We start from the raw sequence: 72,089 nt of genomic DNA, 5'->3' as shown, positions 1-72,089 counted from the left end.
CGTAGGGAGAGATGAATAGGGGAAGCACAGAGGATTTTAGGGTAGTGAAAACCCTCTGAATGATGCTGATAACATAATGATGGGTACATGTCATTATGCATTTGCCAGAATTCGTCAGATGTACAACACAAGGATTAAACCATAATGAAAACTATGGACTTTTGGTGATTATGATGTGCCAGTATAGGTTGGTTAGTTATAACAAATGTACACTTCTGGTGGGAGATGTTGATAACAGGAAAGGCTATGAATGTGTGGGATTCTGGAAGTATATGGGCAATTTCCGTACCTTTCCTAAAATTCTGCTGTGAACCTGAAACTGATCTAAAAAAATAAAGTCTTAATAATTTATTTTAAAGATAACAGAGATCAGTAACTGTTTTAAATGGATAATGTTAACATTTGAAGAAGAGACACAAATGTAAGAAAAACAGTACTCATTACAACTTCAGGGCCTTCCTAGGTGACAGTGGTGGTAAAAAACCTGTCTGCCTACAGGAGACAGAAGAGACTCAGGTTCAAACCCTGGGTCAGGAAGATCCCCTGGAGGAAGAAATGGCAACCCTCTCCAGTATTCTTACCTGGAGAGGAGCCTGGTGGGCTACAGTCCATAGGGTCACAAAGAGTTGGACACAACTGAAGCGACTTAGCATAAACATGAACAAGACTTTAGAAATTACGGTAATTCCAAGAGTCCTTATAATAATTTCATCCCCAAAATGATGTCCCCTAGTGCTCACAGGTGTGCAAATGCCCAGAGCAAAGACATCTGGCCTGAACTACTTGCTATGTAGCCCTGAGCAACCAGCAGGCCATTTGGGCCCACGTTATTGGTCTAAGCATCATCTCATCTCTGAGCTGTCTTCAGGGTCTGATGTAAAATGATTGCGCTCCCCACCCCACCCCCGCCCACACAATGATGGTTAGATGGCATCACCGATTTGACGGACATGAGTTTGAGCAAGCTCTGGGAGTTGGTAATGGACAGGGAAGCCTAGCACGCTGCAGTCTATGCGGTCGCAAAGAGTCGGACACGACTGAGTGACCCAACTGAACTGAACTAAACATTGGGCCCAGAGACTTCTGACTTCTCTCTTTTTCATTCCAGCTGCTCCATAATCCAACTCAGGTTTCCTCTCTTCCAGGAAGTAGAAAAGAATCAACATTTCTTGGCTACCTAACTCACCTGGTATTTTCCATGTATTATTTCTATAAGTAGGATCTCATAGTCAAAAGATACTCCCTCTCTCAAGAAGCCATTTGTAGACTAGTGTTTGCATGGAACCTGGAATATCTTCTGGGAACAAATCTTGACATGCTGTTGATGCCTGTGACTTGGACACGCCTAATAGACTTGAGGACTATGGGTGGGGAAGCCCTTACAGAAGTCAGAAGGGAAATTGACTCTAATAACCCAGACTGGGCAACAGGCCCTCAGGGCTGCTGGGGAAAACTAGACTGGGTTAACAGATAATCTCTGCTCAGCCCTGACATTCTAGGAATATCTCACATTTGAAAGAGCTGTCTCACCAAATTCTGACTCTCTGGGGCCCTAGCAGGCTGTGGAGTTCACTAATGGAGTGTAAGTGAGGGAGAGAGTGTTTTTGATCCTCATTCTCCCTATCAGAGCCATGACCCTAAGTCATGCATCCAGCTTAAAGTGCTGCTGATACACATCACTCTGTACTCTATAGCTGTTTGTTAAGTAAACGAACCAAGCCATCCTGCATCATGAAGCTCAGATCCTCTGCTGTTTTTTGATGAGTCTCCATGACAGTTTCACCAAATGACCAGTCTGAGCGAGTAAATAATGAGGAACGTGAGTTTTAAGTGGTACCCTTGTACAATTGTGGGGGTCAGAGGCTGTTGAGTGAAGGGTCACACCCCAATACTAAGGAACACCAGGACTACTTACAGACCTGTTTTCAGGAAGTAAATGTCCTCATGAGCGGGTCAGATATCAAAATTAACATGACCTCAGTTGTATCCTCAGGATGAGACCTTAAGTTCATATTTCACTTAATTCTCATGATACCACTGCAATTGGAGGAGGGCATGGCAACCTACTCCAGTATTCCTGCCTGGAGAATCCCATTGACAGAGGAACCTGGTGGGATATCGTACACAGGGTCACATAGAGTTGGACACAGCTAAAGCAACTTAGCACACACCACTGCAAATAACATACACATTTCCCCCATTTCACTGATTAATAAACTATTACAATCATATCGAGATTATAATATGATTGTATTACATATCTCATCTATCCATTAGATTTTCTCAGTGGCACATGGCCATAAGCATTTATTTCTCACTCAGGCACCTGTGGGTTGGCTGTAGTTCAGCTCATCTAGGCTGGGCTTCATTCCAGACTGTAGGGGATCAAAGCATGCCTTGTGTATCTTTTTGTCTTCTGGGGTCAGCAGGCAGCTGGGGCATGTTGAATGGGATTAGAATATGCAACCCCAAAATATGCTGCTTTGACATAAGGGTTATTGAGAATCTGCAGATGTAGGAAAAGTCCCCTGCCCTTCTGTTTTCTGCCAAAAGCAGGCCACAAATTTCCCTTTGTAGTGATGTCCCCTCCTCTCCCATACCAGGAAGAAGAGAGCAACTCTTATCACTAGAGATGGAGAGTCAGCACTGAGATGCTGCTGCTGCTGCTGCTGCTAAGTCACTTCAGTCGTGTCTGACTCTGTGCGACCCCATAGACGGCAGCCCACCAGGCTCCCCCGTCCCTGGGATTCTCCAGGCAAGAACACTGGAGTGGGTTGCCATTTCCTTCTCCAATGCATGAAAGTGAAAAGTGAAAGTGAAGTCTCTCAGTTGTGTCTGACTCTTAGCGACCCCATGGACTGTAGCCCACCAGGCTCCTCCATCCATGGGATTTTCCAGGCAAGAATACTAGAGTGGGGTGCCATTGCCTTCTCCGCAGCGCTGAGATGAGTCTGCATTAAAGAATCTTTCTAAAATAACCCTTGTGTTCCTTTAGTTTCCCTATATATTTCCTAGTTATTTCCCACAATATATCATCCCTCAAATCCCAAACCCCCTTTCCTTTGTTAAAATGGTATATAAACTCCTGGGTCTAGCCATTTCTTTGTGTTTCTCTTTTTCTGTAAATTCTCACGTGCATAAAATATTAATTTAATAAGTTGTCATTTATTGTTTTAATCTGCAGGTCCCCATTGAAAGAACTGAAGAGGGTATATGTGAAGTTTATCTTCACCAAAAATTTCATAACAAAAAGTTCAAAACCCAATCAGGCAACCATCTTAATGCCTTCATTCATATCAGCTCCACTAAGGTCCTGTTGGCTAAAGCAAGTCATATGGGTAACCACGTGGATCAGAAGAGTGTGCCTCCTGTAGACGTGGGAGGGGGCTTGCTTTCAAGTTTCATTTGTCTGATACAAAACTGGAGCTTCTTTTTTGCAGCCTTCATTGACTGCTCCCTTCTATAGGTTCCCCCAGGCTTGTTGTCTTTACCACTCAATGAAGCTTGTTTTTACCACTCAATGAAGCTTGTTTTTACCGCTCAATTACACACTTTTGTCACATTGCTCAGGCCTTTGTTCTTTGGTATTTGCTCTGTTTCCCCTGTGGGATCATTTAGTTATTAAAGCAGGGGCTTCAGGGTCACGCTAGGCACCTGTACAATGATGGTATAGAGAAGGAGAATGGTAAAGAATTGTTGAAGGACAAGTTGGGTTTGTTTTTCCTATTTTCCTACCAAGAAGCCTGAAATAAGTGCCACTGTGGGTATCCTGCCAGATTACATGAGAACAAGCCCTGAACTGAACATATAAACTACGGCTGCACAGTGCTGAAAGAATTCGACAGCTCTTCATTATTTCGGAGGATCTTCCACGGCAAGTACAGCTGATTTAATCAGCACCGTGTCCTCCTTGCAGACTTAATTAGCAGCTCTTGTCAAAACTTAGCTTCCTCTTAAAAACAGACTTAAAAGAACTATTCCAAGCTTATCTCCTTATTTTCAGTTACATTTCATCCAGACGAGACACCAAAATCTCACTTTCTTTTTTAAAGTTGAGCTATAATGGACATATAACATTGTGAAGTCTAAGGTGTGCAATATGTTGATTTGATACAATTATGTATTGCTATATTATTACTAGCAGAGCGTTAGCTAACACTTCCATCACACCATGTAATTTTTATCTCCTTTTTTCTGGTGAAAACATTGAAGCTCTACTTTCTTACTAACTTTCACATACAATATTGTTAAAAATTAAAAATAGAACTACCACGTGATCCAGAAATCCCACTTCTGCTTATACAGCAAAAGGAAATGAAAATAGGGGCTTGAAAAGATGTCTGCAACTCCTATGTTTATTGTTGCATTATTCACAATAGCCAAGGTATGGAAATAACCCGTGTCCATTGATGGATGAATAAAGAAGACATAGCATAAATATATAATGGAATATTATTCAGCCATGAGAAAGAAGGAAATCTGTCCATGCCAATTTGGATGGAACTTGAGGACATTATGCTAAACAAGTCAGAGAGACAGAAACCAATACTGTATGATCTCACTTCTATGTGGAATCTGAAAGAACCAAACAAATAGAAAGAAGAGTGGTGGTTACCCAGGATGCAGGTGGGGGAACTGGGAGATATGGGTCAAAGAATGCAAACTGGCAGTTAGAAGAGGAATAAGTTCTGGAGATACAGTGCGCAAAATCTCACTTTCTAGAGTTAAGAAATGAAGATTCAGAGTGATTCAAGAGTGCCCTTCCCCCAGTCAATCAGAGATGATGATAATACTGGTTAACATTTACTAAGCAGGATTACGTACCAGGATTATGCATTCATAACCTTATTCAATCTTTATCTTACCCCATCTTATAACTGTTAAAATTATTCCCATTTTGCAGCTGGGGAAAATGAGAGTTAAAGAGATTATGAGACTTTCCTGGGGTCATCGTGTTTAGGAATGATTGAGATGGGATATCAACCCTAACCAAAGAAAAATCTGTGCTCTTTAGTGCTCTAAATCTCTACTGTGTTCTTTTTTATATTTTATTTTAATGAACTATTTCAAACATTATAGAAAATAATGGTCAGGTACTCACCAACCAGTTTTATAAAATGCTTGGTGAAGACTCTGTACTCCTACTGCAGAGGGCCCAGTTTCCATCCCTGGCTAGGGAGCTAAGGCCCAACCGAAGATGCTGCATGCAGGGATAAAAAGTTTTTGAATAAATAAAACAATATGCAGATGCAGAAACTTTCCCACAGATATCCCTCCTTCCACCTGTGCCCTCCCTGTATGCCTAGTATTAAATTGCTTCAGTCATGTCTGACTCTTTGCTACCCCATAGACTGTAGCCCGCCAGGCTCCTCTGTCCATGGGATTCTCCAGGCAAAAATACTGGAGTGGGTTGTCATGCCCTCCTCCAGGGGATCTTCCTGACCCAGGGATGGAATCTGCATCTTCTGTATTGGCAGGCGGATTCTTGACCACTAGTGCCTCCTGGGAAGCCCTCTATGCCCAGTGAATTCTAAATTCACTATTTGAATTTAGAATTTCTAATTTCAGTGTACTTTTAAGACTTCTGCTGTGTACGTAAATAAGGACAAACATTATATAGAATCATTTTGAATGTTTTAAAATTGTATTTGAATAGTATCCTTCCAAAATTTGCTTTTCATTCCACCCTGTGTGTTTGATATATATGTTGATATATACAGGAACATTAAAACAGGACTACTGGTATGTAATATTTCATTTTGCAACTATACTATTAGTTAGTTGCAAAACCATTTTCCTGTTTTTTGTTTTTTTTTTAGTACTAACAATATGTCAATGGCTGTTTTCTGAACATATTTCTTCATGCTCATGTGCTAGAAGTTTTTGATAATACATAACAAAAAGTTCAATTACTATGTCAAAAGATATGCATATTTTCTACTTTATAGCTATGTAGCTGGCTAATGTGTTAATACCCATTTACACTTCCCACCAGCAGACCTGAGAGTTCTGCATATCTTGTATCCTTACCAACATTTGGAATGGTCAAAATTTTTAATATTTTCCAATCACATGATAGTCAATGGTAGTTTATTTTAGATACTCTGAAACCTCTAAGAAAGGCCAGGAGGGAAGGAGCCATCTACAGAACACATGCTTTGTGACACAGATTGCGTCACATGTTTTCGATCTTACTCAGGGCTCACAGCAATCCTGCACAGCGGGAATTATTATTTTTGTTTTCAAAATGCAGAATCCGAGACTCAGATAGATGAGTAGTTTGCCCACGATGACCTTGCAGGCTGGATGCGGCCTGTGATGTCAGTGTGCGCCTGCCCACCTCTAGACCCCGTGTTGCGTGGTTGCTGTGCTCTCGTATTCCAGAGCCAGTAGAGTCACTCTCTTGCATGACTTTTCAGGAGTGCCAGGCTTAGTAACCCCCTATCAACACCAGTCCTATACTGCCAAGTATGAGTACTAATAGCATAAATGAGAAAATGTCTCATCTTTATTTTTTATTGCTGTTGTACTTGTCTTCCAATTTTTTTTCATGATTTGGTATTAGTGTGTATGGCAAAACGATCACCATAATGAGTATAATTAACAATCATCTCCATACATAATTACAAAAATGTTTTTCCTTGTGACAAGGACTTTTAAGATTTACTCAGCAGTTTTCAAAAATACAATACGATATTACTGTCGTCACCGCTACAGTATATTCCTTTAACTTATTTATCACTGTAATTTTGTACCTTTCAACCTCCTTAATGCATTTCACGGTACTCCCATTTCCTGATTCTGAAACCGTCAGTCTGTTCTCTTTATCTATGAACTTGGTTTTTGTTTGTTTCTGAAGTTCCACAGATTAAGTGAGATCACATGGTATTTTGTCTTTCTCTGTCTGGCTAATTTCACTTATTTCAGCATAGTGCCCTCAAGGTCAATCCATGTTGTTATAAATGACCAGATTTCAGTCTTTTTTCTGGGTGAATAACATTCCATATATATACCACAATTTCTTCTCTTCATCCATTAAAATCAAGGTTTGTGGTGTCTCCAGCTTTGTTCTTTATTCTCAAGATGGCTTTGACTATTCAGGGTCTATTATAGTTCTGTACACATTTTAGGACTATTTGCTCTAGCCCTGTGAAAAATGCCACGGGAATCTTGATAGTAATTGCATCGACTCTGCAGATTGCTTTGAATAGTATGGACATTTTAACAGTATTAATTCTTCCAATTGCAGAGCATGGAATATCTTTCCATTTACTTGTGTCTTCTTCAATTTCTTTCATCAATGAGTTATAGTTTTCACGAGAAGAAACATTTGCCTGAGGAGACAGATCCAACAAACATTGCTAACACTAATGTCAAAGATCTCACTGCTTGTGTTTCCTACTGCCGCTAAGTCGCTTCAGTCGTGTCCAACTCTGTGCGACCCCATAGACGGCAGCCCACCAGGCTCCCCCGTCCCTGGGATTCTCCAGGCAAGAACACTGGAGTGGGTTGCCATTTCCTTCTCCAATGCATGAAAGTGAAAAGTGAAAGTGAAGTCGCTCAGTCGTGTCGGACTCCCAGCGACCCCATGGACTTCACAACCTACCAGGCTCCTCTGTCTGTGGGATTCTCCAGGCAAGAGTACTGGAGTGGGGTGCCATTGCCTTGTTTCCTACTAAGCGTTTTATGGTTTCAGGCCTTAATTTAAGTCTTTAGTCCATTTTAAGCTTGTTTTTGTATTATAGATAGTATAAGAAATTGGTCTAGTTTCATTCTTTTACATATGGTTGTCTAGTTTTCATAGTACCATTTATTGAAGAGACTGTTTATTTCTGTGTAAATGTCCTAGATATTTTGATAGGGATTATACTCAATCTGTAGATTGCTTTGGGTAATATAAACATTTTAATATCAGTGTGGAATATCTTTCCATTTATTTGGGCTGTCTTCAATTCCTTTCACCGACGTCTTATAGTTTTTGAGGAGTACAGATCTTTCACCTCCTTGGATAAATGTATTCTTTGGTATTTTATTCTTTTTGAAACAACTGTAAAACATATTTCCTTAATTTTTCTTTCTAATTATTAGTGTATAGAAACAAAATGGATTTTTTTCTACAATGTTATTGAACATTTGCTAGTTCTAAGTGTTTTTTGATGAAGTTATTAGAGTTTTCTATATGTAATACCATGCCACCTGCAAATAGTGACAGTTTTACATCTTCCTTTCCAATGTGCACGCTTTCCCCACCCCCACTTATTCTTGTCTGACTGTTGTGGCTATGTCTTTCAACACTATGTTGAATAAAATTGGTGACAGTGGGCATCCTTGTCTTGTTTCTGACCTTAGAGGAAAAGGTTTCAGCTTTTCACCATTCGGTATGAATGCTAGCTCTGGGCTTGTCATATATCACCTTTATTACATTGAGCTATATTCCCACTATACCAACTTTGTCAATTTTTTTTTCATAAATAGATGTTGAATTTTGTCAAACGCTTATCCTGCATCTATTACAATGCATTGTTTGAATAAATGAATGAGAAGTGGGGAGGTTATAGTTAGACCTCCCTCCTGACTCTTGGGAAGATCTCTGAAGGAGTCAAGAAGCTTTGTCAATTAACTAACAAACATGTAATGAATTGGAATTGTGTGCAAGGCAGTAAGTCCTTCCCACCCTTCTTAGGCTAGTCAGTACCTGCTCTGTAGCTCCTCAGGGATCTGCCAATCACAGGGGCCTGCCTGATCACAGAGGAGCCAGGGGTCCGAGATAAAGAGGAAAGAGAATCCCCAAAAGATCACAACCATGACACATTCTGCTCTCAACTACTCAGGTTGGTCAGTGAGAGGGACTAAATATATGTTTAAAATTGCAAATCTCATTTTCTGGAAAGCAAATTCTATTGAAGCACTCAAATTTTATGTTCTTCTCCAAACACAGCTGAGATTCTGGTGCTATTTTAATTTTTGTCTAAATAATATTTTTTACCAATTACAAAAGTTACAAGTAAATTATAGAAAAATCTGGAGAATATGGAAAAGCCCCCATATCTTCACAATTCCTACAGCAAGGTCTCCTGTTGCTAGTAGGGTTTACATTTTCAGGTTTTGGACCTAGATATAATAGATTGACAGTACTGCTTTGTAATCTTTTTGACTTATAGCTTGTAATCTTGTAATCTTTTAGCTCTTGTTTTCACTTAACAACTTTCTATGTCAAAAAATTAGTTGGCCTCTGGGGGTGAAAGTATATTTGAGGGCTCAGCTGCTGGCTTGCCCAGCTGGCCTGCCGCTCTGCAACCCTTGCACACTCCTGCACATGTTGCTCTTGCCCTGTAAATTCTAGAGATTCAGAACCTAGAACTAGCTAGAATCTAGAACCTGGCTAACCTTCAGGAGGAACTGATAGGTTCAGGATAGCACCAGCTCTGAAGATCTCTTGGGGACCTCTGTGAGGGAAAAAGGAAGATGAAACTGTCTCTTGAAGTTGTCAACTTTAGATAAAGGAATCAAATGATTCTCATACAGATGCTTTGTTTGATCAGCTTTATTGTGCTCAGTCATGTCCAACTCTTTCTGATTCCATGGACCGTAGCCCACCAGGCACTTCTGTCCATAGAATTTTCCAAGTGAGAATACTGGCGGCTTCCTTGGTGGCTCAGATGGTAAAGATTCTGCCTGCAACGCAGGACACTCAGGATCAGTCCCTGTGTCAGGAAGACCCTGTGGAGAAGGAAATGGCTAACCACTCCAGTATTCTCACCTGGAGAATCCCACGGACAGAGGAGCCTGGCAGGCTACAGTCTTAAGGGTCACAAAGAGTTGGACACCAGACCACCTGACCTGCCTCCTGAGAAATTTGTATGCAGGTCAAGAAGCAACAGTTAGAACTGGACATGGAACAACAGACTGGTTCCAAATAGGAAAAGGAGTACGTCAAGGCTGTATATTGTCACCCTGCTTATTTAACTTATATGCAGAGTACATCATGAGAAACGCTGGACTGGAAGAAGCACAAGCTGGAATCAAGATCGCCAGGAGAAATATCAACAACCTCAGATATGCAGATGACACCACCCTTATGGCAGAAAGTGAAGAGGAACTAAAGAGCCTCTTGATGAAAGTGAAAGTGGAGAGTGAAAAAGTTGGCTTAAAGCTCAACATTCAGAAAACTAAGCTCATGGCATCCGGTCCCATCACTTCATGGGAAATAGATGGGGAAACAGTGGAAACAGTGTCAGACTTTATTTTTCTGGGCTCCAAAATCACTGCAGATGGTTATTGCAGCCATGAAATTAAAAGATACTTACTCCTTGGAAAGAAAGTTATGACCAACCTAGATAGCATATTGAAAAGCAGAGACATTAGTTTGCCAACAAAGGTCCATCTAGTCAAGGCTATGGTTTTTCCAGTGGTCATGTATGGATGTGAGAGTTGGACTGTGAAGGAGGCTGAGCGCCGAAGAATTGATGCTTTTGAACTGTGGTGTTGGAGAAGACTCCTGAGAATCCCTTGGACTGCAAGGAGATCCAACCAGTCCATTCTGAAGGAGATCAGCCCTGGGATTTCTTTGGAAGGAATGATGCTAAAGCTGAAACTCCAGTACTTTGGCCACCTCATGGGAAGAGTTGACTCATTGAAAAAGACTCTGATGCTGGGAGGGATTAGGGGCAGGAGGAGAAGGGGAGGACAGAGGATGAGATGGCTGGATGGCATCACTGACTCGATGGACGTGAGTCTGAGTGAACTCCAGGAGTTGGTGATGGACAGGGAAGCCTGGTGTGCTGCGATTCATGGGGTCGCAAAAAGTCAGACACAACTGAGTGACTGAACTGAACTGAACTGAACTGAGTGACTAACACACACAATTCTGGAGTGGGTTGCCAGTATTGACTGGCAAGGCGGATTCTTTACCACTGCACCACCAGAGAAACCCTTGAGCAGTTCAAATGTACATAGATAAGAGAAGCTAGATTAGATTAGATTAATTGGGTTTGGTTTTTTTGGGGGGGGCTTTTTATTTTTTCACTCTTTAAAATTACAATTGACCTTTGTTTTCAATATTTCAGTCTTTAAAAGAGAGTGTGTGGACTTTGAGATCATGTGATCTGAGCTAAAATCCTGGCTTTAACACTTCTTAGAGATCTGCCTGGGTCAAGAGACTTAACTTCTTTGTGCCTCAGTTTTCACATCTGTAAAATGAGACTCAGAATATCTGCTTCTCAGGCTATGTCAAGCATTAAATGAGAAAATAAAGGTTGTACATTTGTCTGTGTGTCTAGTGTGTGGTAAATACTTAGAAAACAGTAATCCTCTTTTCCTGTTCTCTTAGTTCAAAGCAAGTCCATTGTAGTTTCTATACTATAAATGTGGAGTCCTTCCTAAGTGTTTTATTTACAATTTCAAGCTCACTGACTCTCTCAGATTAGCATGAGATCTTATTTCAGTTAATAATTTGCTGCAATAGAATGTGAATACTTCTTGAAAACTGTAAAATACTGTATTATAATTACCAGTTTGAATAATGTTGGGAATATTAGAGAAACAAGTAGGGGAAATAAATGACTCAAGGGATGGAAATCACGTAGCCTCCCTTGTACAAAGGTGAGCCTGGCCTGTTGGTATGTCAGTTGCACTGATTTCTAAATTGGGGATCTAGATATAACCATTTGGATGGTTTGCATCATTCATTCTTTCCATTGCATTGGAGAAATCAAATCAGTTTGGAAAGATAACTCAACTCATACTTGATGAATTCATAAATGTCGAGCAGCCCCTTACTGACACGCAGGGCTGCGGCTCTAGAAATGTCTTTCCCAGTCCTATTTTGACATGTTAAGCAACCTGTCCCGATAGCTCCTCTGGTCTCATTCCCCCACCAGGGCTTGAGATCCTGCTCTTCTTAACTGTCTTCATGCCTGTTCCACAGAGATTCAAATCACAAGGGGAAAAAAATAATTCAATGGGGGAAAGAAACATCTCTTCAACAATTGGTACTGGGACAACTGAATTTCCACATGCAAAAGAATTAATTTCAACACCTACCTCACATTATATGGACAAACTAACTCAAAATGGATAATGATCAAAATGTAACAGCTAAAACTGTAAAACTCTGAGTAGAGATCTGGAGTAAATTTTCATAAATATAAATTTGGCAATTGATTTTTAGATGTGATGACAAGCCAAGAACAACAACAACGAAAGTAGATAAATTGGACTTCATCAAAATTAAAAACTTTTGTGTGTCTAACATCATCAGTGTTAAGTGATGTGTGAAAAGACATCTTATGAATGGGAGAAAGTATTTGCAACTCATACATCTAATAAGGGTTTGGTATTCATTTTATATAAATAATATCTCAATAAAAAGACAAACAACTCAATTTAAAAGATGTGCAAAGTACTTGAACAGACTTTCTTTTTCCCAAAGAAGATATACAAAGAGCCTACAAAGCACATGAAAAGGCATCAACATCCTTCTTCATAAGGGAAATGCAAGTCAAAGCCACAATGAGTTACCACTTTACTTACACTCACTGGAAGTATTTTTAAAAATGGAAAGTAGCAAAAAGAGACAGCAAGTATGTGGAAGAATTGGAACCCTCATACACTGTTTATGGGAATGTAAGATAGCATAGTGCTGTAGATAACAGTTTGATAGTTCCTCCAAATTTAAATGTGGAATCACCACATGATCCCACAATTCCACTCCTTAGCATATAACTAAAAAATTAAAAGCAGGGATTCAAATGAATAAATGTACAAGCATGTTCATAGCAACAGGACTTACAATAACCAAGAGGTGGAACCAGTCCAAATGTCCATCAAGGATTGAATGAATAAGCAAATCATGGTACCCAAAATGAAGAATTGTTAAGCCATAAAAAGTCACTGATCCATGCTACGATGTCCATGAACCTTGAAAACATGATGCTTTATGAAAAAAGCCAGAAACAACAAAGTCTCATATTATAGGATCTATTTATATAAATATTCAGAATAGATAAGTCCATAGAGAGAGAACACAGCTAGGCAGTAGCCAGGGTCTACGGGAGAATGAAAATATTTCAGAATGTACTAAATGCAACTGAATTGTTCATTTTAAAATGCTTAATTTTGTGTTATAGGAATTTGTCCTCAACAAATTATTATTTTAAATCGTGAGAGGTCCAAAGCCATTCTTTAACAAACAATTCAGCAGGAGTAGATAGGGGAGCCTGCTCTCTAGGGGATGACAGTATTTCTCTTCATTTGTAAAATAAGGATGACAGTAGTTCCTGCTTCACAGATCTGATGGGGGAATAAATGAGCTAGTCCTTGTAAAGTACAGAGAACAGAGCTGGGCTCATGGAAAATACCCCATACATTTTTTTTATCACTATTATTAGTAATTCTTGCTCAAGGGACCCACTAGAAAGTTTCCTCGAAAGTCTTAACTCAACCACTCCTTCCTTCATTTATGTTAAAGTTGTAAAAAAATCAACCGTTCTGCATTTGAAAAAAAGGTGGGACAGAACTAACCTGAGTAACCTGGGTAACTAGCATCAGTGGAAACTCTGGGCAGGTGCTCGGCAAACACTACATTTGTTCTTCCACCTTCTGGGCAGATACACAGTTTCCATCCTGCAGCAGGGGAAAGTGGGACTCAAAGAGATTGGGAAACTTGGCCAATACCTCAGCGATGGTCAGTTGGAGATGCAGAGTTCAAAGCCACCTGGCACTGACCTAAATATACAGTCTTCTGGATCAAGCCCACTGGAGGGGACCAGGATGAGAGGTGAAGGAAGAGATGAGAGGAAGAATGAACCTTGGGGCAAAGGGAAAGCCTTCCTGGGGTCGGGGGTGCACACCCTGCCGACTGGTATTCCCAACACCATTGACTTTCTAATTGGCCTCAGCAACATCATCAGTTTCTTTCATGATACATTAATCACAAGCTCCAGACTGGAACCAGCCTGATGTGGTCTCACCTCGCTACATTAACTTGCTGATTTGAAAGGAGTTCTAAAATATTGGGCAGGACAGATGCACAGAATATTTGAGACCTCTCCCCATCCTCTGCTTCCACTTCACCCCTGCCCTATGCCCATCACTTCACCCAGGGTGTGAGGGGTCAAGACTGACATGTCTGCCCGGGTCACCTCTTCATAGGATGATACCTGATCCCTGACCTCAGCCACCCTCCAAAACCCCAATGGATCCAGAGTTGCCCAATCAATCAGCAATATAAAGCTGGTCAGGGCATGGAAGAATGACCTCAGCTAATCAGCACACACTTTAGTTGCTTGGGACCAGTGTCAACCAAAAGGGAGGCAGGGGCATTGCTCCCTTGATGGAAGACTGAGCTGGGGGTGGGAGAAACTACAGATCCACATTTTGATATTGAAACATACTAGGCAGCCTGTGATGACTCAGGGTTGGTGGCGGCAGACCCCTACCATGGGCGGTCTGGATGCCTGGGACACCGACACTCATCTCATCCTTGGCAGTCCCCTCCCCTGGGTCACGGTAACCCTAGACCTCCCCTGGGCTCCCCCTCTTCCTTTTACTCCCTTCCGTTGCAGGGTACCTGAAAGGCTGCACTGGAGCTTGCTTGCATTTTACCCATGGCTGGAGAGTTTGGTCCTCTGCATAGAGGATCACTCAACTAGAGGAAAACACGGTAGGGTGTAAACCCACATTTGGAACTAGGGCACAGGACTTGAGGGAGCACTTGCATGACACTGAGAGGCAGCGCCTTCTTCAATTTTGTGCCCCTGGTGCCTCTCTCACCACATCCCAGCCTCGTCCCGGTTGACTCCTCATCCCAGAGATTGAACCCAGGTCTCCCACGTTGCAGGCAAATACTTTACCATCTGAGGTATTCCTTGGTAGCTCAGTTGGTAAAAAATTTGCCTACAGTGCAAGAGACCTGTTTTCAATTCCTGGGTTGGGAAGATCCCCTGGAGAAGGGAATGGCAAGCCACTCCAGTATTCTTGCCTGGAGAATTCCACAGACAGAAGAGCTTGGTGGGCTACAGTCCATGGGGTCGCAAAGAGTGAGACATGACTGAGCGACTAACACGTTCATGTTTCACTTTACCATCTGAACCACCAAGGAAACCCTACAGAATGGAAGGGGGATATAACACTAATGCCAAATCCTCACTGAACTTCTACTTTGTACCAAGCAATATAGGAAATGCTTAATACTCAGTAGCTCGCATAATCCCCAAAGCAATCCTATGAGACAGAGAAATATATAAACACATCATCCCCATTTGATAGATGAAGAAACTGGGACCCTGAAGATGAAGGGATTTGCTTAGGATCTTACAACCAGGATTGAGATGGTTTGGAGACCATGACAAAGCACAGAAGTGAGAGATGAAGAGGGTATAAACTGCAGGGACAGTGGGAGGCAGACAGGGCACAGGATTTGATCAGTTATCAGAAAGTGGAAATTGACAAGCTGCTCAGCCTGATTGTGGCGGGCGAAGCAGAGGAAGGAAACAAAGATAGCTCTGACAATTCCAACAGTCATGGCTTTTTGGGACAGTAGAAGCTGACATCACAAAAAAGGCTCATTTCTGCTGAAATAAATAGTTCTATGTGATTTATGTGGAAGCCCCAGTTAGTGAACGAAGGGGTGAGAACCGGGAAGTATAGGAGCTGCTTTTACAGATGTGTCAGGCAGCCTTGTGCACCTCCCATCTTGAACTACTCTAAATAATTCTGACATCTTCTTAGGCTGTAAATGGAAACATATGACTCCTCAGGGCTTCATTCGGACTGCCAGGATCAAGTCCAAATTCCTCAAAGAGCATGCACTCCCTTCTTTATCTGTATCTGAGTTGGCTTATCCACCCTTTCAAGCTCATCTCTCACAAGCTTCCATTTACAGCCCAACCTGCCTACCCTGTAGGCAATTCCTCGAAAATGTTCGAATGTCCCATTCTACTCCTAGCCTTTGTCCCCCTTTTCTTGGAAAGTGCCTCCCTTAGCCAGCACCCCCCCCAAGTTTTTTCACACCTGTCTGATGACCCACCATAGGTCAAGCTTCAGTGTTGGGTTCATATGCCCCCCACCCCAGCCCTAAGGCATCAGGTCCTCGTACTTACTCTGTGCTTATTTCTCAGAATCAACAAAATTGTGTGTATTTAAGTCTCATCTGAAACAATATAATTAAGAATATTAAAAAAAATCCGTATTTCCCTGCTTAAGTATGGTATTTATGTCCTGGGCAGGGGGGGTACATGAAGTGTTTCTAGGGGAACTTGAATGTTTACAGCTATGCATTTGTTTTAATGTTCATTAGAAGAAAAGATAGGATTCATGCATCAAAACCAGGATTTCACGAATATTGCTGCTTAGGAAGGAAAGACCCCTGGGGAGACTCCCTGGAGAAGTAAATGGCAACCCACTCCAGTTTTCTTGCCTGGAGAATTCTATAGACAGAGAAGCCTGGCAGGCTACAGATCATGGGGTTGCAAACTGAAGCAGCTTAGCTTTCTTACTCAAGAAGCAAAAGTGGGGGATGGTATTAATGAAATAATTGTAGAGGTTACAGGGAGGTGGAGAAAACATTTTAAAGGAGAGATGATAATAATTCCTGAGGTTTGGGGCAATCTCTTTTCAGTCCTTACAACCACCTGTGAAATAGCTATCTTCACATTTCTGAGATAACAGCCCCCAAAGGTAACTTGCCTCAGGTCACCGAAGGACTAGAATTTGCTCCAGATTGGCTTGATTCCTCCTGCCCTAGCAAAACTCAACACTGGCTTTGTCTAAGTGTCAGTTTCTTTCTCTGGACGACTGAAGTGCCTTGAAAGCAGGAAAGTGCCTTCACTTAGGGTATAGCCCATGGTAGCCTACTGCACCCTGAAGCACAGTAGAACTTCCTAAGGTTTTGTGGAAAGCACTGAAGGCTGCAGGAGTGACTGCTGGGCTCAGTTTGCAAAGCACTTTCACAAGCATCTGCACTTGATTCTCCCAAGCCTCTTGTGGTGTGAGGCAGAGGAGAGGATGGGGTGGGGAGAGGAGAGGCACCCTGCAGGAGCGCAGCAGGCCCAGGCCAAAGGAACTTCCTGCTGGGAAGCCCACATTTGCAGTCACAGGAACAACCCCCTGGTTCCCTCAGTTCAGTTCAGTTCAGCTCAGCTCAGTTGCTCAGTCATGTCTGACTCTTTGTGACCCCATGGACGGCAGCATGCCAGGCTTTTTTGTCTATTACCAACTCCCGGAGTTTACTCAAACTCATGTCCATCAAGTCAGTGATGCCATTCAACTATCTCATCCTGTCATCCCTGTCTCCTCCCACCTTCAATCTTTCCCAGCATCAGGGTCTTTTTCAGTGAGTCAGTTCTTCACATCAGATATTGGAGTTTCAGCTTCAGCATCAGTCCTTCCAATGAATATTCAGGACTGATTTCCTTTAGGATGGACTGGTTGGATCTCCTTGCAGTCCAAGGGACTCACTCTCAAGAGTCTTCTCCAACACCACAGTTCAAAAGCATCAATTCTTTAGTGCTCAGCTTTCTTTATAGTCCAACTCTCACATCCATACATGACTACTGGAAAACCATAGTTTTGACTAGACAGACCTTTGTTGGCAAAGTAATGTCTCTGCTTTTTAATATGCTGTCTAGGTTGGTCATAGCTTTTCTTTCAAGGAGCAAGCATCTTTTAATTTTATGGCTGGAGTCATCATCTGCAGTGATTTTGGAGTCCAAAAAAATAGTCTCTCACTGATATTAGGAGACGAAGACTTGTTCTGGAGCAAGGAGACATTCCGGTCAAATCTAGTTTCCCAGTTGACATACTTGCTAAAAGTTGTTCAAGTTTTTATTTTCTTTATTTTATTTCTTTTCCTAGTGACAAAATAAATTCAAAAAATTGGAAAGAGGGCCAAAAGACATAAATACAAGCATTTCTATCTTTTTATATATCCATATATAATGGATATATTGTTGCTGTTGTTTAGTCACTAAGTTGTGTCTGACTGTTTTGCGACTCTAGAGACTGTAGCCCATCAGACTCCTCTGTTCGTGGGATTCTCCAGGTAAGAATACTGGAGTGGGTTGCCATTTCCTTCTCCAGGGGATCTTCCTAACCCAGGGATTGAACCTGAGTCTCCTGCATTGACAGGTGGATTCTTCATCACTGAACCACCAGAGAAGTCCAATGGATATGGAGATACATATATATATATATATACATCTCCATTCCACCCAGGAATAACTGTGAACATTTTTGCAAGTATAGGAGAAATGGAGGAGGAAGAAGGAAGGAAGAATGGAGAGACAGAGGGAGAAAAGGAGAGAAAAAGAAAAGGCTTTGGCAAACTATATGAAAAAGCATTATCATTTTTGCCCTTTGCTGAGGACAGAGTCTCGCCAGGTATGATTTGAAGATTAGCAGCATCAGGATTACTTGAGAAATGAACATTCCTGGCCCTCCACCTACTGAGTCTGAGATGGGGCTTGGGGTTCTGCATTTTAACAGGTTCTGTGAAGTTGCAACACTCCAGTAACAAGGGACCCGCAGAAGTCATCCTGGAGACAGGTGATGGAGGAACTGCTTTAGGTGGAGGAAAACCACTCCAGTGGCTCATCCCAGGGCCTAACCAGGACACTTGCGGTTTAGAAGGAAGAGCCCCACCATTCCACAGAGCCCAGGATCAGGGTGCCTGCCTCGCTTACCAGAATGCTCACTGACTTGGGGATTCCTCTGTGGACACCTGGGATACAGGGAGGGAGTTTGGAAGACCCTGGGCGTGGGCCAAGGAAAAATTGAAAGGCGGCTGTGATTTGAGAGGAAGGAGCTTGCGGAGCACAGGGAGCTAGGCCAGGGAACAGACCGGCCAGGTGAGCACAGGAAGCTGACAGATGGAGTTGAGATGGAAACTTTGCTTCTTGCCTTGTCTGCCCCATGACATTTTCAAGGTTTTAGGAAAGCCTGTGACTTTAACACAGTTTTGGTGCTTTGGGAGTGGAGTGGAAAGGGTGAAGAAACACCAAGTGAGTAAGTAGCAACCAATGAGTCCAGCTAGGAGCAGGAGATACAGTGCAGCTTGGAACCAAAGGTGACAGTCAAAACCAAAGGTGTGAGCACTCCTCACAAGCCTCAGAAGCTACCAGCAATGAACCAGAATTCCTGTTATCCTAGACTGAGGGTGATTTTTAAAGGAAATGTCGAGAATATAGTGGCTAGACTGAGGGTGACATCCACACGCACATCCCTTACTTCTGCCTCTCTCCAGGTGGGCCCTTGGAGCCTGGAAGTGAAAAATAAAGTTGGCTTCCAAAGACTCAATCCTGCCCCAGGCTGGGGCCTTTCACTCATTTGGGAAGAGGTGGGCCCTCAGGAGGCCAACTGCCCCAGGGGCCCAGTCTGCACACTATCTGGGATTAGAGGACTTTAGCCAGATGGAAAAATTTTATCACATGGCCTGCTTGCCCTCTTGTGACTTTTACAGCCATCTAATTATTGGCAAGTTTCAGCTTTGACTCACTGAGGAATTTGAACCCCAGTGGTTCATCCCTGAATGTCACACTCAGCTTTGGAAGAACAGAGACATATTCCAGGAAGTGGTATCTCCTAAGGTGTCCTGGGGAAAGGAGGGCAAGCACCTGGCTTCCCAGGTGATCCTTTCCCACCTTCCCTCTCCTGATGCTTCAAACTCATCACTTTGTCAACTCCAACTCTCTTTCTCTGGATTTTTTTATTTTGTTGTTGCTGTTTATCTTTTAATGACATACAATTTATGCTTATGTTAATGGAAAGTTTAGGAAGGTATAATAAAAAATTGCCTATTAATTATGCACTTTTTTCTTTAATAAATATTACATTGCATATGTAATTTTGATTCCTCCTTTTTCCACATTTCTTTCTAGCCTTATTTCTGGGTAGCTAATGGCATTATTACTATTGTGAGTGATATTTCTTTGTACTTTATTTTAGAAATGGTAAGACTTTTGGAATCATAGTATTTAGTTGTGATGGTAATATGAATCTTTGTATTGTTCCTAATTTTAATGAGAATCCTTTTGGTGTTTACCTTTTAAGCGTGATGCTATTTTATTTTTTGGCTATGGTGGGTCTGTACTGCACGAGGGCTTTCTCTAGTTGTGGCAAGTAGGGGCTACTCTCTATTGTAGTGCTCAGGCTTCTCACTGCAGTAGCTTCTCTTGTTGCAGAGCATGGGGTCTAGGTGCCCCAGCTTCAGTAGTGGTGGTGCCTGGGCTTAGTTGCTCCATGGCATGAAGGATCTTCCCAGGCTAGGGATCGAATGGTGTCTCTTGCATTGCAAGGCACATTCTTAACCATTGGACCACTAGGGAAGCCCTGATATTAATTCTTATTTATACATGTTAGAGATTGGATGTTGAGATGGATGTTCTATATCATGAAGAGAAAGCATTTTTTTTTAATCAAAGTTTACTTTTTAGATAAATTGGAAGTGGATATTGGAGTTTATTAATTTTTTCAAACTTTTTGGCAGAGAATTGATGTGATTTTTATGAGTAGAAGTTTTATAATAAACCTTCTTTAAATTTCTGCCATAACACAATTTGTTATTTTATGTGCTGTTTGACTTATTTACTGGAGTTTTGTTTAAAATTCTGTCTCTGTATAAGTAAACAACATGTACATCATTTATCTTTTTTTTTAAACTTTGTGTCTGCATTAGCTTTAAAACTGAGTTGTGACACAAACCATAGTTTCTTCTATCCCTTGTCCTGCAACAATTTCTTTATTATGGGAATTATTTATTCCTCAAAGTTCTTTCATAAATCCCAAGATGTGTTTTACCTTTACAGTGTATCTCAATTCAGATGCTAAATTGTCATCAATTATTGCTCAATATTTAGATTCCATAAAATTTACAGTTTCAAAAGTAGATTCACATATCCAAATTGTTCTAAACATTCTTTAAAAATCAATACTGAATCAAGTATTATTTTTAAAATTATATTAAAATTAATTAAAATAAAAATTTAATTTCCCAGTTACAGTAAGCACAAGTACTCAACACTTGTGACTACAACATATTGTCTTGGACAGTGAAGAACTATATCCTTTATTTCACTTATTTTTTATTGCAAGATCCACTAAATAGATGTATATTAAAATGTCCAACTACTTTAAAGAAATTATTGTTAATTTTGAAGATATGCTAATGGTATTGTATTTTTTAAGATTTTTATTGAGCTATAATTGACAAATAACATTCTATTAGTTTCAGGTACACAACACAATGATTCATTGTATTTATATATTATAAAACAATCACCACAATGTCTAGTTAACATCCATCATTGTGTGACAATTTTGTTTAAAGCATTCTTATCTTTTAGAAATGCATGTTGAAATGTTTATGAATGAAATTATATGATCTTTGAGCTTGGTTCTGAAACAACGTGGGAAGGGAGAAAATGGGTTGGGGTATAGGTCGCAAAGAATCAGACACAACTGAGCGACTGAACTAAACTGAACTGATAGGTTTAAAAGTACTGGCTCTGAGTTGATAATTACTGAAGCTTAGTGAAAGGCGTGTAGGAAATCATTATACATTTCTGTTTAGTTTTTTATGTGACTGAAAAAAGAAAGCGTTAAAAAAGCATTTTGGAGTAAACCAAACATTTTTCCTTTATGAATCATTTTCTATTAAATGTTCCCTGCATTTTATGTATTTCAGTGCTGTATTTTTGATCTTTAAAAGTTGTTTAATAGAAAGTTCTTTCTTTGCTTCCTCATAAATTACTACAATTTTTCTAGTCCTTGTTAGGTTAAGAGAAAGTCTTAACTTGGAAACAACCTGATGTTCATCGATGGATGAATGGATAAAGAAGACATAATATATATATATATATATACACACATACACACACAATGAACATTAGCCATAAAAAAGGATGAAACAATGCCATTTGCAGCAACATGGATGGATCTAGAGATTATCATACTAAGTGAAGTAAGTCAGAAAGAAAAGACAAAAGCTGTATGATTCCACTTAGTTTGGAATCTAAAATATAACACAAACGAAGGACTTCCCAGGCTGAGACTCTGCACTTCCAGTGCAGGGGGCACGAGTTCAATCCCTGGTTGGGGAACCAAGATCCCACATGCCATGGGGCGTGACCAAAAAGTAATAAAATTAAATATGACACAAACGAACTTATCTATGAAACAGAAACAGACTCACAGATAAAGAAAGCAGACTTATGGTTGTCAAGGAGGGAGGGCTCTGGGGCAGGGATAGATTGAAGATCTGGGACCAGGAGATGCAAACTATTACATATAGAGTGAATAAACAGCAAGGTCCTACTGTATAGCACAGAGAGCTATATTCAACATTCTGTGATATAAATGATAACAGAAAATAATATGAAAAAGGACACATATAACTGAATTGCTTTGCTGTACACCAGAAACTAACACAGAATTATAAATCAACAATACTTCAATTTTTAAAAAAAATCTTAGCTTTGAAAATTAACTTATGGTTATCAGGAGGGACAAGTGAGAGGGAGGGATAGATTGGGAATTTGGGATTGACATGTACACACTGCTGTATTTAAAATAGATAAACAGCAAGGACCTCGTGTAAAAGAAAAAATTAATTAAAAACAGAAGAAGTTTAAATTAGTCACTAAATGTTAAAAGAAAACAAAGCAGAAAGCAAAACTATATGTGAATAAACATGTTTTTGACAGGTTTGAGCATCAGAAAAGAAAAAAAACTGAAAGAATACTTCAAAATATTGGTAGCAGTTATCTTGGAGTGGGCAAGCATGAGTTCTTGTCTTCAGTTTCTCCTTTAATGTCTCTATGTTATTTGCTTGGGAGTACTGACTCTATGCTGTTTTTGTAGATAAATAGAAAATTCAGTAAGATATTTATCAAAAGCATGCAAAAGAGGAAGATTTCAAAGTGTTCCAAAAATTTTTGTAAGAAAAAACTCCTGATTTTTTCCTCCCTATTAAGTGAGCTGTGTGGACTTGTCAACCGTGAAACAAAGGAGAACTCGGGGCATCCTTGAGCAAACTTCATTGTTCTCAGGTACTGAACGTTCTCCCCTGCGATACTGTTGAAATGATTAACCTGCATTTGGAAGGAGGGACTTTCTAACAAAGGTGAACTTCACTGCTGCCTAAATTATATCCAAAAAATTGCTTGCAGTGTTTGAATATTGAGATTAGAAAAATCAGGGACTTCCCTAATGGCTCAATGGTTAAGACTCTACACTTCCAAGAGGGCAGAGGGCATGGGTTTGATTCCTGGTCAGGAAATTCAGATTCTATATGTCACACAGTGCAGGAAAACAGAAAAACTCCAAACAAAAGATTCCCTTCAGAGCAATTTCAATATGTAACTGATTTACCAATGAGCATTTCTATGAGTCCCAGAAGGTCTCTAGATGTTTATCATGAAGATGAAAAGTCTAAATACACATAAAAATTAGAGAATGTAGTGGGACAAAAAGTAAAAGTGGGCACTCTCTACGCAGTGTCCACTTTTAGTGCTGTAGTTATTCAAAGAGTGAAGAAATGAATAAAGGCTTCCAGATTTGATAAATGATACAGTGAAGATATCTGCATAACTAGAAATAAAATACTAAGTAAATAGCCTTAGGATCACTTAACTCACAGATCTAATGGGGGTGGGTTAAAAATGGCTGCAAATTCTTTGCCATTCTTCCTATGGAATGGTGGAGTCTCTTCCCCTTTATCTGAGACTGTCATTGCTTTGAACAATAAAATGTGGTAAGAGTGATGCTATATAACTTCTGAGGAAAGTCCATATGTAAGAGGTCCAGAGCTGCTTCTTCCCCAGTCTTGGTCCAATTGCCAGTCACCACACTTTGTGAAGCCCAAGCCACAAAGAGAGATCACATGAAAGAGACCCATGCACTCTGGTTGACAGCCTCAGTTGGGCTCCCAGCCAGCTTGAATTTGTGACTTAAGTGATCCTAAGACTGTTTATTTATTATATATTTTATTTCTAGTTATGTTGCTGCTGCTGCTAAGTCACTTCAGTCGTGTCCGACTCTGTGTGACCCCATAGATGGCAGCCCACCAGGCTCCCCCGTCCCTGGGATTCTCCAGGCAAGAACAGTGGAGTGGGTTGCCATTTCCTTCTCCAATGCATGAGAGTGAAAAGTGAAAGTGAAGTTGCTCCATCATGTCTGACTCTTAGCGACCCCATGGATTGCAGCTCACCAGGCTCCTCCATCCATGGGATTTTCCAGGCAAGAGTACTGGAGTGGGGTGCCATTGCCTTCTCTGATTTCCATTGTAGTGTTTATCCAAATGTGGCAGCCTTTATTCATTTCTTCATTCCTTGAATATCCACAGCCCTAAAAGTAGGCACTGTGTAGAGAGATTATTTTTTGTCTCATTACATTCTCTAACTTTTATGTGTATTGGTGTGAGTGAGCCACACTGGACATCATTCAACTGTCTGTCAGATAGGACTGCAGCTATTTCTCAGACACAGCCCTTTTTTCTGACATAAGATGGGTCCCCAGTTGTGGGACACTCCTACCTCACTCTCTGAGGGTTCTGCTGAAGTCATCTCACCAGATCTGAGTGCAAGGCAGCATGCCTGTCTGGACTGGCATTCATACAGAAACATGTGAGGGAGTCGGGAGCAAGAGTTAATGATCACAGCTACCAACTACCAGACCTGTTTCTACCCTAACTTCTTGCTCTATCTAAAATAAGTCTCCTTATTTAAAATGTCTCCTTATTATTATATAATATCTTTTCACTACCACACTTAAATTCTTAATGCCTTCCTTCCTTGAGGAAGTTTTCTTGAGGAGCAGAAATGACTGTTAAGAGGAACAAAGAAGGAATATGACTCCTTGATTATTTTCAGAAAGAATGAGGAGAGCTAGGAGCAGGATAAGGTCAAGGGATATTCACTTCCCTGAGCAAAGTTTGCCTGTTGTCTTACTTGGGACTAAAACTCCAGGGGGAAGAAAAACTCCCCCTTTCTCACCTCAACCGTGGGTGTTTGGGAAGTGACTTGCCTTGAGTCAAGACATGCCCAACACGTACTTCACTCGAGGACCAGGGCGCTTGTGAGGGCAAGGGAGCTGGCCTTGGGGGGTTGATAATGCCCCATGGGGGACGCCTGTGGCATTCACATCTGCCTGTAGCTGGGTTAGTAAGCTGGTTTCATTCCAAGGTGGAATGTTAGCAAGCGTTTCCCCTCTCTGCAGAGCTAAAAGAAAGCCATGTCTTATCAGCTTCCTTTGTAATACAATGGATATTTTCATCTCCATAAGTCTATATTCTGCTTATTTTTCACTTGATTCCAAATCCTATAAGGCAAAAAAGTGACATTATTTTTGGACTTCTAAGATTCCAGTGGAAAATGTAAATACTCAGCACTAACAGGCAGACCCTAGAACCCCTCTGCAGCCTTTGTAATGAACTTGGGCCAAGTGAGGAAGCACTGTTCTATTCTATTTATGTTTTTGTCAAAATAGTGGGATCTTAGTTTCTCCACCAGGGATTGAACCTGGGTCCAACCTGGGTCCAACTTGGGCCCTGGCAGTGGGAGCACCAGGTCCTTAACACTGGATGAGGCAAATGATGATGCTGACAGTTGCAAACTCTCTCCAACTATTGGATTTTTAACCTTGACACAAATAATGTAAAAATCCTGTAAAACAATGCCACATCTTAGACTGGGGCTAGAAAGTAAGTCACTTGTTAGAGGACAACGCCAGTCTGTTTCCTCGTGATTCTTTGCATGCTGTTCCCCACTTGCTCCTCACCCTGTCCCTCAGCTGACTCCAGATCCACTTGGAGCTGTACCACGTGACACTAGACCAGCTCATCCTAATAACTAGTCCAAGGCTAGTTCTGACCTCTGTGCTTGAGTTTTGATAGTAGCTTTCTTGACTTGGTATTTCACTTTAGAAATACTCAAGGAAACAAAAATGCAAAGAAGTGTGGTATTTGAGGCATAACTGTACACCAAGCACTTGGAGTAAACCAGTTCTGGGGCTAAATGCTTACATACATTGTTGTTGTTTAGTCGCTAAGTCGTGTTGGACTCTGTGACCCAATAGACTGTAGCCTGCCAGGCTCCTCTGTCCATGGTTTTTTTCAGGCAAGAATACTGGAGTAAGTAGCCATTTCCTTCTCCAGGCGATCTTCCTGACCCAGGGATCAAACCTGCATCTCTTATGTCTCCTGTTTCTCAGGCAGATTCTTTCCCAGGTTTTCCCAAACCTGGGAAACTTACATACATTACTTAGTTTTAATAACCATAGGAAGCCAAGTGTTTCTGTCTCATATTTCAGATGAGAAAATTGACACTGAGAAAGTTACTAGGCTTGTTAGTAAATGACAGAGTCAGGGATGGAACCCAACTCTTCAAATGATCCCAACCCCCATTCTTGGGCCTCATTCTTTAGCTGAAATGCTCTGTTTTCAGGGTCCTGAAATTCTTAACAGTTTTTTATTTTAACTTAGCTTTGTAAGTGCAATGGTACAATGTAGCAGGAGTAGATGCGAAGTGTGCATGTGTGCTGTTCTCTGCCACCCCGATTCACACAGAGCATGTGCAATGCCCTGGTGGGCCAGATAGTAAAGAATCCACCTGCAATGCAATGGAGAATCCCACGGACAGAGAAGCCTGGTGGCCTCAGTCCATAGGGTCCCACAAAGAATCGGTCAGGACTAAATCAACTTAGCACACACACACGACTACAAAACTCCAGCAGATCACACACAAGTGGGAGTACAGCAAGACTCAAAGTATAGGTGTGCTACATCTATAACTGATCAAGCAAGGGCCAAGAGGCCATGCTTCCCATTCAGACCAGAGCTTTGTCCAAATACAACACAAGAAATAACTAAGAAGCCATATCATCTCTTTCCTCATCACTGTTACTTTCCTGTGTTAGCAATCCACTCAAGGCTGAAAATGCTGACACAGAAGGAAAGGGTAGCCTCGAGTTCTCCCTTTCATTGCCTCCTTACTCATCAGTAAGGTAGGGAACGTCAGCAGAATGTGCACAAACAAGAAGAGAAATTAAAACAGTTGAGTGAATTCTGTGTGGTGTCCCTGCTGTTCTGGTGGACACAAAATACGTGCCCAAGCTAACAGACATGAATTGTGTACTTCTAGGAATACTGCATTTGAGTTAAAAAGTTCTTGCTTGTATTTGAAGTGAAGTGAAGTGAAAGTCGCTCAGCCATGTCCGACTCTTTGGTCTGTGCATGGAATTTTCCAGGCAAGAATCCTGGAGTGGGTTGCCATTCCCTTCTCCAGGGGATGTTCTCAACCCAAGAATCGAACCTGGGTCTCCTGCACTGCAGATGGATTCTTTACCCTCTGAGCCACCAAGGAAGCCCTGCTTGCATTTAAAGCTGGCATCACAATATAAAGAGGAACCATAAAATTCACACTAATAATTTTAAAATTTCAACTTAGCATTAAATAGTAATTTTTAAAAAGTCAAAAAGAGGGACCATGGTCGAGAGGAAAACTTGATATTTTTAGTACCTCTTATGGCATTTTTCCCTGCATTTCAAATGAAGGACTCCACAAATTACATAGCTGGTGCTGTTGGTGAATAGTGACATTAAATGAGGGAACGACCTCAAATTTTTAGGAAATAGATCTAGGAGGTCCTTATTTCCCTATGATTGAAAACAACTCACTCCTTTGGGGTTTTGATTATTTTTTATTTCTCTCACTTCCCACAACCAGTAAAAAAAAAAAAAAAGATACCATCAACGCAGGTACAAGGATCCAATTTTTAAAAATCAGAGTACAAAGAGGACCATGGCCCTGCCCAGGTTTAACGTACATATTTACATATTTGGAGAGGTGTGTGGTGTGGGTGTGGCTGTGGAAGCACGTTTAAAAGGCAGTATTACAAAATATACAAAGGTGGTCTTTCTTAGTAGAACCTGGCCTGGTTTCCAAACGAGAACGCTACGTAACACAAATCACAGTACTACTTACTATATAACTTACAAAAAATGCTGTACAGTTGCAGGAGTATAAATATAGAGTATAAATGGCTCTGTTTGGGAATCTGTATCTACACAGGGAAGGTCAGGGGAAGGCTCAGTTTGGTATCCCAACCTGCTAAAGTGATTGAGAAGCTAGAATGGGGAAGGACGGTCTGGGAGCACGGCCGCATAGACCCCCTTTCCCAGGCTTAGTTGAAGCTCACTTACTCTCCAGGGAGAACTAGGTTTGTTGAGGGTAAGAAGCAAGGGCAAGAAGAGGTGTAAATAATAATACAACGGGGGCTCTCAAAGGCACAGAGAAGGCATCTGGGCCAAGAAGGAGCACACTTCTTGGATCCACAGACATGCACGCACTCCACTGCCACTTGATGATCATGCTTCTGTGGGCAGTCCAGCCATGCCCTGGTTTCTACCCTCTGAAAAGTTTGAAGCTTTGCAGACGTGGAGAGAGGGCAGATGAACCAAAGTTCATTTATGATGGGGCTATGGGACAATGTCTGGGGACAATGTCTGGAAAGAGGTTCTGGCTTTGAGGGACGGACAGGTGGGTGCAAGTATGGGCGGAAGCTGACCACTGAAACTGACCCTTATAGTCATTTTGTACAAGGAGCCAAGGGGCAGAGAGAGGTGTAGAGCTGTCCTGCGCTCAGGTGCTTTATGATTCAGGGGGCAGAGTGGAGGGGACTCAGAACCGGCGTATCTTACTTCAGAAGACTCAGCAGGGGTGATTTTTATCAGCACTAGGCTTTAGCCAGAACATATGCCGATTTGGTTTTTAAATTAGCTGGGTTAAGAAGCACCCAAGGCTCTTGTGGCAGAGATGAACCATCTCCCTCAAATGTTCCCCAATTCCCACACTCATCCTCCACCTGCCAGCTCAAGGACAGGACTGCTCTCTTACGAAAACCCTGCCAGGGGATATGAGGAGCACCGAGAAGGGAAAAAGGCCACACCAAATCTTCTCCAAATCCCAGACAATTACACCATTTCCCCTGAATTGGGCTGCCGTTGGACTGTATGGGAGCAGCTGCTCTTGGTTGAAGCAGGTCTTTTGTAAAAAAGAGAAGCCTGAGCTGGATCATAATAAAGAAAAGTGTACGTGAATATGCACCTCTGAGAACCTTCCTTAAATTCCTCCCTTGGGGCTTTTCCTTTGGAAGAGGATGGTGGGGGCGAGGGGGCGGGGTGGGGGCGAGGGGGCGGGTGGGGGGGAGGGGAAAGGGTAGTCCTATTGACCAACCCAGCTGTGTGCTGGGGCAATTGTGATCATCTCTCTGGCCAGGTTTCACTAATTCTCTTTCAGTGTTGTTTTGTGCCTTCCCAAGCCTCGAAGGCCCAGGGAGCGTGGGGCTGAGATAGAATTACTGTGTGGGCTTGATACACTGGGCCAAGGGAATGAGAGCTGGGATGGATGTCATTTCTCAGTGGGGAAGGAATTCCCCTGAAATGCAGGAAGAACCAGGAGGGAGCAAGAGCGCGTGGACTATAGGGCCCTCCTCCCCGCTCCGGGCAGCCCCTACCTACAAGGCTGTGACGCTGGAAACGATTTTGGTGCCTGAGGCATCCACTTCAGACTTAGTGACCCCATCCTGGGCCTCTTTGTCCATGGCCAAGTTATTGAATGCCTCAGGGGACTTGACCGGCTCGTCCTTCCCCTCCTCCAGGTCTTCGCAGCACTTGCTGCAACGGCAGCACTTGGAGCAGCCACACAGCCCACAGCAGAGGCGGCAGCAGACCCGGCAGCAGCAGCAGCAGCGCATCTGGAAGCAGCTGGTGAGGGAGGTGATGAGCTTGTCCCAGGGCTCCAGGGAGCGCATCCAAAAGGGCAGGAAGTCCCAGCTTCGGAGCTTCTGCGGCAAGGAGCCCGGGCAGAAGGACTGCAGGATCTTGAGGACCACCACCAGTAAGATCACAAGGACGATGGGCGACGCCACGCCCACCAGCACTGGCCAGCCAATCAGGGAGAGGCCAAACACCGCCAGAGGGATCAGGAAGAAGAAGATGATCAAGTAGACGATGGCGAACCAGCGGTACTTAGATGAGATGTTGCCCAGCCCTTTGGCCAGGCGGATGGGCAGGCGAGTGAACGGGATTGGGTACCACAGGATGATGCCTGAGATGTTGAAGAAAAAGTGGCACAAGGCAATCTGAAAAGCAAGGGGTTGGAGAGGTGAACGGGTCTGCCGCACGGCGGGGTCGGAGAGAAGAGGGCGTCATCTAGAAGTGGAGTCATGGGTCTTCCTCACCTTCGTAGCTCAGCCCAGAGTGGGAGGGACTACATTAGCTGAGGGCCTAATACATTTGTGTGTCGGGGGTGGGGGTGGGGGCGCGGTGCGGGGGCGGGGGGGGGGGGAGGGGGGAAGGCAAGGGAAGTGACCACCTGAATCACAGTTTAGTTTTCAGGGCCTGAAGTTTCCATTAGGCAAAATCTAACAATGAACTTCGAGAAATTGAGGCACTATGAGGTTAAGCTATTATCCTCAAGTCACACAGATGGGAGATGGGATTCAAACCCAGATAGCCTGGCCCCAGAGGCCACACACTTTGTACTTTCCTGTTGGACTCTGATGCTGGGAGGGATTGGGGGCAGGAGGAGAAGGGGACAACCGAAGACGAGATGGCTGGGTGGCATCACTGACTCGATGGACGTGAGTCTGAGTGAACTCCGGGAGCTGGTGATGGACAGGGAGGCCTGGCCTGCTGCGATTCATGGGGTCGCAAAGAGTCAGACATGACTGAGCGACTGAACTGAACTGAACTGATATGTTCCCACCAGGCACGGAGCATGATGTTAGGGGCTTTGGACCAGCCCTACCCGATGCATTAGTCACTATCCACTGAGATGTGGCATAAGTGTAAAATTCCTGCTGGATTTCCAAGACTTAGCCCAAAACAATTGTAAATGACTTTGCTGGTAGTCCAGTGGTTAAGAGTCCACCGGCCAATGCAGGGGACACGGTTTCGATCCCTGGTCCAGGAAGATTCCACATGCTATGGAGTGACTAAGCAAGCCTGTGCACAACAATTCCTGAGGCTGCGCTCCACAACAAGGGAAGCTACGACAATGAGAAGCCCACTCAAGGCAACAACGATAGTTCCCACTCACTGCAACGAGGTAAAGCCCATGTGCAGTAACAAGACCCAGTGCAGCCAAAAGCAAATTAATAAATGGGTTAATAAATTAATTTTTTATAAAGAAATATAAAATCTCATCACTTTAAATATCAATTACACATTGAAATGATAATGGTTCAATCAAACACATTATTAAAATTAATCTCCCTGTTCCTTTTTGACTTTTAAAACTGCAGTACTAAAAGTTTCAGATTTCATGAGTGATTCACATATTCTATACTCATTCTATACTTCTATCGACAGCATGGCTTTAGACAGAGCCTCATCAGATCTTTAAAATAATCCCACTGAGCTAGAGATTATGGTTCCTGTTCTTCAGATGAGGGAATTGATGCTCAAAGGTTAGGTCACCTGTCCAAGGGCACTGGGTGTGTAAATGGGGGACAGTGATTCAGACATCAAAGGTCATCTTGCCCAAGGTCACCTAGCTGATCCAGGCAAGGCAGATACCCCTGATTCTTCTCAATGCCAGGCTTAGGACACAAGTGACCTCCCATTGTCCAAGACGAGGGCAAGGAGACAGAAAGTGGTATCTATGTTTCTGGAATACCCTTTCCTCCTCCAGCAAAACAGCCACCTCACCTTTGTTTAAACAACCTCTGGTGATGGGAGTCTGACTACCACTCTAGGGAGTGGTTGTTCCACCACTCTAGGGAGTGGCCTTTGGTTGTTCTCAAATCTGTCTCCCTGAGGCATCTCCACATCACGGTTTTGGACATAACAGAGAAAAGCTTAACTTGGCTTCTTGTTTAGAAACCATGTGCTTACAAGACCATGGGTAGGTTTGGATCCCTCCCAGAGCCCCTGTCCCATGAAGCATTTCCTTACCTGGAGTGAGCTTTTCAAAGTACTGCCTGGGCTGGCTAAGGCGGCCAAGATGGCGGTGGTGGTGGTGCCAATGTTGGCACCTAGCGTTAGTGGATATGCTCTTTGAATGGATATCACACCGATACCTGGGGGGATGAAAATACAAAGCCCGTGGCATCAGCCCCAGGGCATGGCAGGAGATGGTAACAGAAGACAGAGGGAGACCCAGGCTAGAAACTCACCGATCAGTGGGGTCATAGCAGACGTGAACACAGAGCTGCTCTGAACGATGAAGGTCATGCCTGCCCCCACAAGGATGGCCAGGTAGCCAGTCACCCAGCTAAAGGGGTAAGGGAAATCTGGAAGACAGAGGATAAGAGATGCATCACAATCCTTCTGGAAGAGGCATGGATTGAGAGGCCCAGCTGGCATCTCCTTAGGATCCAGGCAGCACAACTGGGCCAGAGGTTTGGGTTGTGTAAACTCCTCTGCACACCCACACAGAAGTCTGAAGCTGCAAATTGGATTTTTTAGCATTCTTTCACCTTGCATATTCAAACGGTGGAAGCAAGGATGTGTTGCCAAGACAAAAACACATATTCACTGGAGTTCTGAATGCTGAACCCATCTGTTATGCATGGAATGTTTGTGTCATTTCCCCCACCCCAAATCCAAGTGTTGAAACCCTAACCCCTAATGTAATTGTATTAGGAGGTGAGGCCTTTGAGAGATGACTAGGTCATGAGGTTGGAGTCCTCAAGAGTGGATTAGTGCCCTTATAGAAGGGAGAGCTTGTCCACGTGAGGTTTTGGTGAAAAGGCAGCCATCTATAAACCAGGAAGTGGGTCCTCACCAGAACCCAACTGTGCTGGCGCCCTGACCTTGGACCTCCCAGTCTCCAAGACAGTGTGAAATAAATTGCTGTTGTTTAAACCATCCAGTCTATGAGAATTTGTTACAGTGGTTGGACTAAGTGAAGTTGCTCAGTTGTGTCCGACTCTTTGTGACCCCATGGACTTTAGCCTACCAGGCTCCTCTGTCCGTGTGATTCTCCAGGCAAGAGTACTGGAGTGGGTTGCCATTTCCTTCTCCAGGGGATCTTCCCAACCCAGGGATCAAACCCAGGTCTCCGCATTGCAGGCGGACACTTTACCCTCTGAGCCACACTAAGATGCCACCCAAATACCAACAAAGCACTCTGAGCATTCAGGCTCTAGCTTTCCTCCTGTCTTGGTCTCCCAGTGCTTCATACCCTCCACTTTTGTTTCCACTTAAAAGAGCACTGAGTATGTGAAGCAGCTTGGAAGCCCCAGAGACCCTGTTCTTGGCACCACCAGTCCAGGACCATGCCCCGCATAGCCAGCAAGCACCCAGAGAAGAGTCGCTCAGCTCACCCTCATGACAACCTCGGGAGGTAGACATCCTCAGCCCCATTTCACAGGCAGAGTTCATGGGGTGTGTTTTCATTGGCCAGGATGCCATTCTCAGCAATAGAGTCTCCCTGGCTGTTTCAAAATGCTGATGTATTTATCCAGAACCACATTTTCTTCCCAAGAGCTGAAGGGAAATAAGGGTCGCAGTGGACTTCTGCAACCCTTTATTACCTAAGGGATCTTGACAGACTCAGTAAAGTCCTGGGCAAACAGGGAACCTGGTAGGAAGGAAGGTCTAACTCACAGCAATTTGAACTTAAGCTGGCTCTTTCTCAAGACCTTGCAAACAAGTGCTCCCCAGGCTCCACTCAAAACACTAAGGAGGATTTCGAAGGCAAGTGGCATTGTAACTTTCACAGCTTCTCAGAGCCAAGACAGAAACTCCATGTAGAAGCTGTTGCTAGAAGAGAATCAACAGGAGCTTCCCTATGGGGGAGGGGCACAGTGATGCCACCCCTAAGAGGTCCAGAATGAGAGGCAGCAAGCTTACCAGTGTTGATTGTCTTCTTGATGACAGCAGCCACCTGCCCCCTGAGCACAGAGCCCAGGAGCTTGACAATTAGGATCAGGCAGGTACAGAGGATCAGCAGGGAGGTGATCAGCAGGATGGTGCCAACAATAGCATCTGAGAGGTTGAAATTCACGAAGATGTGCTGGCCTGGAAAGACCATAGACAGCCCTTGTTAGGAGGGCATGGAGCCCCTGGAGCCCACAGATTGTTATTTATTCCCCAACATCCTTCTGTCTCAAAGTAACAGAATCTTGGTTGTCAGCTTGATGCAGGGCAGCCCAGAATAAAGACCACTCTTTCAAGCCTCCCTTGCAGCTAAGTATAACCCTGAAGTTATGTTTAGGCCAATGGGATCTCATGAGGGTGAAGATGTAGTAAAATCCAGGGGCAGGCCTCCAACTCCATTCTTCTGCCTCTAAATCCCATTCCATGTTTTACTCATGATAATGAGGATACCTACAAGTATTCAAGGAGCCAAGTTGGGGCAGGAAGGGCAAGTCAGAGTGGGAGCAATTGTTAATTATAAAACTGCTTGTGTTTTTTTCTTTTTTAAAATCCCTGTGTGTCTCCGTGATGATTCCAGAAAAAACATGGTTATTTTAATGGATGTACAACAGCTACAATACAAGAGGTGATACATTCACATGATCCTGTGAGGTAAACCACAACTGGAGTAGTAAGGTATGCGGCTCAGAATTAATGTGGGGATTCCTGGAGAGGAGGAGAGGCAGAGATATGCAAATGGGCACATAAGGAATAAATAATTAGAAGAACTGGCATCAGGGCCATAAAAGAATCCAGAGGCAACAGTATAGCTTCTTAAAGAATTGGAGCATCAGTGCTCCAACTGGAGTAGTAAGCTCACTGCTTTGTTCAGTGCTATAGCCCCAGTGCCTCAAATGGGGCCAACTGTACAATAGGGACTCCTGACTCAAGGGCGATGGTATCTGTTCTGTATATGCCCCCTAACCTTCAAATCAGGCTGTCATCTCCCTACAGTTACTGCCAAAGAGATACCAAAGCCCGTGGAGGGAGTGCTCTGGAATCTGTTGATGAGTTCTGAGTTGGTCTGGAATGGCCAGAAGAACTGAGTTTCAGGTCCTAGCTCTTCCCCTTACAGGGGGACCTTGAGCCTGCCCCCCTGTCCCCAAGCCTTAGTTTCTTCTGACGTGAAAGCTCACAGCTCATTGTCCCATGTAGGATTGGTGTTCAGTGAATCTCACTGCCCTTCTTTCCTTTATTTACTGGGGCTCCACACAGATAGGAAATAACCATCATCACCCCAGACAGCCTGTCGCAATGGCTGATGCTCTGTGAGTTCCACTCACACTTGGCAATGTTCTCCTTGTAGGTCACGTTCTTGATGGTCCAGGTGTACAAACCATCCGTCCAACAGAGAGAAGGGGAGGTGCAGTTCTCAGGCGAGGGGACGGTGACATTTCTCTCAGTCTGGGTGGCAAACATGAGAAATACTATGCATTGTCTACAACCCTCACTTCTGGTGGGGAATGGAGGGAAATTCGGGGCATCACGGGAGACTCCATAGGTGTGGGGCACTGCTTTCACAAGTCCCTCTATAAATGGAAGCAAGGTGGCAGCCAGAGATAAGCCAGGAGACATGAACATAATTAGCCAGGAATAACATGTCCATGATGTGGGCTGGTCCTGTCTGTCCTACAGCATGTTTGTCCATCTAGAAATCAACGACTTAAGGATTCTCACTGGCTAGTTTTGACTTTTCAGGAATCCTCGATTTTTGTTTCTCCCAACCATTTATATGCCCAATCTGAAGGCAAGATCTTGCTTTATCCAGTACAGACAAAAGAGCTAACCCAGCCAGCAATATTCTTAGAAACTTACCACGTTGGTAAAAGTTTTGCACCAAATCTTGATCATACTTTTGTTTTGGACCGACTCATCATTCATTGCAATTTGGTTGAGAATACTTTTATCCAGCTGAGGAAAGCAATAGACAGAACAGAGTCAGCCCATTGTCAAAACCGATGTGGGACAGATGTTAAGCTGTTAACAGGGGCTTTGAGGACATGAACCAGATTGCATCAGTGAGCTGGGACTCACCCTATCTGCACTCTCAGGGCAGAGCATAGCACCTCGATGTCAGTGGGTGCTCAATAAATGAAGGACTGGTATGAACAACGGACCTGTATCTAGGAAGCGTGCAGTAGAATATTCATTGGATAATCAAATAAGAGGAAAAAAAATGAAGGTAAAAGTGAATGAGCAGGGTCCAAGCTGGCCCCTTCTCCCCAAGACAACATCTACAAAGCCTTCTTTCATTTATTTCAACAATATGGACAGACTCTAGTGAGCAGAGGGATAAGATGGGAGGAAAGGCAGTAAACTCTTCCTCTCTGGCTGTGAGTAGGATGTGACTTTAATCAGTGAGCCCAGGGGTGCCAAGGTCAGAGGTAGGAACGAAGTGTCCAATGGAGAGTTGTTGAGTCTCAAGAAGCACTCACTACCACCCACCACTCCCACACTAATAAAGATGATACACGTGTGCTGAAGTCATGGAGATAATAAATGACAATTACTCAGCTTCCCTGGTGGCTCAGAGGTTAAACCATCTGCCTGCAATGTGGGAGACCCGGATTCGATCCCTGGGTTGGGAAGATCCCCTGGAGAAGGAAATGGCAACCCACTCCAGTATTCTTGCCTGGAGAATCCCATGGACGGAGGAGCCTAGTGGGCTACAGTCCACAGGGTTGCAAAGAGTCAGACACGACTGAGCTATCACTTCACTTCACTCCCAGAGAAGGGGATGGCAGAGGATGAGATAGTTAGATAATATCACCAACTCAACAAACATGAATTTGAGCAAACTCCAGGAGATAGTGAAGGACAGGGGAGCCTGGTGTGCTGCAGTCCATGGGGTCACAAAAAGTCTGACACGACTGAGCAACTGAACAACAAGAACTCCATCCCATCTGGTGTTCCTGAAGTTCTGCCTCCCTTGGTTTTTTTTAGAGGCAGCTAAAGGGCAGTAATTACAGACCCTTATCCATCTCTTCCATCCCATTTACCTCTCTGCAGGAAGCCAGGTTACCTGGATAATGAGCTTTGTGAAGGGATCTGTGATAACTTTCAGAAGTTCTGGGGCTTCCTCTCCATTCTTGAAGTGGAAGCTCTCCACTACTAAGTTGGTCAGGCGCTCCAGGTAACCGGTGGCGGCCTCCAGAGGCAAGAGCACCAGCACGGAGAGCCAGTTGAAGAAGTCATGGACGGTGGCCCCCGCAAAGGCCCTGCAGGAGGAGAACCCCACCCCGAGTCAGACCGGTCATCAAGTGGCTGGGTACCATCTAGGCAGGTCATCACTTGTATTATCTGCCAGGTGTCACCTACCTATATGCATATAGGTATACAATCTCACTTTTCTTCTTATAGCAACCCCCAAAGTGAGTGGTATTACTACTACCCTCCCCCTGCCCCACCACCAATCATCAGATGAAGAAATTGAGGACCAGCAAACAGAGGAACTGAAGATCACTGCAGCAGTACTGGGTCCAGGAATCTCATCTCCTACTGCCTGACAGAACATTTCCCACCAGATTAGACAGTAGACAGTTTGCTCTGTGTGGGGGAAAGGGAACTATCAATAGAGGTTATTTTGGCTGCAATTATTAATTCAGCAAGGGGCTGTTTGAAAAAACGTCATCAAGACTACTTGTGAATCATGCATACTGAACACAGTCTTCCTTTAGAAATTTGCTATTTGTTTGCAAGTACAAATTTTTACTTATGCTTCCTGGAGAGGGTGATTTAAGACATTTTCATACACTGCTGACTCAAAGTGTTACAAATATTTCTTTGTAGTTTGGAAAACTGTTAAAAAAGCTTTATAGGTGTTTGATATAGTTGTTGTTGTTGTTTCAGGAATCTATCCAGGAAAAAATGACCAGAAAAGAATAATACACATCTCCAAAGATGTTATTGAAAGCAATCTATTTAAATATCTCAGAAGGGGGTGAGCTAGATCAATTATATTCTATGTGTACGCACTTTCATCTTTATATATCCAGAGGTAAAAATTAGTGTAACAGTGAAAGAAACCCAGAATTTCTAATAAGAAAACCTGGATTGAGTCCCAGCTATGCCCCTCAGCGAAGTTACTTAACCTCTTTGTGCTTCTATATTTAATAAAATAGTGCATAGAAAAGTCTACTCAGTTTCTTAAGATCAAATTAGCAAACACCGTGGGTGATACGTATTATAATTTAGACCTCAGAACATTTTATCATGGACCAGGAGTTCAGCTATGGTTGACAGAAACTGAATGGCTGAGGACATCCCGTGCCCGCCAGTGCACCCGCAGACGAGGGATGGTGTTTACTGACCACCCCCACCAGCCTGTTTAATGTCACCTTCCTGATGTGACAGTTGCAGTATAGCTGGTGTACAATATTATATAAGCCGCAGGTGTTCAATACAGTGACTCACAATTTTAAAAGGTTTTATTCCATTTATAGTTATTAGAAAATATTGGCTCTATGTCCTACAGCGTATTTTATACCTAATAGTTTGTACCTCTTATTTCCCTACTCCTATCTTGCTCATCCCCCTCTCGTCTCTCGAATGGTAACCACTAGTTTGTTCTCATATCTGTGAGTCTGCTTCTTTCTTGTTTTATTCATTAGTTTGTTGTATTTTTTAGATTATACATATCAGTGATATCATGCAATTTTTGTCTTTCCCTGTATGACTTATTTCACTTAGCATAATGCCCTCCAAGTTCATCCATATTGCTTCAAATGACAAAAATCTGTTCTTTTTTGTGGCTGAGTAGTAGTATTCCATTGTATGTGTATGTGTGTGTGTGTGTGTAGATGGATCACGTCTTTCATTCGTCTGTTGATGGACACTTCGGTTGCTTCCATATCCTGGCAATTCTAAATAATGTTGCTATGATCACTGGGGGTGCATTGTACCTTTTCAAATTGGTGTTTTTGGCTTTGTTGGATGGGGACTATTTCACTATTGTAACAAGCTCCGGAAAAACCCATAACCAGTCAGAAGAGAGGCTGGGAATTGTGTTTAATGGAAGCTTTAGGAAGTTATAATTATTTCCAAGTGAGATAGTAAATGCTATTCTACCTGGCCTTGTTTTAACTATGCCACAGGTCAAGCTTCTGGCTAACACTTGTATTCAGGCAGCCCTGACTAGGTGCCAGGCACCTTGCTAAGTATTTATCTATATGAATGTGTTAATTTCTTTAGGCAACATGGAGGTTGATAGATTCTGTTATCCAAGCTCTGCAAGTCAGGGAGCTGAGTTACCAACTGATAAGTACGTGATCCCAGCCTCCAGCCCTACTTCATTGTAGCTACTTCTAAGAGGTCCAGGGATAACAAACATGCTCTCTTGTCAACGACAGTTAGGAAAACTTGGCCAACCCCCATATGGGCCTGGTGGTGGCCAAGGCTGACTCCAAGCCTCCTACCTTCTGAACTCTTTCCGATCTCCTGCCTGCATGAGCGCCACGATGGTGTTGGTAATTGAAGTCCCAATGTTGGCTCCCATGATAATGGGGATGGCAGCATGCACGGGCAGCACTGGAGGGTGGAAAAGAGTAAGTTAGCAAGTTAGTAAAGTTGAGGAAGGCATCTTGGCCGTGTTCCTGATGTGGCCCAAGGCAAACTGACCTCATGCAGGCTGGTAATCCCCTAAAGCACCAGGTCTTAATTTCTTTAGGGTCTGCACCCCACTGTGAATCTGAACAAAACTTGGGCATCTCACTATAGAAATAGGCACGTATGCCAAAGAAGGAAATAAAAAATTTCAGCACTTAATTGCAGGGAATTTAGAGACTCCACAAAACCCTCTTGTTTAAAAGTTTCAGTTTAAAAGTTTAAAAGTTCCATTCTAAATCCCTCTGTCCCCCCATTCCAGATGGCAGGGTAGCATAAAGGAGACCAGGAAACAATGTATAAGGACTTATGTATTTATTATGGAAAGTTTATGGCAATATCTTTTTCTCACAAAATTAATACATTGCCATACATTCTAATGTATAAAAGTATAAAAGTACATATAAAAGTATATGTTATAAAAGTATTAAGAAGTATAAAAAATATAAGTTATAAAAATATAAAAATACTTTGCAGAAGTAAAGAATATTCTTCTAATTTGGTCCTTGAAAAGTTGTTCTACTAAATTTTAGATAAAAATACTGGTTTGGGTTGAAAATTAATCAGTTCAAACTGGCTCCCCTCAGAGGGTCTGTCTCAACATAGCCAGGGCAAACGTTGAGTGGGTTCAAGTTTGTAACGTCAGGTCCCCAAGCTCAGATGCCTCAAGGCCAACACGTGATGTGATTACATGAAGCCCTGAGAGCAATGATGGACACGTTCTAAATTTATGTGGTTCAATATGACAGCCATTAACCACATGTGATCCCTTGAAATACACCTTGCCACTGAGCAGCTGAATTTAAGGTTAAATGAAACAGCCACATGTAGCTAGTGGCTATTAGACTAGACAACACAGTTCAAGAGAATTCGGAACTGAGTCTTCAAGCACTGGGGCTCAGCCCTGGGAAGGGAAACAGGAGGCTGCCCACAATCTAAGCAGAGCACATCATAATTGGACAAGTTAGGAAGGTAATGGCAACAAGCCTGGACATATTCAGAGTAAATCCCAGCCTCCCCAGCTGAACAGGGAAATGCCTGAAATGTATCTGGGCTCACAGGTGCCTGGACTCACGTGAGGAGGCCACCATGCTGACGACGATGGACGTGGAGGTGCTGGAACTCTGCACCAGGACAGTCACCAGCACCCCAATCACCATCCCCGCCAAGGGATTAGACATGATAGAGTTGTTGTTGAAGAATTTCCCAGCTACCTTTCCTGAAAAACAAACCCATAACCATATGATGGATGTTAGGTGGGCGCTGAGTGACCAGCCTCAAGTTACTGGCCAGTGGCTGTAGGTGCCAGCCAGCAGACTTGCTGGTGGTATCTCAGGCATCTTGCTTCTTCAGGCTTCTCCCCAGTGCTGCTCTAATCTCACCCACCCCTGTTCCTCTTGTCCCTTCACCCTGCACCTTCCTATCTACTTCAACCACTTTCATCAGCAAGCCCTCCTCTAGTCCTCTATGATCATGAATCTGGCCTCAGCTCTGTACTTCGTTTGATGAATGCCAGTGCATCTCCTGATGGCCTTGTTCTGGTCAGGGATGTATTCCCAACTTACAAGATTTATCCATGTAGATCTTCTCATTCTTCTCTATCCAACCCCTTCGATTCAAGCCCCTAGCCCCAGCCCATAACCGAACACTAGGAGTATCACTTGAGAGTGTGCTCTGAGACCATCAATCCATCCCCCCAATTAATGTTTAAAAGAAGACTGAGAGTGGGGAGTGGAATGCCTTGTCTGAGAGACAGCAAGGCCCCTTGCTGATGCTGTGTGGGATAGAGGCAGACCAGAGTGGCATTCAGCAAGTCAGTCTGCCCCTCAAACTCCCACAGTTCTGCTAGACCACAAAGATGAGTTCTCAAGAACAGAACCAAGGGATACAGAAACCTACGGTCTTCCATGTCACCAGATCTCAGTTTGAATCCCACTATGCCAATTACGGGCTGTGAAACTCAGTGCTGGGTGTACTGGGTGACAACCTTCTAGAGCCTTGGCCCATTCCTCTGTAGGTAGGAAAGACTTTGGGAGGTAATGTTTAAGACAATGCCCCTACGTCAATAGGCACTTAAAGGGCTGGCTCTTACTACAGTTGCCCACTGGGGACAGGCAGGTGACCAAGCATACAGTAATTTCACTTCTGGGTCCCCTCACCCCTCATTTCCATGCTCAGTCCTGGGATGTGTTTAGGCAACTGCAGTGAAAGCAGATCCCCAACAAGGGACCCCTGTCCTTCTCCAGCAAAGGACCAATTTTGATTTTTAGTAGTTGCTTTAGCCTAAGAACACTCTTAGTCAATAGTCCTCTCCAGTGGGGAGGCCCCAAGACAGCCAGAAACCCTCACGTAAGCCTTTAGGTCAAACAGCTTCCTGTCCGGGGATCACAGACAAACACGAGGAGCTGACGGCTTGCCCTTGGCATTGGCTCTGGCCTGGCCTAAGCCACTTCAGCCAGCCTATCAGAACCCTCTCATGGGTATCGGTTTTCTCTTCTATAAAATGGGGGAATGACTTCAGATGATCTCAGGTAACTTCCATTTCTAGAACACTCGGGTAGACTGCAACTGCATGGGGCTTGCTGAGTTGTGACTTTCTGAAATAAATTCACCGAAAACACCACCCCCACCCCAGACCTTTGACCTCTTCCATCCATACCTCCAACCAGCTGGAAGGCACTGCTCAGGACATCCAAGGAGCACACGAAGAAGTAGAGAAACACCAGAAGTAAAATAAATTTCCCAATCCCTTGGAAGACGCAGAGAATCTTCCCTTTGGTGTCTCTCTCTGGAAGAGGGGAAAAGGCATGGCTGAAACACTGAGAAGTTTGATGATGAGCTCAGAACTCCCCCAACTCCCCTCCTAGCCAGGCAGCTATAGTCTTAAATCTAGCAAGACCTAGCAATGGGATGCATTCATGGCTGGCTGTAGTTTTCAAAGTAATTACCACTGGAGTCTATTCAGTTGAAACCTGTGGTGAAATGTCTAAAGGATTGGGCTCTTGGGAGGAGGGGGTTGGTGAGGTCTGGGGCACACACAGGCAAGAGCAAGTGTCACTGATGAGCCACTTAAGAGCACTTGCCCCTGCTAAGTGCGAGGTCAGAGATAAAGGCTTTTCTAAGCACCTTCAGAACCACACAGAATATTTTCAACAAAGTGGCTGCAAGGTAGCAATCACAGCCTCCATCTGGGGAGGGTCTGGGCCCTCGTATGTCCTGGAAGGCTACATCCTGGGCTGTCGCTTTCTCCACTCACTTTTAAAGTGGTTCTCACGTCCTCCCTCCCAGCTCTCCTCCCCTTCTACCTGACCTGCAGACTGACCACTGCCTGGACCAGAAGTGCAGCATTTGCTTGCATTCCTGCTGTTTTGTCTATGTAGACTGCCTTCTATAATCTCTCTCTGATGCCCACGTTGAGGTCTGGGGACCCCTCTTCCCCAGCCCACCAGGGTCTCAGAGATGGGGCCTCGTCTATTTCCTGCTGCATCTGCGGCACTGGGCAGTGCCTGGGACCTGGTTCGGCACACAGTGGAGCTGCACAGGGTCTGGTCTGGTTATAACCTTGGTTCATTTGTTGAATGAATGAACGAAAGGATGAAAGATCCCCCAGTCATCACAGGAGGCTTGACTCTTAAAGCCAGGACCTTTGCTTGAACAATCGAAGGGAAACGATGACACCAAGGTGACAGTGTAAAGACCTGCCTCAGCTGCCCTCATTTACCTGACCACTTGAGCCCCGTGTCCTTAAGCTCGGGCAGGTCCCAGGGGTCTTCCACTTCGGTGGGCTCCTCAATCAGTGTCGCAGTGGAATGAGACGGCACAAGTTCTATCTTGGTGATAGCGGTGCCGGTGTCATCTGCCCAAACAAGCAGAGAGGCCGTGAGGAATGAGGAACCAGGCCTGGGTCTCCTGGGGCCTTCCCAAGGGGGCCAGCCCAGGGCTGGAGGTGGGGCACTTACCTTTTTCAGTCTCCTTAGCTTTCTCAGGCTTGGCAGACTGCTCACCATCGGCCTTTACAGTGTATTTCTCTGAGGTAGGCTGGCTATTTTCCAACTCAGGCCAAGGAGCCATGGTCTGTGATAGAAAAACAGCTTAAAGAAGCAGCCACTGAAAGGAAGCCCACTTAGTTTCCACAAGAAGAGACAGTGGTTGCAAAGACTCATGCTTATAAGTCCTAAGTGTAGACCCTTAAGCACCGTATTTCATGCCTCTGGAGGCCTCCCTCCCTCACTCACCCAGGCTGTCACTAAACCAAACCACTGTTTTCTATGTTTCCATCCTAGCCTCAAATCTGTACACCAGCCGAGCCTCCTTTGGTTGCTCTGTCTGTCTTGGTCTGTCATGACTCTCTCCTTTAGTCAGAAAGGGAACACAAACCCATTCATCTTCATCAACTTGTGGTACCACTAAGCCCTCGTGATCATCCAATGGACTTCCCATCTGCTTCTCATGAAAGGACAAGCTCAACCTGCAGATCTGCAACAGACCTCACCTAGTGGACTTGTGGTCTGTGTTAATGCTCATATACACTCTACCTGCTTTACCTGCCGCTGGGTCCTCTATGAGAAGCATGATATATTAGACCTGGTTCAAAGCCCACAGGTGCCACTTATCAATGGGCATATGTTTAGGAGAGTCCCTTTAGGCCTCTGAGCCATCTATAAAATGGGGACAATGCTTCCTGCTTTGTAGGGTTATGAGATTAATGGTTGTGTCCAGAAAGTGCCTGGTAAATAGTAGCAATGATTACTAGGCTATGCTGCCTTTAACAACCCTTTGTCGGAACCACATTCTTCCCATCCTCTGATAGAGCCTTTGTCACAACCCATTTTCTCAACAAAGCCTTTCTCAGCTCCGTGGAGAGGAAACCTGACTCCCTACGTACCAGGACATCCTCTACTTGCAGTTCTTGTCCTGACACACGTCAGACAATGCAACCCAAAGGACTGGAATAAACAATTCACAGAAGAGGAAGTACAAGTGGCTCAAACACTTATTACAAAGTAAGAGTTCGGCCTCATTAATGACCCAAGATATGCAAAACAGTGAGGTAAGTTTCAACTATCAAATTAGCAAAAAATAAAAATTTAAGTATAATGTACCATTCTGGAGACGATCCAGTGAAAAGAGCACTGCCAAAGTTCTGGAAAGAAGTTGGCAAATGTCTAAACCCCATACATATTTCATACATCTCTGACCCAGTAATTTCACCTGTAGGAATTAAAATCTAGGGACAGTTTTTTTTTTTTTCCCTCAGAAAATCAAAAGTACTGCCTTGCTCTGATCACCTCTTTGGAGAGGGTATCCCAGAACCTGGGTCTGTTTCCTTTCCCATTTTTCTTCAGTGGAAATCATTCCTGCCTGTCAGAATGGAAGCTCTACCAAAAAAGGGGCCTTTGTTTTGCTCATAACTGCATCCTCAAGGTCTACAGCTCTGCCTGGGACGTTGACGAGGCCCAGTAAACATTGACTGATGGATGAATGTGATGCAAACCAAAATGCACTCTTATTTACAGGGTCAAAAATAAAAACCGGGAAACTATTGTATTAACTATGGGACGTGCACGCAGCAAAGAGCATGCCATTATAAAGAACGAGCAAAACAAAGTAAATACAACCTCAGGAAAATGTTCTAGATAAATTGTGAATAGAAGGCATATTTATGTCTTCTATTTACAGCATGATCGCGATAAGGACCCTGAAATGTTCCATGGGGTACACAAGGGGTGGCAGGATTGTCTGCGATCTTTATTTTCTTCAAGAGATGCAGCCCCATCCCCAAACTCACAGAAGTTAGGTGATTCAGGAGCACTTGTATGGTTCCTGTCACTCATACTGATAAAGCCAGGAGTTAAAAGAAGCTGATTCTGTGAATTCCCATCATGAGAGGATTTCATGCATTTGTTTGGCCCAAGGAACTTTCCCTGTGTGACTGTAGAGCATGGCACATACTCCTGTGATCAAAGCCAACATCCTGCAGTCACTGGCTTCCACGAAGGCACAGACCAGGTCTCTCATTTCAGCTTCATAAGCACCCAGGCTTCGTGTGCTTTCTGAACAGGATGCTGGGACCTGCCTAGCCAGCAAGAGCCAATAGCTGTGCTCAACCTCACCACTGCCCATTCGGAGAAGTGTTGTTATTATTCTGCCATCATATGGCATCCCAAGATGAAAAACCTGCTTTATAGCACAGGGAGCTCAGCTCAGTGCTCTGTGGTGACCTAGAGAGGTGGGATGGGGTGGGGAAGGAGGTCCAAGACGGAGGGGACATATGTGTACAAATAGTTGATTCACTTGTTGTACAGCAGAAACTAACACAACATGGTGAAACAATCGCATGTGCATTTCTGCTCAGTCGTGTCTGACTCCTTGTGACCCCATGGATTGTAGCCTTCAAGGCTCCTCTGTCGATGGAATTTTCCAGGCGAGAACACTGGAGTCAGCTGCCATTTCCTCCTCCAGGAGATCTTCTCAACCCAGGGATCGAACTCATATCTCCTGAATCTCTTGCATTGGCAGGCAGATTCTTTACTACTAAGCCATCAGAGAAGCCCCAAAAGCAATTATACCCAATTAAAAAAAAGAAAAAGAAAAACTCAGGTACACGGAGACCTATGACTTGCCTAAGGTCCTACATGGCAGAGCCTTGAACCCAGGTGAGTTTCCATCCAGTCTCCTGCAGTACAGCTGACCACCCTAGGTGGGGCAAAGCCCACTTCTCTCCAGGCCTGCTGATGGGGCACCTTCTGGGGTATGCTGAGAGGCAGCTACAAGGCTGGACCTGGGCAGGGGAAGTGGGGTGAAGCTGGGTGGCTGGGGAGGAGAGACCAAGGCTGATCTGGGAGAACTTCAACCTCAGCTCAAGGCTGCCACATCTGAAATGTGGGTTTGAAATGGCTCTGAGGTTAAAAAGAAAATACAGGGCTGGCTCTAGGCTAGGTATTATACAGCACAGAGGTTTAGAACCAAACCCCAGCTCTGCCCCAGATACACTGCGACTTTGGGCAAGTCACTCGACTGCCCTGTGCCTCTGTTTCCCATACATAGGAATGTGGTTTATGTTTATAAACCACTGGGTTACTAGGCAGCTTCAATGAGTTAATTTCTGTACAGTAATCTGTTCAATAAATTGATCCTCTTAACTCCTCTTATCAGCTCTGCAAGGGGTTTGTGTTGTTCCCATTTTACAGATGAGAAAACCAAAGCACCCAGACAGATGAAGTCACTTGGCCCAAGGTCACAGGCATGATTTGAGAGTTTCTCTGACTCTAGAGTCCATTTGCTTGCCTCTCAATGACTATATGACCTGGAACTCTCCTGGAAGGAGTGAGTCATGCATTAATAGCATCAGAAGTGATATCTATCTGATTAAAAGCCCAAATCTAGACAAATGGAAAAGATGCTTCCACGCTGTAGTGGAAGTCAGCATCCCACTTACTGCACACAGAATCCAGGGAGGGGGCCTTCTCTGGTGGCTCAGAGGTAAAGAATCCACCTGCCAGTGTGAGAGACTGAGTTCAATCCCTGGTCCAGGGAGATCCCACATGCCTTAGAGCAATGAAGCCTGTGTACCACAACTGCTGAGCCTGTGCTCTAGAGCCTGGGACCCACAACTACTGAAGTCTGGGCACCTAGAACCCATGCTCCACAAAGAGAAGCCACTGCAATGAGAAGCCTGCACACCACAGCTAGAGAGTAACACCAGCTCGCCACAACTAGAGAAAAGCCCATGCAGCAACAGAGACCCCACACGGCCAAAAATAAACGAAAAAAAAAAAAAGATTCCAGGGAGGAAGTGAGTCTCCCACAGTCTCCAAGCATCTCCCACCCCATATATCTGCACAAAAGCACGTAGCCTGCATCCGAACCACCTATCTCCACTGTTCATGGACCATTTACGTGTGTCAGCACTTAGACATCACCTTAACTTAAATCCAACTCATTTCCCCATCATTCCCAAAGTTCCCCTTCGTGGAACTTTGCTGTTTATGTGACTCCTGCCATCATCAGCCGAGAATCTCCAAGTCATCTCTGACAGCTCCCAAATCCAGCCAGCACCAGGACGGTGCATTTTACCTGGGAGCAACTTGGTTCCTGGCGTCTGGTTCCTTGGGGCCACCTCCTCATGCTGAGCCTCTGTATCTCCTGCCTAGAGGAACACAGCAGCCTGTTGAGCTGATTTGGGCCCCAGCCTCTCTCTACAGCTTCTTTCCCAACACACAGCTGTGATCGTGTGCACTCATCTCTTTATGGCTTGCTGCTCTCCAAATGATCCCTGGCCTTGGTCACACCAGCCTAAAACTGGGACCCTGAACCCTCTCCTCTGCTTCTGCCCAGGCATCCCCCTGCCAAATAGAAGACCCTCCCCCTATCTTTCTCTCCACCTCTTTAGGCTCAACCCAAGCCCTCTCTCTCCCTTCTCTGCCTGAGTTCCCTAGGCCTCTCTAGTCTTGCCCTTCTCTAAGCGTGTGTCCTACCCATGTGACTCATCTGGCACTCCATCACACACCACTGTGATATCTTTACTTGATTTCTGATAATAACAACTCCCATTTTAAAGAGTGACAAAGAGGTGCCAGGTGCTATGCTGGTGCTTGACACATATGTCACTCAAATCTTTAGGCAAAAAAGGCGTCATGAACGTTGTGCTGTGCTCACTTGCTTCAGTCATGTCTGACTCTGTGCGATCCTATGGATTGTAGCCCGCCAGTCTCCTCTGTCCATGGGATTCTCCAGGCAAGAATACCAGAACGGGTTGCCAATGCCCTCCTCCAGGGGATTTTCCTGATCCAGGGATTGACTGGGTCACCTGCTTTGCAGGCGGATTCTTTACCACTGAGCCAAGGTTCACATTTCATCATGAACATTGTCATTTGCAAATGGGACAAATCTGTGATTCCAAGACATCCAAGCAACTTGCTCAAAGTCACCTAGTAGGTGAGTGATGGAGCCAGTTTTTAAACACAGCTCTACCTGTTAGGGAGGGTGGGCCCTGATCAAACATATCCTTGGTTGGGACATAGACATATCTTCACAGAGCACTACTTTTACACATAAAGAGGCAAGGGAATGTTAAATGACTTACATTATTACTGCTAAATGATGTATATTTGATTAACCCTATGAAGGATTAATGTGATGATCAAGTGTGTGATAGTTAAAAAGCCCCCAGAATGGTGCCAACATATTGTAAACTTGTGTGATTATCAATGATCATGCTAAAACAAGCATGGGCATATTATAGTATAGAATGCAAAATGTATATAGGGGCATTTTGAAGGGAAAATTTGGTAATTCTATCACCTCTCCTTCTCTTATAATCTGAATTCACCCTAGAGCTGTTCTTCTCTTATGCACATTTACACTGCCTTCCCAACTGGAATTTAAGCTTTGGATAGCTGGAACCCTGTTACACGTTTTCTCTCAGAGCTCAGCAGACCACACATAGTAGGTACTGTACATCTGTGAATGGAGACGTCAACATCCAGGGTTTACTGAAGGAACACCCTAGATCCACACTGATCATGACTAGGAAACAAATCATGCCTGAATCTTATGAGTGCTTGCTCCTCATCACCATATGCAAGCCCGTTTGGCCAAGATCTGTTGGATGGAGCAGCTGTCTCAAGAAGCTACAATCTGGATGTCATAGCAGCCCAGCTTGGGAAATTCTCATCAGCAGTAAGGTATTATTTAAACTATTCCCAGTGACTGGATTTCTGACTAGTCAGAATCATTTTCTTTTAAGGGATGTACAAGGTATCTAGCAAATTCAGAACCAGACACTTTCCATGGTCCGAAATACAAGTAATTCACAATAATAAAAGCAATGGAATGGGCAGACACTCATTTCCACTGAACTGGACAGAAGGGAGAGTAGCACATGGCCGCAAGGGATTCAACAAACTAGAGTGCCTTGAATACTTCCTCTTTGTGAGGCCTGTGCTGGCTTCATTCCTCTCTGGGTCCTCTTTTCCTATTAATCAGCATCACCAAGAAGCAAAGGCAACATTCTAATGGAAGTCTCTCCTCTTCCTTCCTAGAAATCTTGCTTCCCCTACTCTAAGTTCAGACATCTGTCCCACACCCAAATCCCCTTTCCAGACACATTCCTGATGAAGCAATCATTTTCCTACATCCAGTTCAGTAGTCCTCCTTGTCTTCGGCTTCTGAAGTTTCAACCAACCACGGATGGAAAACATTCAGGGGAAAAAATTATTCCAGGAAGTTTCAAAAAGCAAAAGCTGAATTTGCAGCACACAGGCAGCTATTTCCATAGCATTTACATTGTATTTACAACTATTAACATAGCATTTACACTGTTAGGTATTATAAAAATCTATCTAGAGATGATTTAAAGTATATGGGAGGATCGCATTGGCTATATACAATTACACTATTTTATACACGAGACTCTGCAGATCTCAAGATCTGTGGTAAGTCCTGGAACCAAACCCGGCAGACACCTGGGAACCGCTGTACTTCACTGTCCGGTACATTCATCTACTCCACCATCACTCACTGGGTGTTCACGCTGCTAGTCACTTGCAGGAAAGAAGAGAATGCGCAGGTCCACATACTGAAGCACTGCCCCCGGAGGGACAGGCAGCCAGGAGTCATCTGACCCAGCCCAGAGCATTCTGAAGCTGCTGAACAGCCCCTCCTGCCCTCCCCACCCCACAGCTCAAGATGTTCTTCTTGGCACCTGGAAAGTGGGGAAATGCAGGTCACCAGGTACCCAACCATTGCACTTGGCAGTGTGGCTGCAGAGTCCCTACATCCACGGCCTTCCCAGTCACCAAAGCCTCAGCGCTTGAGCAGGCTGACCCTGCAGATTCCAAGTAAAGGGGGACTTGGAACAAACACACCATGGTTAGCCCTGAGACTAGAGAGCTGTTCAGTCTGCTGCTATCATAGTGCCTGGCACACCACCCGGAAAGAGAACCATGCGGCAGGGACTGAGCCTCAGTTTCATCTTTTCGAAAATTAGGGACAATGTGTCTCCCTCCCTAAATAGCTGTTATTAGACTAACTGATTAATGAATGTAGTTGAGGGCCCAAACAGCGTGCCTGGCAGAGTAAAGACTCAGCACTTTGTGAAATGAACTGCATCACAAACAACAAATAGACTCAACTCCACTTTGCCCCAGCCCATAAGTTCTTCATCTCCGTGCACAGCTGAGTGACTATTTGTGTGGCCACTGAATTCAAAGGACGTAAGAAAAAAGGATCTAATATTTGTTTTGTGATGCGGGAGTGTTCTATATGATTTGTGACCTCATTAAATCTTAGGATAAGGAGGTCTTCTTTCCAGTTTACAAAGAAACAGGCACAGAGAAATTGAGAAAGTCTCACAGTTACCCAAGGATCATGCTAAGTTGCTTCAGTCGTGTCCAACCCTTTGCGACCCTGTGGACTGTAGCACGCCAGGCTCTTCTGTCCTTGGGATTCTCCAGGCATGAACAGTAGAGTGGGTTGCCATGCCCTCCTCCAGAGGATCTTCCTGACCCAGGGATCAAACCTGCATTATGTTTCCTGCCTTGGCAGGCAGGTACTTTACCACTAGTGCCACCTGGGAAGCCCAAGGATAGAGTCTGATTTGAAGCCAGGACTGCTGGTTCCAAAGCTAGATGGCCTTTCCACAGAACCCCACCAAGTGTCAAGGTGGAGGAAGGAGTTAGATATCTTCCAGGCCCCATCAGAGCAGTAAGGCACCTACCTCGGGCCCAGGCCTAGTGGGGCTCTGAAGGAGTCTGGGATAGCTAGCTGACTGACATCTCTGCAGGGGTCAGTCTTACCTAGTCATTCAGACAGCTGGAAATGTCAGTCAAGATACTCCAAGGGCTGGCTGCTGACTCCCCACAAAGGCTCAGGCATACTAAGGGCCTGGATTTGGCGTATGTCTAAATTTTAGGAGGCTCAGCTAAGCAGGACAGTAGGCACTGAAGTGCCTGACAGAAGATGTAGACTGAATCTGAGGCCACTGCTCCCGGGGGTGTGGCAGACACTAGTGCCCGATTCCCCTGGGAAGTGCTTTGGCAGTCAGAGGGGCCCTTAGAGCTTGTGGTCCCCTCCAAAGGCTTTCTCCCATCCCCCTCCCTCTGATTCAGCTGTTCCCTCTCCCCACCTTCCCCCAAGGCTGTGCTCTCCTACTACCTGCCAGAAGCAGAGAAGGATTAAGTCATCCCTTTTGGCAATTTGGTGCTAATACCCAGAAAAACGTTTTTTATTGCCCAGGCACAAGATTAGTGACTCCGACCACACATCTGCTCCCTTGCCCCAACCCTGGGCTCCTCCCTACAATTGAGCTGGCTGTATTGATAACCCTTTTGGCTCAACTTCCTGCATCCACATGTGTATATGATGCCAAGAGGAACTCTTGAGGGCCAAGGGGAAAAAAAAACACACACACAAAAAACCTGCTCAGCCCTTCTCAGACCTGGGCAGTGGGGAAATGTAAGGCACCTGGCAGTCACCCAACTCCTATGCTTGGCATTGTTTGAGCCTCGCCAACCAGGACCTGTTCTGGGGCCACCTCCGCTCAGAACAGCAGTAGCTCAAGGCCATCTGAAGAAGTGGGGAGAGGAGGAAGGAGGCAAGGGGCATCGTCCTGCTGAGAGACCGAGACACACAGGCGTTTTCCCACCAGGCTGTGACCTCCACAAGCACACGGGGGATGACCCCAATCCCCAGCATGGCGGACAGTGTCTGCCAGCCAAATACTTCCAGAGAGTTTGTGCCAGGCCCTGCAGTAAGCCCTGTTAACAAATTAATCTGTTTAGTCTCACAAGCACTTGATGTATTCCTGTCAATTTGCTTGAGGTGGCTCAGACAGTAAAGAATCTGCCTGCAATGTAGGAGACCCAGGCTTGATCCCTGGGTCAGGAAGACCCCCTGGAAAAGAAATGGCAACCCACTCCAGTATTCTTGCCTGGAGAATTTAATGGACAGAGGAGCCTGGTGGGCTATAGTCCATGGGATAGCAAAGAGTCAGACACAACTGAGTGACTAACACTTTTGACCTTATTATCAATACTATCCCCCATTCTACAGGAAAGGAAACTGAGGCTCAAAGAAATAATCACTTTAAGTCACACCAAGCCTGTAGAGACAATTCAAACTTGAGTATTTTGACTCCCGTGGTCTCAATATGCTTGAGGTATATTTTCTCATACTTTGAAAGAATGACCAAGAATTCAAAAATTCCCGAGAATGGTGGTTACTTTCCTTCAACTTCCACTAAACATCGCAAAAATAATTCCTGGAGGACAGAATGGTGGAGGAAGGTGGGAGAGACAAAGCAGCTCAGTTTTACCTCGATGAATGGCTTTTAGACTTTTGAAGGTATGAACTAATAGGATTTTTAAAAGACTTTTACACTATCACTTTAAACTAAGACCCTTTTAACCAAACCACACTTGCCCTCATCTGCACTTCCAATTTGCATTTATTTTAAAATAAATCCTATAATTAACTTATAACCATATTATTTTTGCATTGTATGGGGGGGCGTTAAAAGAGCTAATTTATAAAAGATAAACATCTTAAAATGCATTGTCATCTTTTTGCCACCTTCTTTCCACACACTTTTGCACCTTTAAATTCACTAGAATTAATTCCACTAGGATGTCCTGATTACTCCCTGCTGATACTGCCTTTCTGTTCCCAGGGTGGAGCTGGGGGGAGGGCAGGACAAAGGCGGGGTGGAAGGTGGCTAAGAATTAAGTTTATTCCAAATCACTGATCCTGAGAAGCTATTGTCTTCATTAAAGTGAATTCAAGCAGTACATATGCCCACTTAGTGTCTAACAGCAATACACCAGACGTCCATCCTCCCAAAACCGTCCATCTTCCCAAAACCGGGAACTTGTTTTAATGAAATAGTTGAGTTGACTTAGGGTGATTTTGGTGGTGGCAGTTTAACATTGAGCCTTTACAAAGCATGCACTTCTGGCCACCAGTTCCCAAAGTTACAAAAATAGAGATCATTATCAGCTAACTGGCTGGCAGAGGCTAGAGATTCAAACATGCTCAACAATCTGAAACAATGGTCACTGCCATGAGGTACAACTTTTTTTAAGAATACCCAACGAGGAACAGATTAGAGGGTTCCAGCCCAGGAGGAGAGTGGTGTGGAGAAGAAAAAGTCCAACAGGGCTGGAGCAAGCAGAGTTAACCCAGATCTCATGATGAACCCAAACAGGGAGGAAGAGAGGATTCTAAGTGATGAAATCCACAAGCTGCCTCCATGAAATCAAGTTTGAGAAAGCTGCCTCTTCACTAAGGGAATAGGAGAGACACTCAACCTCAGTGCCAGCTACCCAGAGAATCTTAAGACTGAATTCACTCCACTCCACATGCCTCCCTCTTCCTGATCTAGAGATGTTTGATCTCCCCAACACAACTGCACCTTGCCCACATCTCCCTAGCCCCCCACCCCAGTACCTCTATCTCCAAAAACACTGGAAAACTGGGGGCTCCATTCTCCCAAGACGAGTGGAAGGCTGGGCCCTTTGCTGATGCTGCCTGCGCTGATGGGACTAGCAGACCAGGGCTGTGTCTTGCAGTCATTTTGGATAAATAACCCTGCAGACTAAACAGCAGCATGTGGAAGTCACACTGCAGGAGGCACTGCATCACTGGACAGCCACCCAGACCTGGAATTTTCGCAGTAAAGACAGCAGAAAAGACAGACCGTTTTGTTTCCCTTCTTGGGAAGGGGGTGGCGGGGGTGGGGTGGGGGTGGGGGTGGGGGGTGGGGGTGGAAACTGAGGCCTTGGGGCTCACAGGGACCTGCCTCAGATCACACAGCTAGTTAGTGACCAAAAAGATAGCCTAGCTGTCCTGATTCCTATGTGGTAGGAATCCCCCCCCCCCATCTTTAATTTTAGAATCCCCAAGTATGCCACTACTAATAGTGTAGTCACTGGAGTTGAAATAACAGCAACAGTTATGACATTAAAAAGAAAAAGAAAAATCTGAAAATGTGGAGAAAGTTACTTTTCCCCTTCTTCTGTAGCCCAAAGACAGCCAAGTTCCTTGAAATCAGGATCGAGGGAGATCTAAAAGAAGTAAATTAAAAATGAATTAAGTTTCTTTCAAGAGGCAGGAGAGAGGAAGAAGCGCCCAGACCCCAGCGGCGGTACTCACTGGCGCTCCCTACGCAGGTAATGAACCGGAGCAGGCACCCAGGTGGAGCCCGGCGCTCTGGTATATATAGGGAAGGTGTTGCGCAAAAGGCCGGCGGCGGTCATCACGCCCCTCGCACATTCCAGGACCGCCTGCTGCCGCCGCCGGGGCACTGCCTACCTGCCGGCTTAATGAGCCCATCGTGACCTAGCCGGCTATGCCGAGGAAAGAGGCTGCCGGGCTTGGGGCGAGATCTCAGACGGCGCCCCCCCGCGCCGGATCCGCGGCGAATGCCCCCGCGCCCGGTAGGCAGGCGGCCCTTGCGCCCTGAGCCCCGGTTGTGCTGCCGCGCGCCCGCCCCGCCTTATCACCGGCCCCAGGATCCCAGCCAGGGCGGCCTAGCCGGGCTCCTCGTTTTCCCCAGGTTTCTCCTACCCAAGAACCTGAATCGTCTGGTTTAGCTACTCTGAGACCGAAAAGGTCAGTGACGTTGAGACTTAAGTAGAAGCCAACTGGAAACTCAGGGACAAATCCTTCCAAAACAAAGCCAGGATTGTTTGGTCTTTTCAGGCTCGGAAATGCCTTCTGTCCGGGTAGCTTGGACAGACACTTGGCCAGCTGGAGCCTTGGATCTGCGACAGGCTGAGAAAAACGCAGGGCTGCTCACCACCAGAACCTCCCACTTGCCTGTCCGGGCTTGGGCAAAACTTGACCCTTATTTCTTTTGCTCTGCCCTGTATTCCAGATGTGGCCACATGTTTTTCCATCCTGGCTTTGAGAAGACCTGTCCCAGGGAGACCCCATCATGAAGCTGATGGAAGTAACAGCCCAATTATGTGTGGAGCAAACGTTTCCCCCAGAAGGGCATCCCTGGTGGCTCAGACCATAGAGAATCTGACCGCAATGCAGGGGACCTGGGTTCCATCTTGGTGGGGAAGATCCCCTGGAGGAGGAAATGGCAACCCATTCCAGTATTCTTCCCTGGAGAATGCCATGGCCAGAGGAGCCTGGCAGGCTACAGTCCACTGGGGCTGCAAAAAGTTGGTCACAACTGAGCGACTAACACTTTCACTTTCTTGGGGAAAGAGCAGGCTCCCTTTCCAGTGGAGGTTAGAGAGGTTAGCGGACATAGGATTCCTTAGAGTTGCTGAGCTGGGATCAAACTTGGGTTTTATTCCAATACCCAGGCCCTTTCCCTCTGTCAAATGGCCCTGGTTTTACAGCCGAGGAAAAGGCTTAACAAGTTAATTTGTTGCTCAGCTGCCAGCAAATAGTGGAAGTGCCCCACTGAAACTAGGGTGGTTTCCTTTTCTGGCCATAAGGGGGAAAAACTCAGGAGTACTGCTTCCAGGAAACCAGAGCCAGGCTCTCTGGGGCTGAAAAGTTAGTTGGTCACTTATACTAACTCCTGCGTCCAACTGCCTGACACCAGTGTCTTGTTTTGCCCCTTGCTTTTTCCCTGCCTTTGTCTGCTGTGTGTAAAATGGGAATAATGGTCTCTGTTAAAGTGAGCTAAAATATATATAACACATAGAACAGTACCTGGCACATGAGGAGTGCATGTTAACCATGAGAGCTTCACTGGAAGCCTCTGGTGTTGGGAGATGAGTGGGAAGCTTTGATTGGACTCATCTGGAACCTTGGAAGTCTGAGGTCATTACTCCACAGTCTCAAATGCTGGTCATTTTAGTCCAAGGGCTGACACATGTTGCTTGAGAGTGGGCACTAGAAATCAAATCTAGTGGGCCTGTTCTTATAATTGGAGAGCGAACGATTTTGCCAGTGGGTGCTGGTCTTAAAATCCAGCCCTTGGAGACAGTGAGCAAGCAGCACCTCTCCTGGGAGCGACTTCTACAGCAGAGTCCACCAGTGATAGGGATCTGCTGGCATGTGTTCACTGAGCTCAGCTCTATCTCTGGCCCTGGGCAGGAGGCAGAGTCATCTCAGGGACTCCCAGGGCAGGCCTTAGTTGCTCATTGGTCCTGCTGAGTCTCCCCCAGTAGGTATGGACTCTGTACGGGATATGGATCTAACTCTATCCACAATGCCTTCCTATCACTCCCAACAAGGATCTGACAAATGGAAATTTCAGAAAACCTGGAGAAGGTCTCAGGTCTCCCTTTTATGGTCCAATGAAAAAGGCAAAATACCGGTTCAGTCAGGAGGTTTTTTTTTTTAATGGATTCCATTTACAGGTCAGAGATGATATCTGTTTGATTCTGGTTTTGGATTGTAGGGTTTTATATTACTTTGTGTGTGCTAAGTCACTTTAGTCATATCCAACTCTTTGGAACCCTGTGAACTGTAGCCCGCCAGGCTCTTCTGTCCTTGGGGATTCTCCAGGCACCATGCCCTCCTCCAGGGTATCTTCCTGATCCAGGGATCGAACCTGAATCTCTTATGTCCCCTGCATTGGCAGGTGAGTTCTTCACCACTAGCAAAAGGGTGGATAGGGTGTGGGCATATAAAGTCTATAATTTGTCCCTTTAGGGGAACATACTTTCCTATCTTCATTCCAATCCTAATACAGAAGGCTATCATAACTCAGCACTATAAAGCACAGCCTGTGCTTACCCATAAACTTGTAAACTGCTTTCCTTCAGCAAACTTGATCGGCATACTGTTGTCCTACAAGGTAGAACTGACTGATTTAGATGGGCCCACCTAGAGGCCACACAGTATCTTGTCCAAAGTTACAATCTCTGTGCTAATACATGTCCACATTCCTTATTGAGTCCCTGGGGCCAGATGTAGTTCAGAATATAAAAATTTATATTTTTAGAAAGTAAGATGCAGATACTCCAATGGGACTTGGGCAGTACCCTGTGATCAAACTCATTGATATTTTTACTGTAAAAATGTATACATATTGGTATTAAGTGGAATAAATTTTATTTTATACATCAGGCTAGGGCATGGAATGAGTTTTTAAATGGCAGATTAGAGATCATGACTGCTTTTTTTTTTTTGGCCATGGCCAAGTATTTTATATTTATTTATAATATTTTACGTGTGTAGGGTATTTTACATTATATATACATGTTTTCCATTTGTCTATACTTTTACTATAAACATTTTTGTTTTTATTATTTTTTTGTTTGTTTTTGGCTGTGCAGGCTCTTAGTTCTTCGTGTGTGTGCGCGTGTGCACACTCAGTAAACCAGGGGTCAAACCCATGCCCCCTTCAGCTTGGAGTCCTTGGACCACCAGAGAATTCCCTATAAACATTTTTTAAATGCTTCATGAATTTGCATGTCATCCTTGCACAGGGACCATGTTAATCTTCTCTGTATCGTTCCAGTTTTAGTATGTGTGCTGCCGAAACAAGCACCCTATAAACATTTTTAAACATGCAGAAAAGTGGAAATATTTTTACACTACATATGTGTATACATTCTACCTAGATTTTGTAATAAACATTTTACTATACTACTTGCTTTTATTATGTATCTATCCTACCAGTTTTCTTGTTAATCCACTATTTTGCTTAATTTTTAAAAGTCAGTTCACTTCAGCTATAAATTCTTCAGCATGCATATTAGTAACCAGAGTTCAATATTTCCTTCTGGTTTATTTTCTAAGTAATATTTACAAAAGTGAATGCAAATTGTAAATGTATCTTTTGACACATTTTGACAAATATGTAAGCTTGTGAAACTCAAACTGTTTATCATGATACAGAATATTTCTATCACCCTAAGAAATTCCTTTATACCTCTTCCCAATAATTCTAAACTCACCTTCCCTCAAAGGCATGACTTTTACACAATTGTTTTGTATCAGTAGCATTTTTACTTTTTAAATTGAGGTATCGTTGACATATAATACTATATGTTTCAGGTGTACAACATAACTGTTCACTATTTGCATATACAGTTAAAAGGATCACTACAGTATGTCTAGTTAACACCTGTCCCCATACATAGTTACAAAAATGTTTTTCTTGTAATGAAGACTTTTAAGGTCCTTTATTGAGTGCTTACTGTGTACAAGTACTGTTGTAAACATGTATTAATCCTTGTAACAAAATGAGCTAAATATAAAGATTGGGAAATGGGGCCCCAGAGAAGTCAAACAATGTCCCCCAATGTTACAAGACTAGTAGGTGGCAGAATTAAGATCTTAACCCAGTTACCAATTTCAACCACACAATCAGCAAAGTTTTCTGCTACTTTCTTACCTTCTTTTCCTTATGGGGATAATTGTTGCCCAGAGGACTTGTATGATGAGGAGGATGAAATGAAATGGACAACCCAGAAACACATATGGATACTCGCTTTACAACAATATCACTGCAGACAGTAGGTACAGAAAATCTGCAATAAACGGTATCCAGATGGAAACAAATGAAACTTTACTCTCTACCTATTCCCTCCCCGCCCTGAGAATTTATCTAGAGGCAAAGGGCAAAACAATAGGACTTCTAGAAGACAAAATAGACAAATATTCATGAACTCAAGGTAGGAAAGACTTCTTCAATAGGATACAAGATACATTAACCATAAAGAAAAAGATGCTTTTGACAGGGAGAAAAGGACAACCAGAATCAAGGGAAAGATCTGGAGCACGTATAATTGACTAGGAGCTTATTCCAGAATTTGTAAAGAATGTCTGTACATAAAGGAAAAAGAATCCAATTGAAAAATGTTTGGTTATTCCCTTGCAGGCCAATGGTTAGGACTCTACGCTTCCACTGCAGGTGGCCCGGTCAATCCCTGGTTGGAGAACTAGGATCCCACCTGTCATGGGGCACAGTCAAAAAAAACAAAGATGGTTGAGACTAGAATAGGGGCTTCACAAATGGAAGTAGTTAATAAACACAGTAAAAGGTTTATTTATCACAGTTGAGGGGAATGCAGTTTAAACCACAGTGAGATTTAAACCCAGTGTATGCATGTCCACTCCCACGCCACCGCCCAAGAGAAATGCACCCATATGTTCACCAAAAAACATACACAAAAATGCCCACAAGATGGCTTGTATGTCCATTTGGATTCATAGAATGGAACGTTAACTGTGAAACACTCCTACAATGAAATACTACTATACAATTGCCATTTTTGTAGTAAAAATTTGTCAAATAGTATGCATCAATGATAATGAACAATTTATTTATTATCTCATGGAACAAAATGGATAAGTCTCATCTCACAAACATAATTTAAGTTAAAGAAGCCAGACCAAACTTTCATACTGTTTGATTCTAATACTTGTAGAAAAGTCCCAAGCCAGACAAAATGAAATTTTAGTGATCAGGAATGTATGCTTAAGTGGTAACTGAAGAAAAGTGAAGTCTGACTTCCTGGCGGTTCGGTGTTAGGACTCCGTGCTTCCACTCAGAGGGCCTGGGTTCCATTCCTGGTCCCACAAGCCATGCATTGTGGCCAAAAAAAAGGAAAAGTCTGTGCAGGTCACTTTGGTGGGAAGGAGGGAGTAAGACTGAGGAAACACGAGGAGATTTCTGAGGTGGTGGCAGTCTCCTTCTTGGTTGTGATTGATTTGTGATGAATCTTTGAGTTACACTAATCCTATGTATTTTTTTTCCTATGAATGTCTCACAATTAAAAAAATTTTTTTAAACTTCATTAGTATTAGGTAGGAATTCAAGGAAGAAAATAGGTTCTGGGTTTATTTCACTGAGTTGGAATTCTTTTAAAGCCAGTAAGTTTGAGCCACTTACTAGCCTTGTCACATGAATGTTCCATCAGTAGCAGAGCTAGTCCTTCTATATGTCTTGCTCTGTCTAGGATGCTTAATCAATTGTTGGTTCATTAATTGGCCCCACACATAGAAGGCAGGCAGAGACCCTAGAAAGAGGCAACCACTTTAGATTGGAAGGTGGCAGGGTTAGTAAGCCGGGAAACTCACATATACGGCTTGTCTTGGGCAGCTGCAAAACAAGTAGATTTGTGCACCTGCCTGCCAGAATTTTAAAAGTTTCTATGGAAGGCTTAACTGGGCTCAGTCACACATATCACCCAGATGGTCTTAACAACACCGTACTCTCCCAAGGCTGTGTCCTTGAAACAGCTGGGAGAATGTGCATTCCAAGAACAGGGGAGGGAGTGAGGAGCCTACAGTTGCCTGGGTCTAGCTCCAGGGTCAGCCAGCGGTCACATCCTCTCTATTACCCCCTCCAACACCAATTATGTGATAAATTTTAAAAATAGAACACACAGACTTTCTTAGTGGGAGTAAACTGAATATAACCACCTCCTGATGGCTTATTACTTATGATCATTTTACAAAATCCAAAGACAATCCCAAAGTTCCTTAAGCACTTCAGAGCTGTTTTTAATAACCTAAATAGGTCCAGATTACTAACATACCTTTAAATTTTCCCTATTTGTATATGCTTTATCATCATCATTCATTATTATTATTATATTGTTATTTCTAACCAGTTGTGGATTAAGAAAATTGCCCATCTCATTCATTTATCTGTTCAATTAACAGTCATTGAAACTGTGCGTCAAGCAAGAGTAAGTAAGCCTGAATCTGTTTATATGCATCTTGTGCTACCTAGACTTAAAAACATTTACTCAGGATAACCAGAAAATGTTTCCTTACTTACTGGGCTAGATTCTAAATATTTGAGGCCATTGCCACTAAACTCCTATTTTAAAAGGACATACCATAATAGGAATAAGCCTAACAAGCTGGCTTCAATGTGGACCAGTATGTATGTGTGTATATGTATATATGTGTATATGTGTGTATCTGAGCCTCAGATACACAGTCTGGGTGGTAGCCAGGGGTCCAGCATGGAGAAAAGATGGCTTCCCTGCCATCTGGTCTGCTTTCTCCTTCTGTCACTCATTCCCACGCCAGGGCCTTTGCTCTTGCCGTTCTCTGAGGGAAACATTTGCTTGGGCGTTCACAAGGATACGCCTCCTTATCATTCAGGTCTCAGAGACCTTCGCTGTGCATTTTCCTGGCCCACCATTGTCACCCTATTTTTATCTCCTTCACAGATTGTTGTATGGCTTTTTTTGTTTTGTATTTTTCAATAATAGACCTCCAAAGAGATGACTTCTTCCTGGGCTGAGGGATTGGGGTTTGAGGCCCCGATTGCACCATAAATATTTCACTTTCAACTCAAGACTTTTTTTTGAACTTTTAATTTTGTATTAGGGTATAGCTAATTTTTTGTATTAGGGTATAGCCCCCATGGGGGCTTCCCTGCTGGCTCCAACGGTAAAGTGTCTGTCTGCAGTGCTGGAGACCCAGGTTCAATCCCTGGGTCAGGAAGATCCCTTGGATAAGGAAATGGCAACCCGCTCCAGTGCTCTTGCCTGGAAAATCCCATGGACAGAGGAGGAGCCTGGTAGGCTACAATTCATGGGCTTGCAAAGAGTCAGACACAACTCAGTGACTTTACTTCTACTACTACTACTCTAGCTAATTAACAATGTTATGACAGTTTCAGGTGAACAGTGAAGGGACTGAGCCATATATACATGTATCCATTCTCCCCTACAACACCCACCTCATCCAGGTTGCCATATAACGTGGAGCATAGTTTCCTGTGCTATACAGTGGGTCCTTGTTGATTATCCATTTAAAATATAGCAGTGTGTACATGACCATCCCAAACTTACCCCTGGCACCCAGAAGTTTGTTTTCTAATTGACTTTAGCATTTCTTAACCAAGGGGATTTAGAGTTTAGAACATACAATTTTTTATCACATTATTTTAAATTAATTCTTAATTAATTAAAATCAAAAGATTTTAATAATAATTGGAAGTTCAAGAGGCACTCACAGCTCTGAACTTCAGTGTGAAGGCCATCAGGGAGGGCTGCATCGCCCTTCTACTCTCTGGTGCCTCTGGGTCCAACAGGCCTGGTTGAGGACATCAGAGAAAGAGATATGAGTGATTCCCGAGCACCACACCCACACAGAAAGATCTCCTAACAGCCCTTTAGGCATCTCATCATGTGCAATCACACCTCCCCCCCAAATGGAAGGTTTAGAACCCAATGTGGGTGGAGTTACGGCAGGGGGGGGGGGGGGGGGGGGGGGCAGGGGGGGGGGGGGGGAGGGGGGGGGGGGGGGGGGGGCGGGGGGGGGGGGGGGGGGGCGGGGCGGGGGGGGGAAGAGGGTGTGTGTATTCTCTCAGGAGGCATTGCTGACAGTGTGAGAGCAGTGCTTAACCATGATCTTCTTGGGACCTCCCTGGCAGTCTAGTGGTTAGGACTCAGGGCTCTCACTGCCAAGGGTCTAGGTTCAATCCCTGGTAAGGAAACTAAAATCCCACAACCCGCCACCCCCCATCCCCAAATAAAAAGTCTTCTACTTTGCTTTAGCACCTACTCTGCTTCAGCTTCAGCTTCTACTCTCCCCTCCAAAGCATTATGTATTTAGATGTTCCTAAAGGTAATACTTATGGTGCCAAACAATTGGAAATCACTTAAACGAGTGTATAACAACTTCAAACCTCACAATCTTTCCCACATTGACATCTATTATACGTAATGCTATAGTATAGGCTAGACACAATGTTTACTGTTTCATATATACATAACAAAATCCTTATATCCAGACAACCATTGAGCCAATGGGGTACCACTGAAAAATAGATACAGAGAGAAAAAGATTAGAAGGTATATACTAGTCTTAACAGGGATAATCTAAGGATTTAACAATTTATTCTTATATATATGTGTGTGTATCTATACATACTTATTTTGAAATTAGAAAGAGAAATTTATTTATTTATTTATTGGTCATGTCACACAGCTGTGGGATCTTAGTTCCCTGACCAGAGATCAAACCCAGATCCTCGGCAGCGAAAGCACCCTGTCCTAACTACTGGACTGCCAGGAAATTCCCAAAGAAGTAAAAATTTAAATTTTATCCATTATCCATCCATTTATTGCTAAAAGCCCAGGTGGCATAGAGGTAAAGACTCTGCCTGCCAATGCAGGGGATGCAAGAGGCACGGTTCCCATCCCTGGGTTGGGAGAGTCCTCTGGAGGAGGCAATGGCAACCCATTCCGGTATTCTTGCCTGGACAATTTCACGGACAGAGGAACCTGTTGGGCTACAGTCCATGTTGGTTATGGTCCATGGGGTCACTAAGAGTCAGACACGACTGACCAAGCATTTCTGAATTCCCAACCTAGAGGCCAGCAAAATGCGAGCCCTTTGATAGAGTTCATACAGGTCTCATGGAGCAGAGAGCTTGGAAAGAAGGGTGGACAGTGGATCTGAAAAGAATAATGATTTATTCTGTCACTGACTGACATGGTTTTCTTACTTGTTATATGGGGGCAATGTTTTGATCTGCTTTACCTAACTCATCCCCTTCGTGGATCACAGCCTTGGTGTGAGGAAGGGGTTTGCATAACTCAATGAAGCTATGAGCCATGCTGTGCAAGACCACCCAAGATGGACAGGTCATAGTGAAGAGTTCTGGCAAAACATGGTTCCCTGGAGCAAGGAATGGCAAACGACTCCAGTATTCTTTCCTTGAGAACCCCATAAACAGTATGAAAATGCAAAAATATATGGAAGATGAATCCCCCAGGTCAGAAGGTGTCCAATATGCTATTGGAGAAGTGTAGAGAAATAGCTCCAAAGAGAATGAAGAGTCTGGGCCAGAGCAGAAATGACACTCAGTTGTGGATGTATCTGGTGGAGAAAGTAAAGTCCTGTAAAGAACAATATTGCATAGGAACCTGGAATATTAGGTCCATGAATCAAGGCAAATTGGAGGTGGTCAAGCAGGAAGAGCCAATTCATTATAAAAGACCTTGATGCTGGGAAAGATTGAGAGCAGGAGAAGAAGAGGGCAACTGGGAGGATGAAATGGTTGGATGGCATCACCGACTAACTCCATGGACATGAGTTTGAGGAAACTCTGGGAGATGGTAAAGGACAGGGAAGCCTGATGCACTGCAGTCCCTGGGATCACAAACGCTCAGAAATGACTTAGTGACTAAAAAACAACAATCTCACAGACGATGAAAATTTAGTAAGACAGCACAAGAAAAGAGCTTTGTAACTCTAAAGACTTACACAAATGTCTGATAGTTGGATTGTTTCAACAATGTATATACACATACACAAGTATTGTTGTGTTCAGTAGGGAGAAACAGGGTAGTCCTTCCGCATCCCCAGTAACCTCTACCAAATGTGTACTTGTGCATTGACAAGGATGGGAATTCCATTTAGAATATTTATATCACTTATTTGTCCTTGGTTTTACCTGAAAAGCTGCTGAAATGCATAATAAATTATAACACAAACTCTAGCTCTTTGGGGACACCTACTCTCATGCATGTAACAACCCAGCCCAGGATTAGGTGAAGGGGAGGCCTGGCCTGTGTCAGGACACTCCTGTCCTATCTCTTCCTCCTGAAACGCATCCTGCTTTCACCCACCCTGTTATCTGTTTTACACTTTACCAGTCAACAGAGGAAGGCTTTCAGACTTTCTGTCCATACATAGTGTCCTCTCCCACTGTTCCTTCTTGAAAGCTTTGCTGCTACTGCTGCTAAGTTGTTTCCATCTCTTTGCGACCCTATGGTCCAAAGGCCATCAGGCTTCTCTGTCCATGGGCAAGAATACTGGAATGGGCTGCCATTTCCTCCTCCAGAGGCTCTTCCTAACCCAGGGATTGAACCCATGTCTCGTTTGTCTCCTGAATTGGCAGGTGGGATCTTTATCACTAGTGCCACCTGGGGAAATCCAGCAGGCTGATTCCCCAAATGCCCCTGCTTTCCAGCAAACCCCTCCCACCCCAATGTTCCTGCCTTTGGAGAAGGCAGGAGTTAGATATCTTATCTTTAAATTCATCAGCCTTAGCCGTTAAGGACACAGATAAAGTGCCTGAGCACAGATTGAGGCAGGAATTACTCCCTCAGGGGCAGGCCCCAGGCAAGAGAAGACAGGTGTGTTCTGTGCTAATCTGAACAGGCAATGCCCAGGCCTGGCTTAGCTCCAGATGTTGCAGGACAGACAGGGATGGGATGCTGCCAGATATTTGGACTTTTCTGAAGAAGTCAGTTTTTCATGTGAAATTTACCACTAGGAAAAAAAAAAAAAAAAAAAGGCCAAACAAAGCAGGTCTGTATGCGTGCTCACTGGTGTCTGACTCTTTGAGACCCCCGTAGCCCACCAGGCTCCTCTTGTCCATGGGATTCTCCAGGCAAGAATACTGGATTGGGTGGCCATTTCCTCCTCCAGGGGATCTTCCCAATCCAGGGATCAAACCCGTGTCTGATCCCTGCATTGCAGGTATGTCTCCTGCATTGCAGGTGGATTCTTTACCACTGGAACACGGAGAAAGCCCCAAAGCAGGTCTGTGGACCGCCAATTCAGTGTTCATGCGATGCCAGAATCTATCCTCAGATGTTCAGACCCTGACCCTTTCCACCAGCTGTGTATTAGGGCTGAGTGCTTCTTCCTGCTGGTCTCCTAATCCACTTGGTGGGGCTGGCATTCTTTAAGGTGGTGAGAGAAGCTCTCAAGAGGAGACAATGGCTCTCTTGCCTGGGAGATGGCTGTGTCCTGAGAGATGGGCACCCGGGAGCCAGACTCTTTCATTTCTCATCCTCAGCTCAATGCCCTGCCCTCCAAGTCACCAGGCCTGAGAAAACCAAGGCACTCAGACAGACAGGAGAACCAACCCCTGGCCTTGCCCAGTTCATCCCCAATTCCTCAGCAGTGGGAAACTGCCAGTGACTGAAACAAGAGAAGAAGGGAATGGCACATATTCCTGTTTGGGTCTCATCTGTGAGAACTGGGCCCAGAGAACTTGTCTACTCAGGTCTGAAGGGCAGTGGGCAAGCAGCTTGGTGCTGTCCTGCCCACAGCCCCTGCAATACAAAGGCATAACGTAGATTGTACCATAAAAGCCCGAAAAAGTGGCTCCAAAAATATCACCTGAACAAAACCGCTTAGAACCTTTTGCATCCATTAGGAGCTTCTTCAGGGCCTGTGGCAGCGTTGATAATTTTAGACTGTTCAGCCAGGCCCACTCTTCAATGCAGCCAGAATTCAGGAAATGTCAAAGAATATGCTGCATAGTTGTGAGACAGCACTAGACTTCAAAGGATCAGGTTTAAATGGGAAAAGGTTAAAGAAATGGAAGACAGACTGACATAACTATAGGCTGTTTTCAACTTTGTTTAAATATGTGTATAAATATGCAGAGAAAAATTCTGGAAAGCAATGCACAGAAAGGTTCACAGTGGCTATATCTGGAAATGTGTGAGTTTTTTTTTTTTTTTTTTTTCTATTTCCATACTGCCACAACAGACTGGTTCCAAATAGGAAAAGGAGTACGTCAAGGCTGTATATTGTCACCCTGCTAATTTAACTTATATGCAGAGTACATCATGAGAAATGCTGGGCTGGAAGAAGCACAAGCTGGAATCAAGATTGCTGGGGGAAATATCAATAACCTCAGATATGCAGAGGACACCACCCTTATAGCAGAAAGTGAAGAGGAACTAAGGGAAAGGGAAAGGGAAGTCGCTCAGTCGTGTCCGACTCTTCATGACCCCATGGACTGCAGCCCACCAGGCTCCTCCGTCCATGGGATTTTCCAGGCAAGAGGACTGGAGTGGGGTGTCATTGCCTTCTCTGAAGAGGAACTAAAAAGCCTCTTAATGAAAGTGAAAGAGGAGAGTGAAAAAGTTGGCTTAAAGCTCAACATTCAGAAAACTAAGATCATGGCATCCGGTCCCACCACTTCATGGGAAATAGATGGAGAAACAGTGAAAATAGTGTCAGACTTTATTTTTGGGGGCTCCAAAATCACTGCAGATGGTGATTGCAGCCATGAAATTAAAAGACACTTACTCCTTGGAAGGAAAGTTTTGACCAACCTAGATAGCATATTGAAAAGCAGAGACATTACTTTGCCAACAAAGGTCCATCTAGTCAAGACTATGTTTTTTCCAGTGGTAATGTATGGATGTGAGTGATGAACTGTGAAGAAAGCTGAGCGCCGAAGAATTGATGCTTTTGAACTGTGGTGTTGGAGAAGACTCTTGAGAGTCCCTTGGACTGCAAGGAGATCCAACCAGTCCATTCTAAAGGAGATCAGCCCTGGGTGTTCTTTGGAAGGAATGATGCTAAAGCTGAAACTCCAGTACTTTGGCCACCTCATGGGAAGAGTTGACTCATTGGAAAAGACTCTGATGCTGGGAGGGATTGGGGGCAGGAGGAGAAGGGGACGACAGAGGATGAGATGGCAGGATGGCATCACCGATTTGATGGACGAGTCTGAGTGAACTCCAGGAGTTGGTGATGGACAGGGAGGCCTGGTGTGCTGCGATTCATGGGGTCCCAAAGAGTTGGACACGACTGAGTGACTGAACTGAGCTGAACTTCCCTTGTAGCTCAGTTGGTAAAAAAATCTGCCTGCAGTGCAGCATACTTGGGTTTGATTCCTGGGTCGGGAAGATCCCTTGGAGAAGGAAATGGAAACCCACTCCAGTATTCTTGCCTAGAGAATCCCATGGACAGAGGAACCTGGAAGCCTACAGTCCACATGGTCACAAGAGTCAGACATGACTTAGCAACTAAACCACCAAAGAGGATTTTAGGAAATCTTCAAAGACACAAAAGAAATTGATTCAAAAATAAGTGAGAAACAAGAGGCAAAGAGAAAGATGGGGAAGTAAGATTGAGGTAGGAAAGAGGCAGGTGCTATATATTAAGTGGAACCAAATGAAATTGCCATTTTTTGTAGATCAAAAATTTTCCCCAATCTCATGTGGCCCAACTTAATATAAAATGCAGATCTAGACTCACTGGAGCTCAGGCAACTTTGGCTCTCAGTTTTCTAGTCACCAACTGGAAGGAGGAAATAACGCTAGCTAAAAACCTATGGTGTCCATTAGATTAAAAAAAAAAAAACTAGATGCTTGAGACTTTCCTTCTACTAAAATATTTTTCAAGACTGTATTTCCCTTTCTTAACCAGAAATTCTTAAGGTAAATGCTTTTTAAAGAAATTGGTGCTGAACCTGAGCCCTCCATCCCTGAGTTTTCAGATTTGAAGCAGTGTCACTCCATTTCTCAATAAGATAGTATCTACTCAACTCACTCCAAAGGTGGTTTTGAGTATTCAAATAAGATGATGTTCAATAAGGTGTAAAATTCATCTAGAAGCCTTGCAGAGAATAGTAATGGCACCATTTATTAAGTGCTTGCTATAGTCAGGTACTGTGCTGGTATCTAGTAACAAATAAGTCCTACAGAGTTATAGTCACAGATGTAAGAGACTCACACCTATGGAACTGATGAATGTAAATGTTTATCAGTAAAGTGCCTTGCATGATGTCTGACACACAGGAGATCCAACCACAGTAATGACTGTTGGTACTTCTAAGAGATATGAATGTTCTGTTTGAGTCATAACTAATAGGTCCTAAAAGTTTATAGAACTTTGCATATTTCATAAGTTGTTTAGTAAATTAACGAATATCAAGTATTATTATAATGCCTAGTACACAACAGGGACTCAGGAAAAAAGCTATTATTCCATTTATTTCTTGCTAAAGGTCTGTAACAACTAGAAGCAAAGTTAGGCTCTCAAACCTTGGCCTCTCTGGTTCTCAAATCCTTCTTATCACACATTTTGAACATGTAGAAGGTATGATGTATAATTATCAATTTAATGAGAAGGCTTTAGTACCTTGAGCTTTTTTTACCTTGAATCTTATTATTATTATTTATAAATAGTTCCTTAAAGTCCCCTGATACCCTCTTTTGTTTCACTGCTACTTAATTTATCATAACCAGTTTCTTCTCCCATCTCTCCTATGGGGATAAATCATTCTTACATTTATTTTCCTCTGGAATCTGAGGTCTCCCCCGTCCCTTCCCTCTGGCCAGCTGAGAGACTGGGACCCTTCCACAGCAGTTGGTCAGGAAGCCTTTATGGACACCTACTATGTGTCAGGCTCTATGTGGAGGCCTGGTCCCTGCGCTTATAGTGCCTACAGCAGCAGGTTGTCATCCAGACTAGTTTAACAGAGGCATGTACAATACCAAATCTACAGCTTGGCACACAGTAGGACTCCACTGTTGTTTTTGTCTTAATTCTGTGTGGGGAGCCTCTATGTTCCAAACCCCAAATCTAGCTCCTCATGCATTATCTCATTTCATCCTCAGTTGTTGTGTGTTAGTCGCTCAGTCGTGTCCAACTCTTTTCGACCCCATGGACTATAGCCCACCAGGCTCCTCTGTCCACGGGATTCTCCAGGCAAGAATACTGGAGTGGGTTGCCATGCCCTTCTCCAGGAGATCTTCCTGACCTAGGGATCAAACCCAGGTCTCTCACACTGGAGGCAGATTCTTTGTCACTGAGCCACCAGGGAAGCCCATTGAGTGACTGAATTTTTAATTATTTACATGCTAGAGATGAGAAATCCAGACCAAGACGTTCATTACTTTCCCACCTGTTGAGATTCACTCACGTCTGCCTAACTCCAAAGTTTATACGTCCGTCCAGGGCCTGGCACACGAGAGGCAAGAGGCACTTAAAGCACAGAACTCAAGGACGGACTCACGCTCAGGTTCAATTGCAGACATTTCCATTCCCTCCAAGACCCCAAAAGTTTACTAATGTTTGCGTCACCTCACACTTGGTGAGATTCAAATCTCTGTGATTTGAATCACAGTGAAATTAACATGTTCTTTCTCTGCATATAGACTTCTTCCCTCCCTTTCTCTTCCTCCCCTCCTTTTCCCTTCTCTTTCCTTCATTCTTTCCTTTCTTCCTTTCCTCCTTCTTTATTCCCTCCATCCCTCCACCCTTTTCTTTTGTCTGACCCAACTCAGAGTTGGCCTGTGTTCTGCTCTAAAACCAAAACAAGCAGGCCTCTCCATCCTTGGTTTGCCAGAAGCACAAATCTCAGGACCAGTGGTTTCTAAGGAGAAAGGCTGCTCCATGCACTGGGCTCACTTAAATCTGAATTACAGGGTGGCGGCCTAACAGCAGGAACAGACGCAACTCCAAAGGCCAAGGATGTTTTATAGTCTTCAAGGCATTAAAGCAAGAGTCAGCCAACTGGCAGGAGAGGCCAGAGAACTCACAACAGCTCCTCATCCTCTAAACACTAGTTCTTCAAGTGTGGTTCCCAGACCAGCAGTACTGGGACCTTTTCGGCAATGCAGTTTCTTGTCTCCACCCCAGATTTTCTGATGGGGAAGCCTGGAGATGTGGCCCAGCAGTCACATAGGTGATTCTGGTGTGCACCAAATTTTAAGAACTACTAGCTGCTAAGACAGAATCCAAAGTCTGCTCTGGCAGTCTATCCATGGCTCTGCCTATATATCCAACCTCTTCTCTTTTCTTCCCCTGTGTCACCTCCCCCAGGAAGCTCTCCCAAGGAAAAGCCAACACTGTACCTTCTTAATCTTTGTGTCCTTGGAGCCCAGCACAGAATCTGGTTCTCAGTGAATATTTGTTGAATAGTAATAAAATCAAAGCAGACATGAGAAAGTGGGGCTCAGGGTAGTTCCCACAGAAGTGGAACACCTTCCTGAGCTGGAACTCTGGCCAATGGCCAGTGCCACAGTCAGGCAAGTCTTCAGTGAAAAAGGCCCGTGTAATAGAAGGTCCCAGAACTCCTTGACTGTCCAGTGGTTAGGACTCTGTGCTTCTACTGCAGGGGGCACAGGTTCCACTCCTGGTGAGGAAGCTAAGATCCCGCCAGCTGAGTAACCAAAAAAGAAAAAGCAGCAGCGGCCAATACTCACCTTCAGTTGATTGTTGCTATTTAGCACAAGGACCTGTGTTGCTACGTCTCTCACAGCTCAAAAAATTAAGGCCTTTAGTGAAAATTTCAGAATTTGGGGACTTCTCTGAGGGTCCAGTGGCTAAGACTCCATGCACCCAATGCAGGGGGCCTAGGTTCCATCCCTGGTCAGGGAACTAGATCCCACATGCCACAACTAAGACCCAGCACAGCCAAATAAATAAATAAGATTTCAAAGAAAAAAAAATAATACTAAGTTAAAAGAATAAAATTTCAGAATTTTTGAGGTTGGCTCAAAATTTTTGAATCATAAAAACCTCCAAAAACCCATCTTGGGGAGCTGAACAAAATATCAGTTCAGTTCAGTTCAGTCGCTCAGTCGTGTCTGACTCTGCGACCCCATGAATTGCAGCATGCCAGGCCTCCCTGTCCATCACCAACTCCCAGAGTTCACCCAAACCCACATCCATCGAATTGGTGATGCCATCCAGACATCTCATCCTCTGTCGTCCCCTTCTCCTCCTGCCCCTAATCCTTCCCAGCATCAGAGTCTTTTCCAATGAGTCAACTCTTCCCATGAGGTGGCCAAAGTATTGGAGTTTCAGCTTTAGCATCAGTCCTTCCAAAGAACACCCAGGGTGTTCTCCTTTAGAATGGATTGGTTGGATCTCCTTGCAGTCCAGGGGACTCTCAAGAGTCTTCTCCAACACCACAGTTCAA

The 72,089-nt window shown here is 44.1% G+C and overlaps 1 protein-coding gene and 1 non-coding gene across 4 annotated transcripts; both read right to left on the bottom strand.

Annotated features, from left to right (window-relative positions):
- Positions 1–29,189: 29,189 nt before the first annotated feature.
- Positions 29,190–54,810, bottom strand: SLC34A2 (solute carrier family 34 member 2). 3 transcript variants are annotated; one of them, XM_005897089.2, is made up of 14 exons: positions 54,668–54,710; positions 54,518–54,579; positions 43,477–43,591; positions 43,239–43,373; positions 42,177–42,305; positions 40,593–40,736; positions 39,331–39,442; positions 36,939–37,134; positions 35,732–35,827; positions 35,200–35,320; positions 33,851–34,018; positions 32,170–32,286; positions 31,949–32,073; positions 29,190–30,132 (listed from the first exon to the last, which is right to left on the bottom strand). In XM_005897089.2, exons 3-14 carry the CDS (start codon positions 43,586–43,588, stop codon positions 29,506–29,508), a joined length of 2,082 nt encoding a protein of 693 aa, XP_005897151.2. In that variant the 5' UTR covers positions 43,589–43,591; positions 54,518–54,579; positions 54,668–54,710; the 3' UTR covers positions 29,190–29,505. The 3 variants fall into 3 exon arrangements, with proteins under 3 accessions (XP_005897151.2, XP_070228333.1, XP_070228332.1); XM_070372232.1 differs by lacking the exon at positions 54,518–54,579 and having other exon boundaries at positions 54,668–54,810; XM_070372231.1 differs by lacking the exons at positions 54,518–54,579; positions 54,668–54,710 and adding an exon at positions 53,963–54,173.
- A 3,060-nt stretch (positions 54,811–57,870) lies between these two features.
- Positions 57,871–57,977, bottom strand: LOC138988362 (U6 spliceosomal RNA). Its single transcript, XR_011464664.1, has one exon. It is a non-coding gene; the product is annotated as a U6 spliceosomal RNA (small nuclear RNA).
- Positions 57,978–72,089: the final 14,112 nt, after the last annotated feature.

This window comes from Bos mutus, chromosome 6 (genome assembly GCF_027580195.1).
Source record: "Bos mutus isolate GX-2022 chromosome 6, NWIPB_WYAK_1.1, whole genome shotgun sequence".
NCBI classification, from domain to species: Eukaryota; Metazoa; Chordata; class Mammalia; order Artiodactyla; family Bovidae; genus Bos; species Bos mutus.
This window is presented reverse-complemented; position numbering and strand designations above follow the sequence as displayed.

Excerpts from the sequence above, each read along its gene's own strand:
- SLC34A2 (XM_070372231.1), bottom strand. The coding sequence starts at position 54,154 with ATGCAGTGCCTCCTGCAGTGTGACTTCCACATGCTGCTGTTTAGTCTG. Across the intron at positions 43,592-53,962 it reads CAGTGTTTTTGGAGATAGAG|ACCATGGCTCCTTGGCCTGA; the intron begins GTACTGGGGTGG and ends TTTCTATCACAG. Across the intron at positions 35,321-35,731 it reads GCAAAACTTTTACCAACGTG|ACTGAGAGAAATGTCACCGT; the intron begins GTAAGTTTCTAA and ends TTTGCCACCCAG.